This window comes from Phoenix dactylifera, chromosome 1 (genome assembly GCF_051530095.1).
Source record: "Phoenix dactylifera cultivar Ajwa chromosome 1, Ajwa_hap1_PhDact_Kaust_v1.1, whole genome shotgun sequence".
Taxonomy (NCBI): Eukaryota; Viridiplantae; Streptophyta; class Magnoliopsida; order Arecales; family Arecaceae; genus Phoenix; species Phoenix dactylifera.
Window position 1 is genome coordinate 33,981,262 of NC_143190.1, and position 72,089 is coordinate 34,053,350.

The 72,089-nt window shown below is 41.5% G+C and overlaps 4 protein-coding genes across 12 annotated transcripts in view; 1 reads left to right on the plus strand and 3 right to left on the minus strand.

Moving 5' to 3' along the window:
• The window catches only part of LOC103707334 (protein NETWORKED 1A-like), a 9,801-nt gene extending 3,861 nt beyond the window's left edge, over positions 1-5,940 (plus strand). For both annotated transcript variants that reach the window (XM_008791773.4, XM_088721958.2), the window contains 3 exons: positions 138-1,915; positions 2,170-4,149; positions 4,643-5,940. In XM_008791773.4, coding sequence (XP_008789995.4) covers positions 138-1,915; positions 2,170-4,149; positions 4,643-5,761 — 4,877 coding nt within the window. In that variant the 3' untranslated portion in view covers positions 5,762-5,940. The remainder of the gene's footprint in view (positions 1-137; positions 1,916-2,169; positions 4,150-4,642) is intronic.
• Positions 5,941-16,842: 10,902 nt separating this feature from the next.
• LOC103707335 (Pseudouridine synthase family protein) lies at positions 16,843-44,905 on the minus strand. 8 transcript variants are annotated; one of them, XM_088721937.2, is made up of 22 exons: positions 44,683-44,905; positions 44,508-44,586; positions 44,210-44,407; positions 43,893-44,125; positions 43,518-43,590; positions 43,336-43,392; positions 41,087-41,166; positions 40,930-40,992; positions 40,732-40,819; positions 40,510-40,612; positions 40,305-40,408; positions 28,756-28,829; positions 25,556-25,620; positions 25,024-25,193; positions 24,691-24,758; positions 24,557-24,617; positions 19,098-19,144; positions 18,964-19,001; positions 18,717-18,780; positions 18,266-18,590; positions 17,367-17,469; positions 16,843-17,162 (listed from the first exon to the last, which is right to left on the minus strand). In XM_088721937.2, exons 1-18 carry the CDS (start codon positions 44,871-44,873, stop codon positions 18,986-18,988), a joined length of 1,770 nt encoding a protein of 589 aa, XP_088578063.1. In that variant the 5' UTR covers positions 44,874-44,905; the 3' UTR covers positions 16,843-17,162; positions 17,367-17,469; positions 18,266-18,590; positions 18,717-18,780; positions 18,964-18,985. The 8 variants fall into 8 exon arrangements, with proteins under 8 accessions (XP_088578063.1, XP_089786686.1, XP_089786687.1 ...); XM_089930560.1 differs by having other exon boundaries at positions 18,712-18,780; positions 19,098-19,123; positions 40,305-40,407; positions 40,509-40,612; XM_089930561.1 differs by having other exon boundaries at positions 18,712-18,780; positions 19,093-19,123; positions 40,305-40,407; positions 40,509-40,612.
• On the minus strand, positions 31,106-32,793 carry LOC149768582 (uncharacterized). The gene is made up of 4 exons (XM_089927373.1): positions 32,539-32,793; positions 31,971-32,133; positions 31,780-31,894; positions 31,106-31,503 (listed from the first exon to the last, which is right to left on the minus strand). The coding sequence occupies exons 1-4, from the start codon at positions 32,641-32,643 to the stop codon at positions 31,206-31,208; spliced, it is 681 nt and encodes a 226-aa protein (XP_089783499.1). The 5' UTR covers positions 32,644-32,793; the 3' UTR covers positions 31,106-31,205.
• A 7,448-nt stretch (positions 44,906-52,353) lies between the features above and the next one.
• On the minus strand, positions 52,354-52,887 carry LOC148715172 (uncharacterized). Its single transcript, XM_088721004.2, has one exon. The coding sequence runs from the start codon at positions 52,885-52,887 to the stop codon at positions 52,354-52,356; it is 534 nt and encodes a 177-aa protein (XP_088577130.2).
• Between the last annotated feature and the right edge of the window lie 19,202 nt (positions 52,888-72,089).

Genomic DNA, 72,089 nt, shown 5'->3' on the forward strand with positions numbered 1-72,089 from the left:
GCACTTATTGTTAACTTAGTATTGAAAACTTGTCTTGGCTTCCCTCTTTTTTTTTTGTCTTATCATTTTTTGGTTATGGAATGTTTTTGCATCTTTATATATTTTCACTAAGATTATGCACTTACTTACCTCGACAGACATGGACAACAAGATCAAAGAAATGATCAAGCTCATAGAAGAAGATGCTGATTCCTTCGCGAAAAGAGCAGAAATGTTCTATAGGAAACGCCCTGAGATTATGAAATTGGTGGAGGAATTTTACCGAGCATACCGTGCTTTAGCAGAAAGATATGATCATGCAACTGGAGCACTTCGCCAGGCTCATCGAACAATGGCAGAAGCATTCCCCAATGAAATCCCATTAGTGTTGACCGATGAGCCCCCACCTGGATCTTCTGCCTTGCAGGAGGATCCTTATTCTTTTAAGATGCCTCCACCCATTCATGAACTGTTCAACCCTGATGACTTACAGAAGGATGCATTGAGTGTGCCCTCACAGTTGAATGAGATATTAGCAGTTGGAGAGGAGACTACCTATCCAAATACCACTAAGGAGAGGGTAAGACGAGGCTTGAATTTCCATGAGGAACAAGGAAAAGGGTCAGAATATAAGCTACTGAAAAAAGAAATTTCCCGGTTACTGACAGAAAATCAAGATCTTAAGAGCCAAATTACATCAGAGTCAGTCCGTGCCGGCAGAGCTGAAACTGAAGCACAAAGCCTGAAAGACACCATGTCTGAAGTAAAATCTGAAAAGGAAGCTGCCTTTCTTCAATACCAGCAATCCGTGGAAAGGATAGCTAACTTGGAGATGGAAGTCTCTCACAACCAAGAAGACATTACAAAGCTTAATGATGAGATGTTAATGAGAGCTAAGAATCTGAATGTTGCACAGGAGAAATGCCTTTTACTGGAGAAAGTAAATCAATCGCTACAGTTGGAACTCGAGGCTCTTAGGCAGAGAGAAAAAGAGCAACAGGAAGAATTTAATGTCAAGCAAGAAGAGCTGGAGAAACTCCACATTTCCATCAACGATGAAAAACAAAAAAATTTGCAGGCTGAAATGGCTCAAAGTGCTTTGGAGAAGCTGCATGCTGAATCTCAAGAAGAGATGAGGCTTTTGGCGCTGCAAATTCAAAGTGGAATCGAAAAGCTGAAGGACATCGAACCAAGCAAAGTGAGCTCAGAAGAACTACTGAAGATTAAGGCGGAAAATGGTAGACTGAACGAACAAAACCTTTCTTCTGCTTTAAAGATAATCAATCTGCAGGATGAGATAATTTTCTTAAAAGATTCAATAGTGAAACTTGAAGATGAAGTGGGTCTGCATGTGGAGGAAAACAAACTTCTTCGGGAAGAGCTCTCCCGTCTAAAAGAAGGTAGAAATGATTTAGAACAGAGACATTTTGCACTAATGGAGCAAATACAAGGAGTGAATTTGAATGTAGGGTCCCTTCAGCTATTAGTTAAGGAGTTGAAAGATGGAAATAATGAACTAAAGGAGATCATTAAGAAACATGAAGATGAAAAAGCTGCTCATTTGCAGAACCTAAAACAAATGGAGAAAGTGTCAGAGAAGAATGCTCTTGTGCAAACCTCTCTTTCAAATGCAAATGTCGAGTTAGAAAGATTAAGAGAGAAGATAAAGACATTAGAAGACTCCTGTGAATATTTCCGTGGCAAGATTTCCATCCATCTATCTGAAAAGGCTGTGCTGGTCTCCCATATAGAGGCTATTGCTCGGAATATGGAGAAGCTTTTGGAGAAAAATACATTCTTGGAGAACTCCCTATCTGATCTGAACATCGAACTTGAAGATCTGAGAGGAAAGCTGGAAGGCCTTGAGAAATATTGTCGATCTCTTCATGATCAAAATTCCGAACTCATTGCTCAAAAGACTGCTCTTGTGTCTCAGGTAGATGTTTCAAGGACTTTTCCTCCCTCTTTCCTTCAAGTCCCCGCATCATCCATCCTTGTCCTTTAGCTCATTTGAATGGGAATTGGATGTTTATTTTTTCTTCTGATTTTCAGATTTTGACCTATTGACTATTACATGATCTTTTTTCCCTAAAAAAAAAGAAAAAAAATCATCTTATGTGTTGTCCCGGTATTCTTCTTTTTTATTAATGTTTACTTGGTGATAAATCCTGACCAATGTTGGTGCATCAGGTAGAAAGCATTAGTGAGAGTCTGGAAAACTTGGAAGTTAAGTATGCAGAATCAGAAAACAAACACTTGAATTTAGAGAGGGAGAAAAATTTGACATTTCATCAAATAATGGAGCTAAAGGAGTTATTGAATCTTGAAAAGGAAGAGCGTCAAACTGTTATCCAGTCCAACAAGAGTCAGCTGAGTGCTTTAGAGCACAATTTTTTTTGCCTACAAGGAGAAATTCAGTATAGAGAGGAGGAGCTTGAAGTGGAACAGCATAAACTTTTAAGTGCCCAAATTGAGATCTTCATCTTGCAGAGATGCTTGTGTGATATGAAAGAACAAAATATAGTTCTTTCTGAAGTTTGTCAGAAACATCAAGAGACATCAAGCCATGCAGAAAATTTGATTTTGCAACTCGACCAGGATCGCCACATTCAAGAGAAAAATCTAAAATCTCTGTCGTTGCATTATGAAAAGCTGAGGGATGGTGTTCGTCTCATATTAAAAACTCTAATAGTTGAGGAGGATTGGTCTTTGGATGGTATCAAAGATGAATTACTTTTACAGCTTATTTTGCATGAAATTAGATGCTTGCTGAAATTTAGTTCAGAGGACAAGGATGAAAAACAGCGTCTGCTTTCTGAGAAATCAGTTATTTTTGGCCTTCTGGAGCAGTTTGGAAAGCACATGGTAGATATGAGATCAGAAAGGAAGGTTCTCGGGCAAGAATCTAAAATAAGGACTGAGGAACTGTTACTGTTGCATGGCAAAAGGCATGAACTCTTTGAGATGAATGAAAAGTTGAGGCAGGATATGCAATCAGGTAATCAAAGACAGGAAGCACTCAAGGCTGAAATGGAGATTCTTTATGGACGGTTATCAGATTTTCTGCAGGTTCGTCGCTCATTGCAAAGTGAGATTGATAGGTTACTAGAAGAAAATTGCTTCTTGTCAAAGAGACTTGATGACTTGAGGGTGAAAGAGAACACATTGGAAGAGGAAAACAGAATCATCCTTGAAGAGGCCATGGCCCTAGAATTTCTTTGCCTGATCTTCAGAAGTTTCAGTGCTGAGAAAGCATTAGAGCTACAATTATTGAAAAATGATGTGAACTATCTTCATGAGGCTAGAAATGAGCTTGCCCAGGAGAACAGACTAATGATTTTAAAAATGGGAGATCTAGAAGTTGAAAAAGCAGGTCTTAGGGACTTGGTTGTTAATCTGGGTGAGTGCAGAAGGCGTTTGGTGATGCTTGAGAATGATCTTGATGCATTAAAACATGTCTGTGAACAACTGAACCAACAAATTGATACAGGAAGGAACCTTCTAATACAGAAAGACATGGAGCTGTTACAAGCAAATCAAAAGATCCAACAAGCACAAGATGTGACAGTAGAATTATGTCGAAGTATTGAGAGCTTTAAGCTAGATATTAATAAGGATAAGATGGTAAGAGAAGAGTTAGAGAAGAAGATATTCACTTTGTCAGAAGATCATGCCCATAAGAAAAATGAGATTCTAAGTCTTCATCAAGTAAATGAGATGTTGAAAGGAGAACTTGATAGAGTGCAGAAAGAGATTGGAGAGGTTAGAAGCAGAGAAGAGCATCTGACTTCTGAACTGTGGAGAGGAAGAGATGAGGTCAAGTCCTTTGAGGAGGAAATTGCAACATTATTAGCTGAAATTCAATCTACCACCATCAATGCAGCGCTCTGTGAAGAAAAGGTGCTTGAACTAACAGCAAAATGTGATAGCCTTGAGATAAGTGCTATGGTACAAAGGGAAGTGCTGAATGAGGAAATCACTCTAAGAAATGTGTATATGGATGAGTTGAAGGAAAAACTGGAGGCTCAGGATAGAGAAAACAGAGAACTTAAGACATACTTAACTGCATATGTTCCCCTTGTCATGTCTTTGTGGGGTGATGTTGCCTTGCTGGAAGAGCGCATCCTTACGCTAGCCAATCCTAGTTCATCAGAAAAGCAAGAAATAAAGGTAACTTTACACCAGAATGGCAATAAAGTGAAGTCTCATCTAGTTTTTCGTATTTGTAGTGCAATTCAGTTCACTAATTTGCATGAACCAACATTATTCCACTCTCTTACCCCTAGCACATGGGAATTCAACTCATAACACATTTGTTTGATTTATCAACTCATGGATATTATTCCTGAGTCATGTTTACTGGTCTGGCTAGTCTTGGCTTGGCTTTGCTATGTCTGGAATGCATCTTGAAGTATTGCTTATATTGTAATAAAAAAAGAAAACATTAATATAATCTATGTATACTTTTTTCACAATAAACATTAATAGAAAACATTAGTGATTTAAAGTAACAATTTATGTATCTTTTCTGCAATAACAGAATTGAGCTGATAGAAAAAATGATCTCCAAAGGAACAATCTATGTATCTTTTTTCCAGTAATAGAATTGAGCTGATTGAAGTCATGATTTCTAAAGAAGCAATATGTGTATCTTTTTTTCCAGGAAGTTTCTTTGGTGCCTCTTCAGAGTAAGAAGAGCAATCAACAACCTATCAAAGATAATTGTGCCATGGATCTGACAGGAATTCTGAAGTTGCAACAATTGCATGCCAAAGTTGAAGCACTCCAGAAGGTGGTCATGGATGCTGGAAGACTTTTAGGGAAGGAAAGATTTGACTCGGATTATAGTCTGGAAGCTGCAAGGAAAGAAATTGAAGGCTTCAAATCAAAGGGAAACTCAGATGATGAAATCACTAAAGTGAAGCATGAGCAGAAGATGAAGGATATACAACTTGATCTTGTTTCAAATTCTTCACGACATGGCAATAGTGTTGGTTCATATGGGCTAAGAGAGACAGGAAATGCCAAATCTAATGATCAGACACTTGAATTATGGCGAACAACTGAAAGGGGTCGCAACAATTACATAGAGATAACTCCATCAGGAACTACAGTGCATGATTTGAAGTATCACCAGATGAAAGCAATGGAGGAAGGAAAGGGCAAGCAACCTATCTGTGAACTGCTGGATGAAAAAGAGTTGGGCATCGACAAGCTGGAGCTACCCGAAAAAGCTATGATGGAACCCCATCAAGAATGGAACAGAAGGGTCATTGAGAGGCTTTCTTCTGATGCTCAGAGGCTGTTGGTCCTTCAAGCAAGTGTACAGGAACTGAAAGCAAATATGGGAACATCTGAAGAGGTTAGTAAACCAAGAGGTTTTGAATTTGATACAGTCAAAGCACAGTTGAAAGAGGCTGAGGGAATCATCTCGCAGTTGATTGATACCAACAGCAAGATGACAAAGAAGGCTAAAGACTTCATCTCATCCTCTGACAATTTGCTTGAGGACAATGTAGAGATGGGGAGCACAAGCCAAAGGATAATCTCAGAACGGGCACAGAGGGTGTCAGAAAAGACTGGAAGGTTGGAACTGGAGCTGCAAAAAATCCAGTATACGTTGCTGAAACTTGAGGAAGAACATGCAAATAAGGGAACAAGAGCTGCAGGAAAAAGATCAAAAATCTATTTGCGGGACTATCTTTATGGAAGGAGAAACAGCCGTAGACAGAAGAAATCCCCTACTTGTGGCTGCTTCAGGCTTAAACCAAAGGATGAGTAGTTCTTTTTCCTACTGCATCGATCACTTGATACTGCAGCTTTGACAGAAGAGAAGGTTCATGCAAGCATACTATTGATAAGCTTCATGAATGCAGTAAATTATTTCTATATTGTCTAATTTTCTAAGAGAAGTCTTCATTTTGAGATTCATAAATAAGTAGTTCTGATTTAGCAAGGAAAGTATTAATGTCGGCCTGATCCATATAAGCCGTTTAGGTGAATTTTCTTTGCACACATGCATTCATGTGGATGTTTATGTGCATTCATTATTTCAGTATGGAATTCTCCACAAAAACACAATACTAACCCTCTTTCCAGCTACCTGTCCGCTTTGTAATTTTCCAATGATGCTTATCAATAGCTACCTAAATTTTTACACAAGCTTCTACTCCTTTCCCACAGCTTCCATTTATGGTATTGGTAAATCATCCTGTCGTCCATATAAACCCTGCAGCACAATTTGAGATGTTAAAGCTGCAGTATCAAGTTGCTGAACCTTCTCTTACATAATTATGGTATTGTTTATCCTCCTGCAAACATGTATTGGATGTCGCTGTTGTTCGTGGGAAGGATGGATAGTGCTTTTCATGTCATGTCATTAACATAATTTGAGAATGTTATTTGTATCAAATGGTAGATTGAAACAAGATTTGTCAGTTGCTGCATTTGCTTGTTTCGTACGGCTAAATTCATCTCTCTTGCCAGGAAACTGTTTTGGTAGAGATAGAAAACTCGACTGTCAGATGGTAGAGAAAAATTATGACATGTCTATTCTGAGCAGAGAGATGAATCTAGGCTGGTTCATGGTTCTGCTGTCATGTTTGAAGAAGAAAGAAAGTTCGTAACCTTTTCACACAGGCATGTAGAAAATCTGATCACGCAAAGATTTCTAATTATCTGGGTACCGAGCTTCTGTTCGCAAACTGACATCTTGAGTCCCTTCTTTGCTGCCGTTGCTTCTTCAAAACTCTCTCATCAGAAAAGCATCATTTTCTGAGCTTGCACCGCATAAGATGAATATATGTGCACCTAAATACCTGCATGGATCACAATAATCTAATTGACAAGCAGGTTGACGAGTTCGAATCATAGTCTCAGGACCACCAAATGGGTCGGAGCAGCTGTTTGCATTGGTTGAATGTTGTAGTTCCTCCATGAATTGGATGTTGTAATAATTCACTCGTAAGTGTTCGGGTAAGAGGCAAAATTGCCATCATCAATTGAGTAGGTCTTGATTCTCAATGCCACCTTTCCAGCATCAACAAAGTCACCATAGACACCCATCACTGGGTATACAAGCGAATAGGCTGATGATACCAATTCAGTTTGCCCGCTCAGCCATTCAAAAGACTGACAGGCAGCAGCTTCCTCAAACCACTAGCAGCATTCATGGCATCGAGATTAACCTTTCAAAAAGTTCCCAAAGGCAGCATCAAATAAAGCAGCATGGAGTAGTCAATAAATTTGCAGCAAGTCAACCACGAATTAGTTCTTTTGTCATAGGATATAACCCTGTGGCAATCTCAGCACTCGCCAAACTGCTTGGTTCTACTCTAGCCAGACCTTGGCAGAAAAAGAGATCTCAAAAATTCCAAATACCCTAGACAAGCAACTGGACTATTCATTGACTGCCTTTCATACCCTGTTTTCTATTGACTAGCTATCATACCCTGTTATTAGCTATAATGGAGTCAACAATGAAATAACCTGAGAAGCACTAATATTTCCACAAAAATGGTAATAACGCTTAATTTCAGATTAAGAAAATGACATGGTATACATAGAAATGTTTAGCAGTGTTGGAAGCTAATAGCACAATTAATGGGGGGGGGAAAAAAACACTCAAACCAGAAACAAGAAACGACCGCAAAAACATCCACTGTAAAGTGTTAAACTAATAATCAGAAATCAAAAGATAGCTGACAAAAGATATATTGAAAATGAAATGAAAATTCAACACTTTCAAGCTCCAACAATCTCTGTATCTTCCCCTGCGATTGGTTCCTCAGCTGGCTCTCCATTTTCACACCAGAATCTTCCCCAGAATGTTCATGGATCTGCAGGCCACGCAGCAAAAGATTGTTCTAGGAGATTATAGCAAAGGCAACATATTTTTTTCCGAGTTCTATCTTGCTAAAGCTAGCACAGACAGCAAGGTCCACGCCATCAACATGCCATTGACCCTGTACACCCATAAATTAGAACAACTTCGGAAGGAATAATAGTAACTATACTGACTGCATCGCAAAATGTTCGATGGACGTGTGAGATCAGAAGATCTCTGCAGTCACATGCGGCCAAGAAATGACCCAAAAAGTTTCTAGCATTATGATATTAAAGATAAATGTGACATGAAACAAAAAGTTAATGATCAAGCAGAACAATACCTGCATCAGCTTCCCAAGATCGAATTTAGGAGTCTTCAGAATCTTTTCTTATGAATACACTTTGTAGAGGATAGATACAGTGAGTTGCCTTCTCAACCTCCTTTCCAATCATTTCAGGAATGAATTTTTGCACCTAGTCTTTCAGATCATTAGAAGTTTCCTGGTTGATCATTATTTCCCCCATCTTTCGACGTATCTGACAACAGGAAAGATAAAAAAGAAAATGGCTTAGATATTTGCTCTGTTTAACAGAAGTTATCTTACGGGTTAGAAAAACAAGGAATTGTAAAACTTGTATCTCAAATTATTCAAAAGATCATGACTCCAAATTATTCAAAAGTTATCTTGGCGCAAGCTGATACAAACTCCAAATTATTCAAAAGATCATGAACGATGTTTAGGATGACATGCACGATGGCCCAATATCAATTCCAAACTATGGACTCTGATATTAAAATTGGACAAACATCACATGACCTTAAGTGACTTAATTTTCATTAACACTTTAATTCTCCTTAGAAACATATATGATAGATGTCCCCCACAATAAGCTTCTTTCATCCATATAGAATTAAATTATGAATCAAAGTGTGAGATTATGATGCATACAAGCTCAAAACCAAGGTTTGCAATATGAGGACTGGACACCGTAGCGGTGTCCAACCAGTACACTCTTTATCAATCATTGTTATGATACATACCTTAGTTCTGACACTCAATACAGGGTATCTGCTGAGTCTTGGTACGCTACTAGTACAGTGCGGTGATGCCCCATACTGGGCGGTATAGTCCGAGATTGCAAACCTTGTTTTTGAGTTACAACCTGCTTTCAACCTAATAACAGGCCTCTGATCGTTATGTCATCTTTAAAATATCTGACCAAAGCAAGAAGGGCCAGCCAGAAAAACTAGGACTAAGGTGGCAAGTAGCCTGCCTTATTGCTATGATGCTTAAGCTTTTACATAGCAAGACCGACACTGATTTTAAAGGTGATGCATCTTATTGATTCATGCAATGAAAATGTCACAACCCAAATAATTTCTCATACTAATTCTGGTTACGGTATGTGCAAACAAATGCTTGCGCGCTGATAACTGTAGAGATATCTAACCAATACACTTCTTAAACTGAATTTTACATTCAAAAGATGTCGTTGGCAAGACAGGATGATTTTTCTTCTCACTGCAATGAAGGTGTATTATATTTTGGATCCCAATCTTACACCTCTCCCTGAACCAAAACAAAAAGGAGGAAAGGGCGAAATGAAGACGAACTTCTATGCCGTGGGCACATCTTGAATGCTTTGTCTGATCGTCTATATAATTTCTACAAGGAAATGAAGTCTGCTACAGAAATTTGGAAAGCATTGGAATTCAAGTATAAGGTTTAAGAAGAAGGTACAAATAAATTTTTAATTGCTGAATATTTTGATTTTTGTATGGTTGATAACAAACCTGTACTCGATCAAGTTCATGAGTTACAAGGTATTGTTAATAAAATATGTGCTCTCAAAATTAGTCCTCCTGAATCATTCCAGGTTGGAGCAATTATTGCAAAACTTCCACCATCTTGAAAAGATTATAGGAAGAAGTTTCTGCATAAGGCAGAAGATTTTTCATTGGAACAAATTCAGAAACATATTCGAATCGAAGAGGAATCTCGTAACAGGGATAAAAGAGGAGAAATTCTGTCTAATTCTAATGTTCAGGTTGTTGAGGCCGGATCTAGCCATACAAATAAGAAAAATTACAAAACATCCAAGAACCATCCCAACAACAAAAGGAACAGAAAGAATGGCAAAAGTTACAATTGCGGTAAAAAGGGGCATCATACTATTGGATGCAAATGGGTTTTCAAAAGAAAATATGGTTCAGATAATTCTATGCAGACGTTTAAAGTCAGATTAGTAGCCAAAGGTTTTAAACAAAAAGAGGGTATAGACTACTTTGATACATATGCTCTTATAGCCAGAATATCTCTTATTAGAATTCTTATGGCATTGTCTTCTATATATCACATACAAATATATTAAATGGATGTTAAAACTATATTTTCAAATGGTGATGTAAATGAAGAGTTCTACATGAAACAACCAGAAGGGTTTGTCCATTCAGAAATGACAATAAAGTGTGTAAAGTGAATAAATCATTATATGGTTTAAAACAAGTGCCTAAACAATAGCATGAAAAATTTGACAAATGTGTTTTGTCTAATGGGTTTCTCCATAATGGTGCTGATAAATGCATTTATTCAAAGTGTACAACAGAAAATGGTGTGATAATATATTTGTATGTCAATGATATATTGATCATAGGTACAAACATTTTGGGCATACTTGAAACTAAGAAGTATCTAAATTCTAATTTTAAAATGAAAGATCTGGGAGAAGTTGATATCATCTTAAAAATTAAAGTTAGAAAACATAGTGGGGGCTATGCTTTGTGTCAAGCACACTATATTGAGAAGATGCTTTTGAAATTCAAACATTTTGGTTATAAAGAATTTAACACACCTTTTGACTCAAGTGTTAAATTAATTGAGAAGTCCGGTACAGCAATTGCACAGCTTGAGTATGCTAGTGCTATTGGTAGTTTAATGTATCTTATCCATTGTACTAGATCGGATATTGCTTTTTTTGTTCGTAAATTGAGTCAATTTACAAATAATCCCAGTGGAGAGCATTAGAAGGTAATCAACAGTGTCTTTGGTTATCTTAAGAGGACCATGAGACTCGGGTTGCTTTATAATAAATTTTCTACTGCACTTGAAGGTTACACAGATGCTAGTTGGATATCTAACATGGGAGATAATAAATCTACAACTGGATGGTTATTCCTTCTTGGTGGTGGAGCTATTTCATGGGCATCTAAGAAACATACTTGCACTACCAGAAAACAAGTGTATAGTGACGGAACACTAGTGACGGCCCGTTATCGGTCACTATTTATGACGGATTAGTGAGAGACAGAAATTTAGTCACCGTGGTGTGAACTTAGTGACGGATTAGTGATAGACCGGTCACAGAATATGCGGATAGGGTGGGCGCCAAAACTTAGTGAACACCATAGTGACGGAGTATCTGTCACACAACTGGTAACCGAAATTGTAACCAGACAGTGACAAATTCAGCCGTCGCGAAAATCATAACCCAAGTGTTTATAAATTTTTAAAAAATTATTTTTGGCAGCAACGGATTATTGACATAAATTTCTATCACCAAATTTATTTTTTAATCCAAAAATATTAAAAATATTATTTTTGAGTAATTATAAATTAAAAAAAAGGTAAAAAGAGGAAAATCCAAAATGAAACTAAGTGTGCCCGCCGCCCTGCCCAAATTCCTTCGATAGCCCAAATCCCAATCGCTCTCCAGAAAACCCATTGCCTCTTTTGCCCATGCTCTTATATTCTCCGCTCCTGTCTGAAGGAAAGATCACCGCTTCCTCCTGCGATTCTCTTCTCGTCTCTCAATCCCTGTAAAGTTTTATTTTCTTGTCTGTTTGATCTCTCCATGGAGGTTTAAATCTATTCGCATTTCATTTCTTCATCTGCTTTTGCTTCATCTAGTTTCGATCAGCACAAAAAGTTTTCTTTCTTTTAATGCCCTAGATCTGAGCATCGTTCTTTTCTTTTGAATCCATATAACAGAATATTTCGCTCCTTCTCTTGGTGATTTTGCTTGCAAAGTGTGATTGAATATGGTAACCTTTTTGTATTTCTCGTTTACGTGACTTCTTACTTGGATCTGGTTTTCTTGGACGCTTTGATCCCAGAAGGCGACAAGGTAATCCCAGGGTTTGTATTTTTTCTCTTTTTCCTCCTATATGGTTGTCTTTTTATGTTCTTTAATTAGATTAGCTTTGGTTGGCTCGTGTGATCTGTTTCGAACTGCTCTACGATGGTTTTTGATCTTGGTAGATGGGTTTGAGATTGTTGATTAGCGATAGAAACATTTGTGTTCTTGATTTTTTTTGTGCAGACTTCTTGGATTTCTGGATCTTAGATTGGAGCGATACAATGTAGATATATAGATAGATTACTTGTTTCGATGTTCATAAGCCATGCAGTTCCGGCACTCACAAATCCACTATTCAAAGTGGAGACTTGAGATAGAATCTCTGGACATTGGCTATTCTGACCTATGTTTACTTGCTCATAGAGTAGTATATTTTTGGCTCCCATATGACGAAACCTAATGTTAAGCTTTTTGAGGTTAGCTTAAACTCACTAGGGATTTTCTCCCTAGCTTTAGCTTTAAACTGTTTGGGTAATTTTAACTTGCCTTGATGCCTTAGGTGTCTTTCTCTTGATTAGGGTCTTTTCTTTAGCTGAAGCAGTTTTTTTTAGTTGATAGCAAGAACTAGAAAGCAAATACAAGGAGCAAATATAGAAAGCAGACATTGATTTATGTCTAGATTATTTTATATATAAGATCTCTTTCACTTTCTTCTTGATTGTCATTTGATTTTTAGAAGAACCATGTCATTTGATCGTAGTTGGATGTACCACCGACTTTATGAAAATGGTTACATTTAGAGCTGAGTTCTATGATGGAGTTAAAGGGTTTCTTGAGTTTGCATTTACTCAATTAGAGTATTGTAGTGGTGATAAGATTAGATGCCCTTGTATAAGATGTGACAAGCAGAAATTTATTATTGGATTAGAAACTTATTATTGGATATTAAGTTGTGGCCTAATCCAATGCTGCCAACTTCTATTCTTTGTGATAGTGAAACTACTCTATCAAGAGCTTACAGTAGTACCTACAATGGCAAGTTTAAACACATAAGTCTAAAACATGAGTTTGTAAGACAATTGATACGTGATAGAGTAATAACGATTACATATGTGAAGTCGAGTAAGAACTTGGCTAACCTTTTTACCAAAGGCCTACTTAAAGAAGTGGTAAGGGTAACATCTAATGAGATGGGGCTAAAATCTTTTTCTTTAGTCACCAACAATGGTAACCCAATCCAAAATTAGAAATTTACTAGTCAAATGTTTAATGGATAAAATCAAATTGTTGATAAGTGACTTAGTAACACTGATATAAATTGTACACTCCTCTTAAAAAATTTCTTATGAAAAGTTGTGCCGCAGTGTTGTCCAGTACGTTAAAAGAGGGATGAATTACATTCTTAATGAAGTTTAAAGTGTCTAAATAATGGAGGCACAAAGGAACGTGGAGGTGGTGCCGCTTCTCACAAGAGCTTAGGTTTGCTTTCCGGATTCTCACAAAAATTGTGACTCTTGAAAAGACATCTGAAATTCTATAAATAGAAAACTCTCAAGAGTCTTTGTTTACAAAGACTTCTTCCCCTCCGTCGACACCCTTGGCACCAATGATCTCGACTTTTCCCTCTTCCCCTCAGCAGAAGCCCACCTCCTCCTCCTACTAGAGCCCTCCCTCACTGTCACAGCCACCACCCGCCCTTTCTCCAATGACACCGACATCCCCTACCCAAGCGCCGCCGCCGACGTCGTTGCCGTAGCCAGCGATGTGCACCTCCAGGCAAAGCCCTCGGTCCCCAGATGGGGCACCAGGAGCAAGCGCTTTTGAGCCCCCACCGGCTTCGCCACCGCCTGGTCCTCCCTTCCACCACCATCTCAGTCCTCACGATCATCGTCGTCGTCGTCTTCGGATTTTCCACCGTTCCGGGCGAAGAAGCGGGGAGGGGTAGATCGCGGTGGAGAGCAGGGTTCGGAGGTGCACGCACTGCGTGCGGGAGAAGACACCGTAGTGGCGAATGGGGGCCATTGGGATCGAAGATGCTATGCAACGCATGCAGGGTTCAATACAAGTCCGACCACCTGGCGTTGGAGTACCGGCCGGCTGCTAGCCCCACCTTCGTCCTCACCCAGCGCTCCGACTTCCACCGCAAGGTCATGGCTCCCCGCCGAGGAGGGGTGGGGGAGAGAGAGAGAGAGAGAGAGAGAGGGACGTTTGGAAGGTTGAGGAAATTAACCTAGGGTAAGTCTGGTTTGAATGAAAGTGATATAGATTTTTTTTTTTTTTTATCCCATTTTGCTGATGTGATGATCTACTATTGGTTCGACTTAATCGTGACGCAGCTCAAGATTTGGAAGGCACTCCCTTAACTCGAGCGTATGCAGTATCTTCGATGCCGTTCCTATTGTTGTCCAGTAATTTGGAATTTGGATTGTCATATATTTGAGTCATCTTCCTTTTTCTTTTTTTCTCTTTTTTTTTTATTTTGTTGGCCGTGCTCAAGCAAAATTCGTATAAGCAACTGTTGTACCGAAAAAAAAAAAAAAAATAGTTTAATTATATACGGTAAACTTAGAAGCACCGTAACACCTTGCCCCACCCCCTAAATTGTAATCCCAATTTAGTCCTTAAAGTCAAAATTTTATTGTCCAAATAATTTTTGGAGAGCTCCAGTGAAGCAAGAGATCACGATAGCCCAGAACTTAAAACCAATGTCATAATGCTTTTGAGAAGAAAATCCATTGTTAGCATGTTAGATTTCTAGAGGCTACAGGAGACTCTTGTGTTACTTCTCTCTAATATTGTGATCGGTAATCAACGAGGATGGATTACAAAGTACCTCTTGTATCCTACCTCATTATTTTATAAAATTAAAAAAAATATATAATTTGAGAACAAGTCTGTTAACAGATTTAAGAGTTTTAGCCGGTGATTTTTTGGGAGAAAAATATGCCGTAGAGATAGGGGTTCGAATCTTTGAGAGACTTGAGGAATTCATGAGCCTTGATGCGTGCGATTGTGGAATTTCTAACAGAAAGAGTTAAGGGTTTAATTTGGTAGAGATATTCTAACAATAGTAAAAAATTTCAAACATTACAAAGAAATTAAGGCATAATGGTATTTCGAGAACCATGAAAGTTTTACAATGGTTACTACCGCAGACAATTCTAAGATTAAGAGTACTAAGATTAGCCCGTAGATTGCATCTTGGAATTCATTAAGAAGCTATTTAGAGCCCTGTAAAAGAAGCCACATGCAGTTCAAGTTGTAGGTAAAAACCAATCCACATATTTAGATGCGTATAACTTAAATTGCACGATAAGTTGAGCAGCTGCAACTCAAAGTTATGTAAACTCATAGTCTTGTAATAAGTAAACTCATGGTCAAAATAACCGCAAGACAAGTTGCAATTGCTCAAGTAGATACCGTAATTGAAAAAAAAAACTCTTTCCTTTTGCCTCTATTTTGCTTTCACCTCTTCCATCACCACCCGATCCCTCCACCTTTGTGCTGTGATGTGCCATCTCTAGTCCCCCGACCACCCATCTCTTCCATATTCTCCACTTTTCACAAGGCCTCACAACTATCCATTCCCTCCTTATGGACATCCAAGTCTATGTATGACTACACCCCCACCATTAGTATCTTCAATATCCATATCTTTATCCGTAACCTCCTTGTCTTCATGTAGATCGAGTGTTTTGTCCAAGCACCAGTGTTTTGACCAAGCACCGCTCACAATTTGTTCAACAGAATGCCCATCAAAAATGCCTTTTTTCCTCAAACCATCTTCCAAACACAAAAAATGAAATTCTTTGCAAGTCAATTACTACAAATTAAGTTACAATGCATCTCCAACTACAAGGCTGCATCCAAGAGACGGTTTGGAGCCCTGCAACCAGAGCTGAATGCAGCTCAAGAGATAGATGCCAACTAATTTTTTTTGGATGCTTGCAACTCAAATTAGAGCTATAACCCAAAACTATCTTATAGTAGGTCGATTTGCAATCAAAATGGCCATAAAGTTGCAGCCTCTCAAGTAGATATCTTAATTCTAAAAAAGAATTTTCTAATGCCTCTTCTTTTCTTCTCCAATCCACCTCCGCCATTAACCACCCCCCTCCACCTCTATAACATCATGAACCACCTTCCCTGCCATCCTCCAGTCTCCTTCACCTTCTCCATACTCCTCAAGACCTGCACGACCATGCGCAATCCCTGCCGGTCGTCCCCATGAGTATCCAGGTCCATGTCTAGATCTTCAAGATCTTTAACAACTTCGACACCTACCTCTTCATCCATAACACACTCACACTGATGTTCGGATGCATGTTTGGTATTCCCAACTTAACATCTGCTCGAAAGGTGTTCGATAGAGACCTCTCTCTTTTGTTTTGTCAAACTCTTTTCCGAGTCAACTACCATAAATTAAATTGCAGCTTAAATTGCAATATGACTTTTGCCATGCAGGCTCCAAACAGCCCCTAAGAAAATCACTGTTTAAGAACGTCAATCTCTCCCACATCAAAGGCCAAATGATAAGTGCTGCTACCGTCAGAAGAAGCTGGCTAAGAGCAACTTCGGGTGGTACGACGTGGACATAACCGACCTGCTTTCAATAAGAAAATTACGTCCAACAATGGAAGAGGCAAGTCTACCGGATATGCAGAAAAGAACAATGCCGTACATCGTCACTAACCAAAAAAAAAAAAAGAAACTATTGCAAGGTTCAAAATATGGATCGCGTTCCTATCCAGACCTGCAAAATACGTTTTGACCATTCGGTGATATCTCACGAGGATCACTATTGAAAAAAACAATAGATATTGGAAGATTGGGTACAGCATAACAGAGACTCCACCAAAGCTAACCCAAGGGCAAAGGCAAAGCAGCAGTATGCAATATTGCATGTAAGATCATATCAACGCACCCATTCTAGGCCTGTCTCTTGAACAACCCTGAATATTGTCGCAATGCAATCTTTACTTTGACAGAGAACTAATTCCATGGTACATTATTAATCAGCCAAAAGCACAAAAATATACCCAAAACCATTAACCATACTGAAAAAGCAATTTTAGTTTTTCCCTTGTGCACTAGTTGATTACTTGATGCGAAGCAGAAGAAATCTGCTCTTGATACAGATGATGGGGTCTCGCCAATCTTGGTGACCAGAAAACTTACTTGGCTTCATTTATGTTGTGCTTGATAAACCAAATGTCAATCCACTATTGTTCGGAACTTGCCATGCATATTGGGTCCTTGGATAAACTGTCAGAGTCTCACTGCCAAACAGTCAATTGAGAAGTTTAGATGACTACAATTTGGATTTCAAGGGAATCACGCATAGAATCAGACAGCATTGAGGGCTTCCACAAATAATTCCCTTGCCCATGAAGATCTACTATAATAAAAGAAGATACTCCGTGTGTGTGTGTGTGTGTGTGTGAGAGAGAGAGAGAGAGTTACCCAATTCCTGTACTTCTCACCTGTAATTCAACCTCAAAATAAGATTCCAAAAATTTTTAACACCCATGCAAAATTAGGGGGTTATATTCAAGCTCAAGGGTTCATTGTTTTCTGATGAGCAACCTGCATTTAACCAAAGAAAAATCTTAAAACTGTAAAATTTTATTTCCCTTGAGAAGCTGATAAAGGCAGTCATGCTGTGCAGGAAATAGAAATCATCCATATAAAATGTGGAAGCACAAGCAGGCAAATTTTTTTCATAAAAGATAAAATAATCTAAACAATCTCTCCTTTTCATACACACACATCCCCAAGAAAAAAAGAACTCTGGTTCTAAAATAAGTTTACTTATGGCAACATCCACTTAAACATATATGAATCTGACTCCAGATTCTAGGAAATAATCACATATTTCCCATCAAAATTTTCCAATAAAGTTCATTTGTATTACACATTTTATAAATACACCATTATGATGCAGCAGAAGCATGATATTCATCAAATGACAGTGACAATAAGTTATATATGACAATAGTAACAAAGCAAGAAATAGAAAAATGCTTTTGGGACCCCTTGGCATACCCCGACCTAGTTTCCTGTCAGCCACCAGGGATAAATGGGCAATAAAGCCCATTCATGAACCACCTATCCCCGTGTAAGGTGCACAAAAAATCTGATATGGCACTTGTTCAGGGTACACTAAGGGGTCCGTGAAGAAGCAGCACTCAAAGAAATATACATGCACATATTTACATAATGGAAAAATAGAGAGAATCTAGTAATACCCCCACTTTAACAAATCAGAGGATCATTTCTTTTAAATGGACAAGTATCATCACTTAAATACAAAATAGTCCATCACTTTAAAATTGTACAAAACTAGCCTGCATAAGGAACATCCAAAGTAACAAGCACATACCGAAGTTGACATTTTCAGCAACTCCCTTATAGCCATTGTGGCATAGGAGGAAGCTGGCAGAGCAAATCCTAATTTTAGAGCCAACTTGGATGGCTGAGCATCAGAGCTGCAAATGGACTCAACTTGTAATGACCCACCCTCGCTTCCATCCTGAGCCACATGGTTGCTTACTGAACCCTGTGATTCAAAATCATTACTTTGGCTTCCTAAGTTCCCATTGGCATGCAGTTCTTCCTTGATCAGATCAGCAGGTTTTCTTTTATGTATGATATCCAAATCAGTCTCTGCCAAGGGAACAGTGTCATCTGTATATGATAACAATCCCCTGTCCACACAAGGACAAATACTTCAATCTCTCTCTACAAGTAACAAATTTTATACAAAAAACTATATGCATCGAGGGAAGAGGGGGAAAAAAACAGAGGATTCAAATTAGATATGCATACCATACATAATCAATCGGGCGCTGGAATACCTGCCTGTAACCTCCCCTCATATTAGTAATCGAAAATTCCCTAAGAGTTGGAGCAAGCAATATCATTGGTTGCAACAAATATTATGAGTATTAATATAGTAGCAAAAGGTGGGGTATGTCAACACATGATCTTTATGGCAATAGAAAAAACAAAGGACATGCAAAAGTGAAAAACATTGCATTGCTTACTAGATATATTGAGACAGAGGATACAGCAACTTACTTGGCACTGTGTACACTCTCTGTCAAGCTGATGCCATCCTGGGTCATTCAAAAACAAAAAATCAGCAAGGGCGTCACAAAGAAAAACTCCAATCTTTCTGGCAATTGGAGCTGGCTATATGGACTCAACTTCACCATTGATTTCTATCCAAGGCCAAGCTCTGAGAAATGGAAAGTGTCACCTGATCAAGGTTTAGAATGTATCTTTTGAGCATGTTTTGTCCCCCCTTTAACATGTTAAGTTATTTTTTTTATTGTTCAAATTTCAAAAGAAATGGGTAGCGTAAAAGACAATGAGAAAAGATCTAAAGAGAAATTGTAAAAATATATGAACTTGTACTGGGAATGATGGTCTGACCCAATATTGATAAAAAATAAAAGTTAGGTATACAAGGACCAAGTTTTATAATCTTAAGTATGAACATCAACAGTATCCTTGAGCAACAAGGATACTTATGTTGAAGTGAAAACATCAAAACGGAATTCAGAAAAAGGAAAAACTAGAAGTAGTAGATGACAAATTAAAGATAACTTATTAACTATCATCAGAACTAGCTGTTACTTGCATTTACTCTCAATAAATTCCCATGAAAGCAAAGTGTTTGTATGTGAAAACCTTCAATTAACCAACTGATGGAAGGGAATGAAAGCCCTAAAACATTTAATTTTTTGGGTTGTTAAGCATGCGGATTTTGTTGATCATGATTCTCAACTTTATATAGCCTACCATGTACTTTGCAATTTGTATCAGCAAGCTTTGGACTCAATACTACCCAATAAAATGTAGCTCAACTATATATGGTTCCCACTTTTCAGATAACACATTCTGTTCCCAATGAAATTTCAAGACAGATATTAATCATTTCTGCTACTTCTAGCCAATCATTTGTTTGTCTCCCTTTTCAGTTTCTCAACGAAATTCAAACCAGCAACTAATAATTTCCTGCTACTTCTAGCGAACCCTTTGTTTGTCTCCCTCCCTTTTTCCTTCACCAATCCTATTCAACACCCCACCAGGCCAATATCTGAACTACACTACAGGTAGCGGGGTTTACCCTAACTTTATCCACTATCTGCACCTCTTAATTTATACTCTTAATCAAGCTACACAACCATCTCAGAATTGTCTATATCTATATCTGATGCTTTGCGCCCCCCCCCCCCCCCCCCCCGGACTGATTCACAAAGAACTTACAACCTATATACCTCTATTCTATGACACATAAAAATACAACCCTATCTTTTGCCTATTTACTTTTTCATTCTTTTTCATTGCTAAGATTTTGAAATCCTCCTTTTTATGCCCTTAAGTTAGATTTTAATTGCATTTGTAAAAAATTCTACTAACAAAGGTCTATAAAGTTTCTGACCCACATGCCTCTCAAGAAATTTTGCATACAAAGTTGTGCATATATTTAGAAACATACCTCTACCTTTCATATGCTTAATTTTTGTCATTGTTATTTAAAAATTCAGTCCATTATTTTCTGCCCTCATCATCATGGTTTGATAGAAAATTTAACCAAACCCTCAAATTCCACTCAAGGCAGGTTATCAAATTATGGGTTATGAATTTGACATGCATCATCCTTTGATTGATGAACAATTTTGATAATCTGGGATACCAATTGCTTTTGCAATCTAGAGACAAGTTCAAGATGGGATACGAATACTTATAACACTAACTCGTAACAACTAGGAGACATTACATCCATTGCATGCATGGAAACTGAAAATATTTTATAATAAATCTATTGCATGCATGAAATGGAACAGGCACTCTATTCGTTGACGATTTGAAAATACAATTTCCATATTGGCTTTATTTGATTTTTGACTGATATAGAATCCAGAACTCTAGTCTGGCCTACCTGTTTAGTAACAACAGAGAGGACATAAATTACACAGCAGTCCACAATTACTTGGCCAAAAGGCTATTTGCAGAGAAGATATGCCCTCACTGATGAACAAGTACATATTAATCCCACCTCTCATGGCACATAGTCAGCACATAATTCCGATGCTCTGTTAGTCAATGGTTAATATTCATTACATGATCTTTCTCAGTCATAAATAGGGGCAAGCTCCTAAATTAATTTCCCTCGCTCATGCATCAGAATATATTTGTGAGAATGAGATAAAACTATGTTTTAGAGGTTCACTTGTAAGAACATGAAGCCACATCTCGTTATTATCATAATTAAACAAGATTGTTATAGTGATATTCTCATTATTATTGTAACTAAATAAAACTATTATTGTACATGTTCTCAGTAAAACATAAACGACATCGGCATCATCTATAATTCTACATACCCATATTAAGTGGGGCAATTGAGAATGATAGACTGGATTAGTATGTTAAGGAATATCATTAGCAATTCTTTGTCAAAGCATTGATGAACAAAGTTATTTGTTCTTGCATGTGATGTCTATGTAAAGTAGTAATTTACTCAAAACACATCTTTGAATTTGTTGTCAGATAGAGATGCTATGATATAGCATATTGGAACAAACATATTTTATGCTAGTCTAAAGGTTCAGTATCTTACACATGGAACTGTTAGTAATGGGAAGACATTTTTCTGGTAGCTAGTTGTTGGGTGTAGAGAGATCGGAACTACCAGGCATTCTTCATGAAGTCTCGCAATAAGGACATAAAGACTTTGTAAAAAAGAAATCTATATAAGTGAAAGATGTGGGTATTTTCTAAATATTAGGAACAGAAAAGTATATATGCAAAATCAAAAAGGACATTTTAGTCAAGACAGGTATTTATAGACATGTTAGAAGAAAATACAATAGCTTATAAAATCTAACTCGGGAATAAGTTAGGATTTCAAATTTTGACTAAAAATAAATAGGCAGCAGATAGGGATATATTTCTAGATATCAAAGAATAGAGACACATCTAATGAAAAAATCTTGAAAAATCTTCAAGTGACACAATATGTCAAATGCATAACATTATTCTACTTCATCCACCCCGCTCTAATTCTAACAGGGATATCCTCCCATCTCTTCATGAAGTTGTAAATCTACCATCTTGTCTCTCCATTGTAACTAGATGCTTACCTTCACTACACTTGCTGAACTATTATTTGGTTCAGCTAAAATTTATTATCTATATCTTCCTTGAAGCACTTTGATAATGCCCACCTTTACCCAGGCATCATTAACACTGATTTATATAAAAGACATGCTCCAGAGGGCCTCATGTTGAATAGTAGCTTGTGCAACTAGGACATGTAAAAGGACATTAACACACAATCAGATTCAATGTATACTATTCACAAGCCAATTTCCAATTGTTTGGTCTAAAATTCGTGACTCATCACTACAACGAATTCCCCATCATGTCGAAAACCAATAGTCATCATGAAAATTTAAGTTGAAAATTTAGGTAGCACCTAGCAAACATCAACAGAAAGAAAAAAGATACATTAGACAACTCTTCTAAAGGATGATGCTTTTTCAAAAGTAAATCTTCGAGGCCCATTAGTGATTTCTGCTCCTTTCTTTTCTTTGATGCAGGTGCATCACTAGAACAAAAAACACAAGGCCTAATGATTATGATTTCCTTGTGAGCTTAGATCCTTCCTTTCACTCTAAGCTTTCTTCAGTACATCTATTCCATCTTTAGACCAGCTGATCCAAAAAAATATCAAACTTATTGAGTTCCTTTTTGGCCTTCTAAACAGTACCCAAGTCCACTCAACGAACTAATTGTAGCATTAAAAGACACCTTAAGCCAACTAAATATGTTTCTTGGCTTTTGATATGATCAGAAACAAACATCAGTTGGTACACCCCAGTTGGATTGAGAAAATTGGAGAGACAAGACCAAGAAAGAGTAGAGAAAGAATCCCTGGTTTGGCAAGGAGAAAAGAGAATGAAAAGTAGTTGCTCTTCTTTAGCTAGGAATTTAGCGAGGAGAGAGCAGGAGAGAAAGTTAAAATCCTCCATTTGGATAGTAAAGTTAGGAAAGAAGAGAACTGGAGAAATTTATCTCCAGGCCCCCTTTTTAAATCTCTCGGAAAGTGGAGGCCTACAAAGAGAAAAGGAATTTCCTTTCTTTTCTTTTCTCTTCGCTTGGGTCCAAGGTTCTCTTCTCTTCCTTTATTGGGTCCAAGGTTCTCTTCTCTTCCTTGATCCTCTTTTCTCCCGTTTCCCTTCTTTTCTTTCCTCCCATGCATGTCCAAACAGGGCGACAGCATCAGTCACTTGGTTAAGATGTCTGGATGAATCCTTTCCAAAATATTTCAGTTTCAAATAAACCCACAGGTGAATTGAAGTCCTTTTTCTCAATCAATGCAACTACATGAGAACAAAACATAAATTGAGATACGCAAGTCAGTCATGTTCATCCATGGATTTCCCATCCAACAAGTGAAATTCCATCAAATGGATTTTTTTATATAGTATATGATCATCCAATAGTTTCATTCAGCACACATCCTTTCTTGCTACATGCTTCATCAAATTCCTTCTCTTCTCAGGCCAGCCCTTCTCCTTTTGACTGAAACCCAACTACTATCATCCTTAAGGGAAGTTGTTTTTGGCCTTTTCTATGAGCATTTGCAGATGTACCCGGCTCGCTGCACAAAACCCTCACTACATTCAATTAAGTTTGTCTCATCAGATGTGTCATAATTATAGTGTTGCATTAACGCATACACAATAATCACATTCTGACATGTGTCTACATGTCTGATTCAGCACTGTGAAAAAGAAAATATGGAGCACAGGACAAAATAATTTAACTAAATTAATATATTCATATTTTAATTTAATTTATGACAAAATATTAAAAAATATTTTTTGTTAAGATGATTCAATATGCTAGTTTTTCATCCAAACTCCAAAATTAGCTCAAGAACACATGAAACATGACATTTTGCCAAGTTATTTAATAATATATATCATTAGCCAAGCTCTACAAACTTTAGAAGCACACTCCAAATGTTACTGCAACAAAAGAAAATTTGTGCTGCTATTGTCAGGGAAAACTTCCTGCTCATGAGGTTTTCGCAAAAATAACAACAGCAGATACTACATGCAGCTAAAGAAGAATAGCATACCCACATGAAACCAATAAAGCCAAAGTAAGATTCCATTAGTTAAAGAAGTTTGGTTAAAGGTATTTGTGATTATAGATATTTTCACCATCATCCACCAAAGTCCATAATCTTCACTATTTTTACAGAATATCATATTATCATATCCAAATCAATTATGTTATCACAGTCAATATTTGTTCAAAATCATTTGCATAGAGGCACTTGTTGCAAAAATGAGTTCATACCCAAATTAGCGTACAATATACTTCCAGAATTCTTGATATATCCAACCAATACATAACTCTCGCTGTAGGATAGGGTAAATTGCACCGCTCATTGTCATAATGACTGAATGCAGAATCAGTTGTATGGTAATTACAAAAAATAAGGCAAAAGAGCAAATGACAACAAAGTTAAATAAACAGGATGTGAACTGAAAAAATTATACAGATCCAAATCCAGAGACAATTGATATATTAAATAAGTAGCTGCAGTTAATATCTGAAAGATTAACTTCAGAAAGGTTTGACTCGCCTTCTTTGCCATGTCATGATACACATCAGCAATGTCATTTGCTGGATAGAGAATTCTTGAACTGAAAATAGCAGAAACACAGAATAATGTTCAATCCTCAGCCAAAGTTTACACAGAGTAAAAATGTTCATTACCCAGGCAAAGGCAGTACAACATCTTCAAATGTATAGATTGCTTTAAGAAGATCTTCAGAATCAACAGTCTGTCACAAGACAATGTATGGATTGATCTGAGTAAAAGAAACTCTGCACTGTATTGCTTCATCAATGGTGACTGAAAGTCGGATATGTAACAAAGAGCTCAAGAAACTCATGTTATGAGAACACACATACATGCATACATGTAAAAACATTCTACTGAACGAAGATATATATTAATGTGTGAATCATGGTTGCTAGCAAGTTGAGTCATGACAGTGGTAGAAAATGCTGCATAAAAGGACCTTAAAAATCTTAGTAAAAATTCACCTTCACAGACTGAACTTTTTCTTCAGGAACTGCTTCTTCAGATGTATCAGGTAGGCAGTTATATGGATCACTGCAATCATCTTCAGGTTCAGAGCTGTCAACAGCAGCTACTTCCCTAGCAGAGCTTTCTTTACAAAATACCAAATCTCCTAGTACAACCTGTGAAATCCCTGTCACATATGATAAATATCAATAAAGAGGGAAATCAATACAATGAAATGCAGCATTTTGTTAAGAATCAGCAGTTGCAAGTTCAATGTCATTAAAGCAACCCTTTAATAGAGGTGACACTAACTAGAATGGAAATGTCTCCAATCCTTTCAATGTGTTTTATAACATCAAATATTTTGGGTCCTTAAACAATACATATATCCTCTTTGTTCAGAGTTTTTGCCTCACTTATGTAGCAATTTATCAGCCTTGAGGTATCCTTCAAATGTCTTCAAGGCAAACAGACAGGCCTTCTTAAACAATACCACGAACAAGTCTCTCATCATTACAGAAATGAGGGAAGGAAGGGCCAAGAATGTACCATACTTTTGCACCCTCCTGCTAGCTGCATGGTTCCACAAGTAACTTTGGTAACTATGCACATACCTATAAAAGAAAAAGAATTGCAATAGAAACAATTAAAGTAATAAACAAAACTCGTTAAAAAGTGCACCATAAAAACCTTCAGCAATACATTTCACTACATGTACTTTTTATGCACTCAATTTCATTAGTGGACAACAATATGAAGATAACAATAGACATCTAAATAATGGTATACAATATTGTACCGACCACAAACTAGGCCGCCTCATGGCCTCAATATGGTATTTAGCTTGAACTAGTGCAAACAAGTCCTTACCGGGCTGAACCACCCAGACCTACTCGATTCTGAGCAATTTCCCCAGTAAGGGCCCCATAACAATTTGGAGCCTGAATAATTGGGGAAGAAAAGGCTTGACGCGCTCTTCTCTCTCTATTTCAAGGTAGGAGAGAGTGAAAAGGGTGAGCAGGAAGTTTGATCCAAGTGTTTTCCTCTTTCTTTTTCCCTTTTTCCTTATTACATCCCATAAATGGGCAGAAATCGAAAAATCATGAACAAATCATGCCAAATTTTGTATTTTTGCATGAATTCGTGACATGTTATAAATCTTAGTCAAATATACACAATGGTATAACTTTTAATTTTTATATTTTTACATAAAAATAAAAAAAAAATAAAGGAGATGTTAGATTCCAAAAATTAGTGCCATGCATAGGATTTAGCATGCTATTTGTTGTCCTTTTCATAAAGCAATTTGATTAATTTTTTTGCATATGAATTGATTTTCGAATAAAAGCCCAATTTTAAAGTATATTATATTTAAACATCAAAAACAAATTCACACAACCCTATTTCCCACTAAAAACTAAACAAAGAAAGCTTAAAATCCTTGAAATAATAATAAAAAAAACAAGTATGATTGGTACAGGTAGGTACGTGCCCTACCATATCGATCTCCTACAAGTATGCAGCGTGGCACCAAGACTGCGGATCTTGTAAACATTGTGCCTTGAAAAAGGAGCTTATTTTTTCTATTCAGACAGCTATCAAAATTAAGGACAAAGGTCGACCTTCTTTGCATTTCAAAATGTCAAAAAAGATACATGAAAATACAAACAACATGCCTTCAATAAGTAGTGTAGATGACCCAATATGTCAAAATACAAACAGTTAATTGAGAAAACAGACCTAAATCCTTGAAGGTCGTTCAAGGAGACACTTAGTGTAACATTCTTTGTAATACACTCTTTTGATAATGGTGTTTAATCATTTACTAGTTGCAGAAAAATTTCTGTGCCCAAAGCAAATGAACTAGCATTTAGATATAGGCGTAAAACAATTGATAGTAGTCCACCAAAAATAAATCTGGCTTGGAGAGGAATATGGTGTCTTCTCTTTTTTGTGAGAGAGAAAGGGAGGAGAAACATTCGCATTGATAGCTACCTAGGTCCAAATTTTTGGTTGCAACACGCAAGAACTTAACCTAAAGCATCTAGATACTAAGCAAACAGGGGGACTAAAGATTACAAGATAAGTATTATAAAATTGACAGCATAAGGTTTCTAAGTGGATTGATAGATTACTTTGAAAGATAAAAAAAGGTGGAACCTAATATGAGTTTAGTTTCTATGTAATAAAAGAAGGAAGAAATGGAAAGAAGAAAAAAAATATGCGAGAAGAATAATATATGTGTGTGTGTATATATATATAGAGAGAGAGAGACTAGTATATGTACATGATGTTCCATGTTGCCATAATAATATCCTTCTTATTTTAGCCGTTCATCCTCTAGTTCCTATTTAACTCAAGAAAGACAAAGAAGATGAGTTGGTCAAGGTTCGTAGAACCGTGCCAAACCAAGCAATTCAAGGCATACCAAATTGGACAAGTCGATTGCCGGCATTGCTAGTTGTCCAATTTCATCTGATCCCTACTTCTTTTCTTTTTTTATATAACAAGCGGCCTCTCAAAGCTTCCCTCTGGGTCTCTCTCTCTCTCTCTCTCTCTCTCTCTCTCTCTCTCTCTCCACGATCTCTCTCTCGGCAATCTACATTGATCAATGCCAATGCTTCTCCCTTAATTGATGAATCGGATGGTCTCTCCCTTGATCAACCCCAACGCCCAAGCCCTCAGTCAACACCTCCCCCTCAGTACACCTCTCTCTCCCCCTTCCCCCTCTCCCTCTCCCTCTCCCTCTCCCTCTTTCTCCCCTTCATCTTTTCCCTCTCTGATTGTTCTCCTCCTTCTAGGGTTAGCGTTAGGGTCTCTCCCCTCTTCTCCCGATCTTTCATCTCCGATACACCTCGACTCATACGGTATATAGCGGTAGCTTACCGAACCAGTCTCTGACCGATACGAGCCCCTATACCGATTCGACCAACCTTGAGTTGGATACTCCAAGTTTTTCAGCTGACATGCACTAATACATAGTATAAGTCAAAAACTAATATTTATATTTTACAGCTAGTATGCAGGCTATTCAAAAAAATATAGAGAATACACACCCAGGAACTTGTTGCCTAATATCCCTTGGCATCTAGGGCACCCATCTCACCTATGCATAGCATATTGTCTGAGCATCAAGGCAGTCCAACCCCAAGGACTGCCTAAGTGTCTAGGTATCTTCCATGAAATGTAATACGTTTAGCACAAGACATATGCATAGATGAGTACTTGCCATTGCATAATATTTCATTGTATTTGAGGAAGCCATCCTTGTCTGACTACACCAACGAATCTAAGGTGGCAGAGACTTTAAAAGAAAATGGCATGAACAACACACGATATGAGATATTAAATAAGTATCAATTTGATTTCTAGGCAGATTTCTTTTTTGCTTTCCAAAATCAATAAGAAAATTCTGAAATATCAACCTAATCAACATAATCAAAATATCCATCAATAAAACAATTAACTTTTTGACAATCTTCCAAGATAAGAGTCATGCAATCATTTGTGCTTATGATAAATGAAAGCTCAGGAGCCATTATGCTGGTAGTATTAGTTAGACCATCACACATATAATGTGGCACATAAGAGAAGACCGTTTTTAGCTGAATGTCAATATTCATTTTTCAAAAAATAGAAAACAAAATTTATTTTATCTAGCATTACAAGAACTTCTTGTCATAGATATCAATTATGGATTCACTAGGGAAAATGTCTTATTTGCATGAACTTCTGAAATGAACACATACATCATTCTCAGGGTTCTGGGTATAGCCTTCAGTGCCTGCAGATAGTTACCAGGGCATTTCTTTAAGAATTGAAGCTGAAAAGGGGGAAAAACACCAAGAGTTGCAGATTAGAAGAGAACAAAAGAATAGCATGTATAGATTATCAAAAAAACTCTTTATGGTACTTATAAAATGATATTGGTAGCCTATAACTACTAAACAACAAACACGGAGCCCTTTTGCAAAAAAATGATTGCCTATGGAACACAAGCTGAAGAATCTTCATATTAAATTTCATCTGTGATTAACATAACAAAAGCAGGATATATCTTGTGCTTATATGAAGGTCATAAAATATTCATAAAAATATTAAGAATCCCAGTTGCCTACATTAGATTTATTTTGATATAAAAATGAAATATTTATGATGCATCTAAAGAAAGGATAAGGAAACTCTGTAACTAGATGACAGGCCCAAAAGGAGAGCAAAGAGGAAATATGAATACAGTAGCCCGTTGGTAGACAGCAGAAGAGAATCGGAGGATGTGATCAAAGACTGTCATAGGCAGGTCAGAGAAAATTGTAGGCTAGAATCAGGTTAAGTTGAGGATATGAATATCCCAGAGGCATGGGACTAAGGGAGGACCACATCAGCGGAAAGCATGCCCCCTAAAAAAAGCAAAGAGTAAATATGGAAATACAATAACTCATCAGTCGCGAGCAGCAGAGGTTGTGATCAGAGACGCGCATGGGCAGGCTTTTAAATGGCAAACTGTAGGCTAAAATCAGGCTAAGTCAGGGACATGGATATCCCAAAGGTAAGGGACTAATAATGAGTACTGCAAACAATGGACTTGTGAAAACCCAACATAGTACACCACCTAGGATTTCAAAACTACAAAAACTTGATTAAATTAAACCATAATGAACTCCTAACCCCACAGATGCACTGCACTCCAAAAAAGAAATTAAACAAAATATAGAAGAACGAAAAATCATCCCAACACTAAATTTTTGCTCATGATCGATCTAGACATTTTTTATGCATAACTGCCTAGTACAATTAGGTTACTTTTATTTAGACATATGTATGAATGCTTATGCTTGCTTGGGACATCAGTTAGGAAACAAACAACTGACCGGCCATTGCAATTCTTTAGTTTTATATATTTTTTTATTCATTTCATGCTATGCCAAATGCTCCTGCTGTATCAAACTCATCCTTGAGCTTGATCCTAGACTTGCTTGATTATCTTTTTAATCATTGCAGAACAATATATTGACAGTATTATGATATAGCAATATTAGCCTTGGTCATTTTGATTGATTACTCATAATTCAAAAACTTCCAAACCAAGGTCTGCCGTACTAGTACCGGTCAGCATACCGGTGGCGGGCCGGTACCATACTGGTCCAGCCCGAAGGGACGGGTTTTGGGTTCCAGCAGTTTTTTTTTTTTTTTGAAGTGTTGTCTCTATTGGATCTTAAATTAAGTAAAGTTTGATATTTTTTTATTGCTTTTTTTATGATTTTTGATGTTTCTATGTTTAAATTTAGGGTTGAAACATAGATGATGCATCTTATTACTTCCTCCCATTCCAAATGATAAAATGATACGCATAAAATATCTTCAAATTAAGATACAATCATTTACATACATTTAAAGCACTCTTGGATATCTAAAATCGGGACGAGTGCCGATGGCTCTCATAGATATGCGGATCATAAGTATAGTCAGGAGGAGACAAGTCAACCCAATCAGAAGGAACGTGTGCCAGGTTATAGGAACTGTCGGATCTCTCGCTCACGCTCTGGCTCTAAGAGGTGTCTTCTGATTATATAGGGGCCCATCCGAATATGGAGGAAGCAAAATCTGATGCATTATATCCATATTCGTCAAGCTGAGGCTGTGGATTATAGATCCATATCCGTATGCGAGCTCATCTGCAGCTGTATCCTGTCTTCCTGAACGACCTCGAGGAGCTCGGCTTCTATATCCAATGATATCCTCACGGACTCTATCAGATGGTCGACCGTGGTCCGTATCCCAGGTAGCACCCATAAATTAGAACTCACCGATGAAATGAAGACCACCCTCCAGCTGTGTCTCATAAGTACCATACTGTCCTCCGCTCCCTCCATGGCTAGAAGATCTATCACCACCAGAACCATCATCACTACTGGTCCAAGTCTCCTCCTCGACACTCTCCATTGGGATCCTTTGTTTTCCTTTTCTAGCCCTCTCTGCCTGGCTATGTCGCCCTCCTCTGCTGAGCATCTCTCGATCAGTTCTTTGGGAGTGTCTCGTACCAATCATGTGGTGACTGGCTCCCCTGTGTCTGCGGCTGGTCAGCTCTGGGAGTGCGTGGAATATTGCGCTCAGCCCATTGCTCTGGATCGACCCTAGCCTCGGTGGCTATGAAGCTGAATGGTCGTGGAGGCGATCCTGACTCATCAAGCTCGGGCTCTTGCTACTGGCCCACAAGCCGGCCGAGCAGTGAATCATCGTCATCATCGGTGAAGGTCCCGTAAATCGAATCTGCATACTTGAGCTCCGCATCCTCCTGAATGCACTTTAGCCTCAACTGCAGATTATAGTGCACATAAACAAGGTCATTGAGGCACTTTTGTGTCAAACGGTTCCTTTGTTTGCTGTGGATGAGGGCGAAGGTGGACCAGTTGCACTCACAACCACTAGAGGAGACCGTTTGGAAGAGGATCTGATCCGCTTTAGATTTCTTGTGGATCTGCCAAAATGCACCCACCATTCAGCTGCAAAAATATTTATAAAAATTACATATATGATAGTCCCATATTAGTAACCAAGTAAAACCAGGTGAATGTCTTTCTGATGTGTGACGTACCTAAATTCATAGTGTGTTTGCTGACGACGGCCACTTGTTGACCAAAACTGTAGCTGCCCTCTCTAAATATTTTGCTTTGTGAAAAAGAAACATGTTCTACCATGTTAATAATTGAAGATTCCGGTATACTTACACATGCTGATAATTACTAAATCATAGTTATCTCTTCAAGATATAAGACCGCTTTTCTGGATCATGCTCCATCTTGTAAATCACATTACGTAAAACATCCAAAAGTGTTTCATCCATACCAATTCCATCTATGTTGTACTGAAACCGCGGATTTAGGTAGTATGCTGCACATATACGAAACTATCTTAACATAATTATATAAGTACATCCATCACTATAATTGTCAATGTTCTTGCTTACCTGCAAGATGCAATTTTCTACTCATTTGCGCTCCCCACCGTCGCTCAATGATGTTGATGTACGATTGGCCATCCGCTGGATCAGCCTCCACAATCTGATCTTTTGCCTTAACCATCATGTAATACAAAAATCCCATCTGGAGGTAGATCGTGTTATCTACGGCCTGCAGCACTTCATATAATGGTTTGATAGCATTGACTATTGCAGTGGCCCGCTGCCAGAATGACTGTCTCGTCACCATGTGTTCTATCTTGCACCCTTCAGTGCCGGCATAAGAATATCTACTATCATACCACTCGAGACTGACAAACATCTGACGTAGGCCTTCTTTCTTCTTGAGAATGCTATCAAGTGCAATGAAGTTGGTAGCAAACCGTGTGACTCCTGGTCTCAGAATTTCTCCCCCTGCATACTTTTTCATCAGTGAAAGAACCCAGTTATGATTATAAATATACCTAGAGATGTGTTGGGTTGTCTCCACCGTTTGCTGCACCCTACGGATCTTTCCAATGTCCATCGGCATGAGATCGATACAATGTGCAGCACATGGGGTTCAGAAAATATATGGTCGTCGCTCCATCAAGATCTCCCCGGCAGCCTTATATTGCGGTCCATTATCAGTGATGACCTGCACGACGTTCTCCTCTCCTACCAAATCAATCACATCCTCCATAAGTTTTACGATGTACGCGGTGTCGTTCACATGAGCCGAAGCATCAACCGACTTGTGAAAGGTCTTCGCATCACAGTATGTCAGAAAGTTGATGCTCCGCCTGGTCGAACCGATCCAACCATCGCATATGATGGTTAGTCCATATATGGGCCACTTGCTCTTGTAGGAGTAAATCCATTTCTCGAACTCCTTATTATTGTCAAGAAGCTCACCGTAGATGTCCTTCAGACCTGGAGGAACTACACCGAGACCGGCAGCTTATATGGCGGCAATGGCAGACCTGTCGTACGTATTGTCTGCCACATTCGCTGGGATGTGGTTGAAATGGAACCAAGATCCAATAGCTCGCTACAGTTTTCTTCTTATCCTTCATCCACATTGTGTCTACCCTCTGCTGCCTTGAATCTATGTTGAGGAGAGCATGCAGATCTATATCATGAATTGTCGCTCCTTATGGAATTCCTCTAGATGACTTCTTTCGGCTACCAAAACTATACAACATAGATGCAATCCGGCCACGTTCTCTGCCGACGCCCTCTCTGACTGAAATTGTCCTCAAGAACTTTGGATCTTGCCTGGTGCTCCCAGAACGGCCATCCGACTCGTATGCAGAGGGCCCAAATCAAGCCCTATGCCTGTCTACCTCCTTCTGCTACCACTGATCATACAGACTTGCTTGCATGGCCGCCTAAATATCTACCTCCTCCTTATCTAGATCCTCAACCTTCTCTGGCTTCCTAGAGTGATAGGAAGGTAGCTCTGCCACTCGGCGATCCACCTCCGCTTCTTTGACCTCAACGAGATTCTGCCTCATCAGCACACGAATCTCGCCTGAACAATTCAGGCACGTAGCAACCTCACCGGAATTTCCGGCTAAGTGTTGCTTCAACCTAGTTACTTCTCCTCCCTTGAAGACCTTGTCGCAATAGTTGCATTGAAACTAGTGCCGTTGCCCCTCCCCCGACTCTTCGCCCATAAGACCAGCCAATATCACGCTTTGTAGGGTCGGTTTTCCTTAATGGCTTCATTCCTACCATAAATGTACAACATATCAAAAAATTAAGCCAAAATAAAAAATTTTGGCATGATCTTATTTTTTTAAGCAATTTATAAACTATTTTTTTAAGCTACTTATTAACAAAATTAATAAAATAACATAGGACAAAGAAACTACACCTTAAATAGTCTCTGCTAGATTTTTTGGGAAGGACCTTCTCCTAAATTTATGGGCTATCTTTCAAATCTTTCCTTCTCTGGTTATCCCTTAGAGGCTTGCTGGATTTATGATTTTCCTGGATGCTTTCGTTTGGTTTTTATAGCCGAACGAGAGAGGAATCAGAAGAGCAGATTCAGTGCCGTCTTCATTGCCCGTTGGCTCCGTTCGGTCATCAAATTTAAAAAATGAAGTGGCCATTTCCAGCCACTTCTCTTTTTTAAAACAAAAAGAAGTGGCCAAGGCTACTTTTTTTCAAAACAAAGGGAAGTGGCCTCTCGGCCACAACCTTTTTTTTGCTAAAAAGAAATGGCTGACAACGGCCACTTCTTTCTGTAACCACCACAGCGCCACGCGTGGTTTTAGAAAGTAGCCGTTGTCAACCACTTCTTTTTTCAAAAAAAAAAGTTGTGGCCTCTTGGCCACTTCTTTCTTTTGAAAAAAAACAAGTGGCCGAGAGGCGACTTCTCTTTGTTTTAAAAAAAAAAAAAGTGGCCTCGGCCACTTCTCTTTCTTTAAAAAAAAAAGAAATGACCGACAACGGCCACTTCTTTTTTTAAATTTGATGGCCGAAAGAAGACAGCAGGCGATGAAAACGACACTTAATCTGCTCCTCTCATTCCTCTCTCGTTCGGCTATAAAAACCGAACGAGAGCATCCAGGAAGATCATAAATCCAGCGAGCCTCTGAGGGGTAACCAGAGAAGGGGAGATTTGAGAGATAGCCCACAAATTCAGGAGGAGGTCCTTCCCAAAAAATCCAGCGGTAACTATTTAAGGTGTGGTTTCTTTGTCCTATGTTATTTCATTAATTTTGTTAATAAATAGCTTAAAAAAATAGTTTATAAATTGCTTAAAAAAATAAGATCATGCCAAAATTTTCTATTTTGGCTTGATTTTTTGATATGTTGTACATTTATGGTAGGAATGGAGCCATTAAGAAAAACCAAACCTACAAAGCGTGATATTGGCTGGTCTTATGAGCGAAGAGTCGGAGGAGGGGCAACAGCACTAGTTTCAGTGCAACTATTGTGACAAGATCTTCAAAGGAGAAGAGGTAAGCAGGTTGAAGCAACACTTAGCCGAAAATTCCGATGAGGTTGCTACGTGCCCGAATTGTCCAGGCGAGATTCGTGTGCTGATGAGGCAGAATCTCGCTGAGGTCAAAGAAGCGGAGAAGAGGGTTTCCAAGAAGAGGGCGGAGGTGGATCGCCGAGCGGCAAAGCCACCTTCCTATCACTCTAAGGAGCCAGAGAAGGTTGAGGATCTAAATGAGGAGGCAGATATCTAGACAGCCATGCAGGCAAGTCTGGATGATCAGCGGCAGCAGAAGGAGATAGCCATGCATAGGGCTCGATTTGGGCCCTCTGCATACGAGTCGGATGGCGGTTCTGGGAGCACCAGGCAAGATCCAAAGTTCTTGAGGACAATTCCAGTTAGAGAGGGCGTCGGCAGAGAACGTGGCCGGATTGCATCTATGCTGGATAGTTTTGGTAGCCGAAAAAAGTCATCTAGAGGAATTTCATAAGGAACGACAATTCATGATATAGATCTACATGCTCTTCTCAACAAAGATTCAAGGCAGCAAAGAGTAGTCACAATATGGATGAAGGATAAGAAGAAAACTATGTAGCGAACTATTGGATTCTGGTTCCATTTCAGCCACATCCCAGCGAATGTGGCAGACAATACGTACTACAGGTCTGCCATTGCCACCATATAAGCTGCCGGTCTCGGTGTAGTTCCTCCAGGCCCCAAAGATATCTACGGTGAGCTTCTTGACAACAATAAGAAGCTGGAAAAATGGATTGACTCCAATAAGAGCAAGTGGCCCATATATGGACTAACCATCATGTACGATGGTTGGACCGATTCGACCAGGCGGAGCATCAACTTTCTAACATACTGTGATGCGAAGACCTTCCACAAGTCGGTTGATGCTTCGGCTCATGTTCACGACACTGTTTATATCGTGAAACTTATGGAGGATGTGATTGATCTGGTAGGAGAGGAGAACGTCGTGCAGGTCGTCACTGATAATGGGATGCAATATAAGGCTGCTAGGGAGATCTTGATGGAGCGGCGACCACATATTTTCTGGACTCCATGTGCTGCACATTGCATCGATCTCATACTGATGGACATTGGAAGGATCCATAGGGTGCAGCAAACGGTGGAGACAACCCAACGCATCACTAGGTATATTTATAACCATAATTGGGTTCTTTCACTAATAAAAAAGTATGCAGGGAAAAAGATTCTGAGACTAGGAGCCATACGGTTTGCTACCAACTTCATCGCACTTGATAGCATTCTCAAGAAGAAAGGAGACCTACGTCAGATGTTTGTCAGTCCCGAGTGGCATGAAAGTAGCTATTCTTATGCCGGCACTGAAGGAAACAAAATAGAAGACATGGTGACGAGACAGTCATTCTGGCAGCGGGCCACTGCAATAGTCAATGCTATCAAACCATTATATGAAGTGCTAAGGGAAGTAGATAACAAGATCTATCCCCGGAAGGAATTTTTGTATTACATAATGGTCAAGGCAAAGGATCAGATTGTGGAGGCTGATCCAGCGCATTGCTAGTCGTACATCAACATCAACGAGCGACAGTGGGAAGTGCAAATAGGTAGAAAATTACATCTAGCAGGTAAGCAAGAACATTGATAATTATAGTGATGAATGTACTTATATAATTATGCTAAGATAGTCTTGTATATGTGCAGTATACAACCTTGTTTATGTGCACTACAATCTGCGGTTGAGGCTAAAGTGCATTCAGGAGGAAGCGGAGCTCAAGTATGCAGATCCAATTTACAGGACCTTCACCGATGATGACGATGATCCACTGCTCGGCTGGCTTGTGGGCCAGCAGCAGGAGCCCGAGCTTGACAAGCTAGGATCGCCTTCACGACCAGTCAGCTTCATAGCCACTGAGGCTACAGTCGATCCAGAGCAATGAGCTGAGCGCAATATTTCATGCACTCCTAGAGCTGATCAGCCGCAGGCACAGAAGAGCCAGTCACCACATGATTGGTACGAGACATCCTCCTAAAGAGCTGATTGAGAAATGCTCAGCAAAGGAGGGCGACATAGCCAGGCAGAGAGGGCCAAGAAAGAAAAACAAAGGGTCCCAATGAAGAGTGTCGAGACTTGGACCAGTAGCGATGAAGGTTCTGGTGGTAATGGATCTTCTAGCCATGAAGGGAGCGGAGACAGTATGGTACTTATGAGACAGCTGGAGGGTGGTCATCATTTCACCGATGAGTCCCAATTAATGGGTGCTACATAGGATACGGACCACGGTCGACCATCTGATAGAGTCCGTGAGGATATCATTGGATATAGAAGATGGGCTCCTCGAGATCGTTCAGGAAGACAAGATACATCTGCAGAGGAGGGCAACATATCCAAGCAGAGAGGGCTAAGAAAGAAAAACAAAGGGTCCCAATGAAGAGTGTCGAGGAGACAGACCAGCAGCGATGAAGGTTCTGGTGGTGATGGATCTTCTAGCCATGGAGGGAGCGGAGGACAGTATGGTACTTAAGAGATAGCCGGAGGGTGGTCTTCATTTCATCAGTGAGTTCCAATTTATGGATGCTACACAGGATACGGACCATGGTCGACCATCTGATAGAGTCCGTGAGGATATCATTGGATATAAAAGACGGGCTCCTCGACGTCGTTTAGGAAAACAGATACAGCTGCAGATGAGCTTGCATACGGATATGTATTCTATTATCTACAGCCTCAGCCAAACGAATATGGATATAGTGCATCGAATTTTGCTTCCACCATATTCGGATAGGCCCCTACACAATCAGAAGACACCTCTCAGAGAGAGCGTGAGCGAGAGATCTGACAATTCTTATAACCCGGCGCGCGTTCCTTCTGATTGGGTTGATCTGCTTCCTCCTGATTATACTTATGATTCGGATATCTACGAGAGCCATCGGCACTCGTCCCGATTTTAAATATCCAAGAGTGTTTTAAATATATGTAAATGATTGTATCTTAATTTGAAGATATTTTATGTGTATTATTTTATCATTTGGAATGGGAGGAAGTAATAAGATGCACTATTTATGTTTCAACCCTAAATTTAAACATAGAAACATCCAAAATTATTAAAAAAGCAATAAAAAAATCAAACTTTACTTAATTTAAGATCCAACAGAGACAACACTTCAAAAAAAAAGAAAAAAAAAACCTCGGAACTCAAAACCCATCCTTTCGGGCCAGACCGGTATGGTATTGTACCGGCTGGTATGGACCAGATTGGTACCATACCAGTCCGACCCGCCACCAGTACGCCGACCAGCACCGGTACGGCGGACCTTGCTCCAAACCTTTGTGAGATTTGTTACATAACATTGTATTTCATCGGATGGCTGCAGCTTCAGTAACATTCCTTGAAGAACATTTCCTTGGTATTCTCTTACTAAAGGTGCCTATCCTTTTGAGACAACCAGCAGCAACTAAAATTTTACATTAAACAAGTCCCTGTCCGCTCTAATCTCCTACACAATTTCCAGGGAGGCTCATTGTGGAATACTGGGTTTTTCAGGGGCTTTGAGATTATTAAGAAATATAAAATTTTTGATACTTGCTATATAAACCCTCAAGAAAAAAAATAGAAAGCAATATCACACCTTTTTAGAATCTGCAACTAACAGAAATGGTTGCTTAGGTATTGGAAGTGAGAGACTAATGGAAGATACTTTAAAAATTGAGATCATCTTTTAACACTTAAGACATAGCAATAACTTCACTTTCATTCCTCTAAACACAACTTTGTGAAATGATTCAGACTTTAGAAGCTTCTGCTTTAAATGAATGCTTATGTTAAAACCAAAAAGAAAAAAGAAAGGGGAGCACTGCTTGGGTTCTGCTATTGGTGAATGCAAAATGGAATCATGATAACAGCCATCCATGTAACACAACCCCCAAATCTTCATCTCAGTTCTAATCTCTCAGTAAGTTCACAGCATAACAAGCTTTAGATATAAAATACGGTGATTGAGAACAATAAGAGAAAGTCGCGCGTAGTGGCGGTGGTGGTGGAGGAAGAAGAAAAAGAAAGAAGTGAAATCCACCACTTGGAGTAATTAAGGCTACCTCCCTGCCTAAAAAAGACAGCTAGAGAATTCTCATGTCGGTTTGAATCACAACAAACTAATATGAATATTTTCTACATATTTAAAATAAGCTAAAAGCAACTAGACGCACCTCTTATGCAACAGGAATCCAGATCAAGTAAAAAGAGATAGTAAATCCAAAAATCCGTCAAAAAAATGATTCGGCATGCAACCATCTAAACTAAATAGTTGATGCATGCCGAAAAACCTATACATGATGATGTCTTTATTTTCTTCTTTAATCACATAATTCTTAAAAAAGGGGTAGCCTAGTGCACGAGGCTTCTGCAATTGCGACGTCTAGGGAGGGTCAGATGTATGCAGCCTTATGCCTGAGTCTAGGGAGAGGTTTCTGTGTTCCAACCCCGCACTCTCCATGCCACAATGGAGAAAACTTACCGTTGTTCCAAGGCTCACCCTCTTAATCACATAATTCATGCCATAGAAAATTGTTTTGCTCCAAATTTTTATATTTTGCATTTTCAAAAAGATCTCAACAAATGGCAAATGGCTGGCAAGCTGGTCAAATTCTTGCATCTTTGGTTCAGCTGTCAAACATCAAAAGAACCCAACTCTATTTTTAGCATGATCTTAGACATAAGCAAGGTTCTAGATACACTAATATCCTCAGAATTTGTTACTTTCCCTGTATTCCTAATTTAATTTATGAAAAAATTGCACATTTTCTATAGAATTTTGATTTTTCCTATGACTTAGTTGCCCACCTACAACCATTTTAGAGCATAGTATCACTTACTAGTTGTATCCTATGTCACAGACAATTACTCATTGCGGATGTCCTGGCATTAGCAAGATGAAAATAAGAATTCATAGGTTGGCCTACCTGTTGAAATTGGGCATATACATGACATCAACCGCCACTAATGACCTATCATGGTTAAGGACTTGGATGTTCATTGCTCCCTTGTAAACATCAGATAGCTAACACAGCTTTACTTATGAGGGCAAATATCTAACCAGAAAATAAGATTCTCTAACAATTTTCAAAAGAAGCATGACGATAAAGTCGCTTTTTTGGTGCACCCACAAACTACAAAACACATAATGGAGGGAAAAAAAAGAAAAATGAATCATAGGGCCCTTTAACATGAAACTCAACAATGGCTACTAAGAATTTCAAAGACCTAAAAATATAAAAATTCAATTTTTCTTCCATCTTACCACTAGATAATAAACAGAAAATAATGATAGCGAGGTAAATAATAAATTGTGGCAAATAAGAAATGGGTCCCAAGGGACTAACTTATGCATGCAATAGAAATCTATATTCTATGGAAAAAACTTACAATAGCCCTCTCAGCAACCAAATGGCGAGGCAACTTCTTTAGTATCAAATCAATATCACCATGTTCCTTATAAGACACCCGAGCCTCCCTTATGATATCACGTTGTTTGAATAAAATTAAGTTATGAAGAAACAAAATATTTAGTAACAAGGGTGCATCAGAGTTATATGAGTTTTTAAATACAAGGAATATATTTTGAGGATATCTCCTTCCCTTGGATCAAGGATCAGATTTGCAGCACCCTTCCACTCTCCTCGAAGCAGTGCTGCTCCAATAAGATGGGTTGGTACTGAACCACTTCCAAAACGCTGATACAATTCCAGAATTAGTCAGGTTAACAGAGGACAGAAATAAAAAAATGAACATTGTAAATGAAAAGCTTGTAGAGAATTTAATGTACAGTTCACTTTTAACATGTAAAACTTACCTGTAAACCATAATAATTAATAAACCCATTCCTTCCCAAGCCATTGGCAGCTTCTTTTATGGTATCTTCAGAATCTGCAACAACACCTCTAAGCGGATATGTAGTAGATTAGATATATGTCAAACATTTTGGAAAAAAAAGCACTTAAAGGACTATCCTATGCCAACAGCATATCAACTTGTAGAATAGAAAAAGTACCTCAAAGTAATAGTGAAGCGATTTCCAAATAACTGACCAAGAACAAGCCCTTCCCTCACATAGCTAGACGAAAATAATCTTTACAGGGTCAACTCATTATGCTGTTGTAACAGTTATAAGAAAAATAAAGAACATAAACAAGATGCATAGCTCTTACCAAAAGTCTCCTACTTTAATACCAAACAATCTGCCGTTCAGAGCAGCTAACCTTTCTGCGTGCTGCTTGAATATGGTAACCTAACAGAAATAGAAAATTTTCGAACAGAATGTTCGGCCAAATGAAAAATGAAATGGAAATCCAGGAATCCCAACAACATAAATATGTAATGCTCGCACCTCTACAAGCAAATTAAAAAAAATGAGAACAGTTGTTTTTTAATGTCATTAGAAAGCATAAAATATAAAGGAGCAAAAAAGAAAGCAAAGCCTGAAAACATTGGCCCTTTCTCCAAGCTGAAGATCTATCATTATTATCTCATAAATGGTTCACATACCCTAAATTCTTAAGGGTCATAATTGGAACATATGCCTTTATTATCATTCCAGAAGCAAGGTTATCTCGTGGCACACACATCACCTTCTTTTTGTCATGTAGCTGATGACTAAGTTAAACCATGAAATGAAACCATATATAACCATAATGAAAACATACCATCTCATGTATTAGGGTCAGATTAATGAATTGTTCACCATTTGTTCTTGTTAAGGATTAACTTATGCACCAATCCAAGATTTTTCCAATCCTTTTGTGTAATACCCATTCAAAATTTTATTGGTTTTGCCTCCTCTATCCTTCCTCTTAATCAGAAATTGAATCTTCCCATCTTGATAGGGTCTCTTTAAGTTTTCACTACACATGCCCATTCTATATAATTCAATCATTACCCGTCTTTAATTGGAGTAATTCCTAGCTTCCACTAATGTACTTGCATATAGCCATATTCTACCTAGCTTGGACATGCATCCACCTCAAATTCAATTCCCATATCTGCGATATTCATCTGATGTGCTTGGGCCCCTCTTTATGTAGCATATTGGTGAATATAACATTAGCAGTGTTATTATGTACTTTGAGATTGCTGACCTGCATAAATCATCCAAAAAAAAAATTAAAGAAAAAATTTTGCCTGCCTATCTATTTAGTACAGGGATATAGAAAATAGCAGAGGAAGGCAGCAATCGCAATTTCATTCTCCAGAGCATCAATCGGTCACTAGTTCTATAGATATCTCCTCATCCCATTTTATTAGTATATACAATAATTCAAATGTAGCGACTGCACTAGCAAATCTTTGAGCCATCAACTTCAATTGAAAATATGTTCACCATTTTTCCCACTGAAGTTGCATATCATTTCATGAACCACATTGGCTTTCCTGATTATTAGTTCATTTTCTTTTGTCCACAATTCCAATTAACAGTTCATTATAAATCTAAGCTTTCTAGTCAATTAAAAGCAATATTATCTGCAAATAACTTAACTATCATACCTCCAAGATATTAGCAATAAATGCATTCCTGAACAAATTTGATTGTATAAGAGCATGAATAGAACAATAAGGCTATGCAACAGAACTACAACTTCACTTGTCACTGGTACTGCCACAAGTGGATGTTCCCTTCTCTCACTCAATTACTTATGACACTTGATAGTGCTCTTTTTCATGCAAGATATCCATTAATACACATTACATTCCTGGTTATCATATTAACTGTGACATGCTCTGATATTCTTTCTCAGAGGCAACATAAACTGTATCTAGATTTTTATGTTTGTCACTTTTCTTTTCCCTCAATTGTCCAAGCAAGAAAATAACCTCCAATGATTAGACTTGATGGTACAAAGCCAAGCAAACTAATGGATAATTGGAAATAAATTGTCATAACAAAAAGTGCATATAGCAGAAACATTGTGAACCTCTTCAGAAAGTGCCTCTTGTTTCCTAACCACAATCAAGTATCAATTTAAAAAAAAATCAGATTGTATACATTTCTACACCTATCTAAAGAAAAGCAGCATCTGATATCTATTCATGTTATGGAAGTCAAAGAAAATTAAATCATCCTCCTACAGATACAAAGTTTCAGCAGACAGTATATGAGTATGTATTTATTAAGCTCGTGAATATTTACAAGTTAAGGTGTCCTGGAAAAACTTGCAGTAAAAATCATGGAACCATCCAGCTCAATTATGATACACCAATTAAATAGATATCTTCCCTTTACAGTAAGACAAGGTAGTATGATCAGACCATCCGCACAACAAAATCATGTGTCAAGTGCAACTAGGGTAGCATAGTTACAAGCAAGTGGACATAAATTCATGTAAGGATCAAAGCATAATTTAATCATTAAATGGATTCGGTCAAGAGCAATCTGACAACAAATCAAGTGAAATGATGATACCCTTTGAGTTGATACGGAGCGTTTATCCTTTGTACCAGCAAACCCAAATGAACGTTGCTGTCAAAAATTACAGTCACCAATTAATACATAAAAAATGGTGTCAAAATTGCAATCATATTCTTTTTGACAAAAATAGAGAAAAACAACTGACCAGTTAAGATAAGATGAAAAGGGTAATGTACCTGAAAACCTAGCATCTTGCCAATAACTCCTAAAGCCTCTTGGGTGTCCTTGTTCTCCTTATAAAGATGAAACCTGAAAAACACATGTAAAGATGATATGTGTATGATTTAAACAAAAAAGAAATATCAGATGAAGCCAAAAAATACAATTACAATGCTAACGCAAAGAAGCAACAGCATTATCTCTGTTACAAAATGAAACCGATTGAACATTATACTCGTCTGAAAACTTAAAAGAGCTCTTTAACACCAATGCAGCATTATCTACCACCCAATATAGATCAGAAGGCTTAAAACTATAAACTGCTACCACAGAATCACTCTAAATGAAGAAAACCCATGTAATGGACTAGAAAAACACAGATGGATTTCGACCTTAGAAACTTGCCGAGATTCTCAGGCCAGTTGTCCGAGCCTCTGCTATCAAAGGGCATGACGTCTTTCAAATCCGAATCACCCATATTTTTCCTCTTCTTCCCTCTCCTGCTACGACCTCCGCCCTGCACTGAGCAGAATCTGACCCTTATGCATTTTGAACCCCCTTCTGATCCTTCGACAGTATCCGTGACCAAGAACTTGAAATTCTTCTTGAAGAAGTTATGAACTTCCTAAAAATGCTTAAATATTACAAATTTGAATCTTTCAAAGAGGAAATTGAACATGAATTCAAGAATCAAACTTCTGAAACTAACCGCACGATGAGACTTATCAGAATCTGGAGAAAGAACAATTGGTGCGATATCACCTTCTACCCCAGACAAGATCTTCTCAAGAAGTCCTTTCAGTGCTTCAGCATCGTGGTCACCGCAAAGGGATCGAAATGATTCAACCTCGCTGGCGCAATCTTTGCCACTCGTTGGAGGATTTTCTTCTTCTTTCACTTCCGTACACTGAATAACAAGATAAATACGAGAAAAAAATCCCCCATGGTGAAAAATGAGAAAAGATGAAACTCTTATCACGTTTAAGAACAAAGGATGGAGAGTTTACTTCAGGGGGGAGATCGAAGGAGGTGAGATGAACGATCTTTTCATCAAGATCTACCTCGTTAACGATGAAATCCGAGTATCTATTCCAAGAAAAAGAAAGAGATCAGAAGAAACGGACATTGAGAATCTAGGGTTTGAGACACCAGCGAGCGCCGAATCAATGAGAGAGGAGTGACCTCTGCTTCAAGACGCCACGGAAGCCGGGGAGAGAGGAGACGTAGCAGGAGATGCCGACGTCATTTTCGTCGAGGGATTTCGCCATGGCTAGGGTTTCGGAGGGTTTTGGAGGGCGCAGGGGCCTTAAAAGATAGGTAGAGTAGAGCCCGGCGAGAGCTGGAGGACGGTTTAGGAGCGCGATTGCTCGCATGTGTGATCCGGCACGGGCGAGTAGAATATAAAATATTAGGCATGAGATAATAAATAAAGGGTTCGTATTGTTTCTTTTGGCCAAGACGCAGGCAACCAATGCACAGATCCTTAGGGGCATGCTGGCGGATTACAGAGTAGCGAGTGAACTTTTAGAAGTCAACCATCTCTTTCAGCCCAAGCAAAGTGCAGGATCAAAAAGAAGATACAGAGAATACTGAAGATGCTATAGCAGGAAGGGACCTGGAGCTACCTAGGCATACCCATCACAAACAGGAGGTTGTAGGTGGCTGAGTGCTCCAGTTTGGTGCAGCATGTCCAAAGCAGGTTGGAGGGCATCGTCTCTCTCTATGATGGGCAGATTGACGCTGGTTAGATCAATGCTGGGCTCCATGCTCGTCTATCTCATGGAAAACACTATGGTGCCGAAAATAGTACTGATGAGGATCGAGCGGCTACTTCGGAGCTTCTTGTGGGATCGCATGGAGGGGGCCACGGGGTGCACTTAGTGGCTTGGGAGAGTATCTACCTACCTTACAGTGAGGACGGTCTTGGGGTGTTGCCTCTCCAGAAAAGGCATAAGGTGCTCATTGCTCGACATGCGGTACGATTTATGTTGGAGCCATGGGGGTTCTGAAGTCGGGTTATGGCAGCCAGATACACCTTGAGCGGGCTCTAAGGGGGTGGCCCGGAGTGAGCGCAGATGTTCCTTTATGTGGCGAGAGATCGGAAGGTACCTGCCAACCACTTTGGCAAACACCAGATGGCTGATAGATGATGGGCAGAGCATCGATGTGGCAGGAGACCCATGGGTAGATGCCCTCCCTTTGAGGCGTTGGCCGACTACAGTTAACATTGAGGCAGAGGAAGGACTGTGGGTGGGTGACCTCCTCGGCCCTAGAAGGGTAGAGTGGGGTGATGCCAGGCTGCATCAGTTGTTTGGGGTGCATCTTACTGAGAAGGTCTAGTCTCTTCCGATGCCGGAGTGTGTGAGATCGGATATTCGGGTTTGGAGCACCTCGTGTAGGACCAGCATTAGGGTGAGGGATCTCTTCTGAGTCCTCCGGCAGGAGCACGAGCCGAGGTCGGAGTGCGCTTGGATCTAGCGTTTCGGACTTCACCCAAGGGTTGCACTATTTTAATGAAAGGTGGTCTGGGAACGCCTTCCGACGAGATCGATGCTTAGTAGACGTGGTTTTAAAAATTTCCTAGAGTTCGGGATGTGCGGTGTCGATGGACCATGCGCTATTCTAGTGCGCATGGGCGAGGGGGACTTAGCAGTTAGCAAGGATTTCGTGGGAGGTTTAAAGTCAGAGGGATCAATTCTTATAGGCCATCCATCTATGGTCAGGCAGCCCACGAACACGCCAGGAGGCTGTTAGAGCGACTTGCACAGCATACAAGATCTAGCTGGTAAGGAACGCTCGAACTTTTGACGAGTGCAGCATGTCACCGAGGTTCGTGGCGGAGTGCGCCTGGGCACAGGCAGCGGAGATCAATTATGCTACCTTTTCAGAAGGGCCTTTGACAGCTCGAGATATCTGGAGTTCCCATTCTACTCAAGCAGCACCTCATATGATGTTCCTCACCTGAGAGCCCCCATCCTCCGAGCTTCCTCAAGGTTAACTTTGATGGGTCTATTTCGGACGAAGGCACGAAAGGAGGTGTGGGTTTTATCATCAAGGACCCGAATTCTAGAGTGGTGGCTATGACTATTGGGCCTTCAAATAGACCGAAGTTGGCAGTCCACTTGAAGACTCAAAGGGTGATTCCACCACAGATGGTTACAACCGCCCACTGAAGAGGCGGCCACCATGAAGGTGGCCATTCCTCCTCACGTCCCTCCCCATGATGGCTACAAAAAGCCTTAGAAACCCCCTTAGAAACACCTCTATCACCCCTCACTCTCTTCTTCCTCTGTGATTAGAAGCCGGATCAGGCATAACGTCGTCGGAGTGGGAGGTCGTCGAGCCACTAGAGAAAGCACCTCAACCCTTCACGAAGCTAGGTAAGCCCTTGATCCCTTTATTCATGCTCTGTTGGATTAGATCTAGCCTAGCCATGAAACAAAAACAGAAAAAAGAAAGAATTAAAACAAAAGAGAAGAAGGGAGATGGAAGAATAAAGAAGAAGAAGAAGAAGAGAAGGGAAGGGAAAGGCAAAGAAGAAGAAAAGAAGAACAAAAAAGAAGAAAGAAGAGGAGGAGGAGGAGGAGGAGGAAAGGGCTACTTACCAGTGGATCCTTGAACATGGGGCCACTGGCCTCGAGTCGGCCCCATTCCGAGCTCGCCCTCCTCCCTTCTCGGGAGAAGAAAAGGGGATCTCCCCTTTCCCTCTTCGCGGGAGGAGAAAAAAGGGAGGAGAGGTTTTTTTTTTTTTTTTTTGCTAATACGGAAGTATCATACCATACGAGTACGGATACAACCAAAAAAGTCAAAAATCAAAATATTTCGGAGAACACTAGGCAACTCCGCCTTACCCACCCATAGGTGTACACCTGAGTGGGGGGCCACAAAAAAAGCCACCCAATCTGCGACCGTATTGGCCTCCCGGAAGACTTGCTTAGCCTGAATGACTAGCCCCTCTCGAGCCATAGCCCGAATATCCCTCAGCAACGGGTGGTAATCACCGACCCCCCTGAACGCCCGTTGAATCCACCAAATGACCGTCGCAGAATCACCCTTCAAGAGGACCATCCTAGCCTACAAAGCATACCGCACATAACACAGTCCAGACCAAGCCACTCTCAACTTAGCCCCAGGTACCGAGGTATCAAATAGCTGGCAACCCCGGCAGCAATCACTCTAGAGTCTAGGCCCCTCACCACAAAGCCCGCACCACCACTCACATCACCTTGTAGGACGCAACCATCAAAATTGATCTTGAAAAAACTTGGGGGTGGGGGCTCCCAGGTGAAAAATACCATATGGGGCGCTCTAAGAGCAGACGTAGAGCTCCAAATGTCCTAAGCTGTCAAAGGTCTATCCGAGTGGTCCGCCTGAGAGACCTCCATTGTAAGCATCCTAGCCCACTCCACCACCACCCCCGGAGGGGGGCTAGACTCCCCAAAAGTCCATACGTTCCGTGCCAACCATATCTGGTAAGCAGTGTAGGTCGCCCTCACCGCCTCCGGTGTAGATTGCACGACCCTTGCCAGACGGCCCAAAACTTGCAAAAATGACGTCACATGACACCAAAGCTCCATAGGGAATCCTACTGGCCTCCAGATCCTCCTAGCTCGGCGGCACTGGAATATCGCATGATCCAGCGACTCATCTAGCTGGCATTGAGGGTAGACGCCTACTCCCCTCTCAAACAGTAGAAGCCTTGTAGGTAGGCGACCTCACGCAACCTTCCACATGAATAAGGCCATCCTAGGGTGCAACCCAAACCGCCAGATCCACCCAGGGTCCATTGCTCGCAACTCGCCACCTTGCACTGCATGGCAGACATCAGCCACTCTGACGGTAAACAGGGGCGGCCTAATACATTTGGGGGCCTAAGTTGAATTCAGTGAATAAGGCCTTTTTTTTAATAATAAAATTTTTAATAAGTATAAAATACTTAAAAAAATGATATGGAAATAGATAGCTGTCAAGTACACTATTTCAACAAAGATGTATGAATCTAACAAAGATAGACAAGAAGCCTCTTCAGTCTAATATAATTCTTGATTAGAAGCACGGAAAAGTAACAACTCTAAAAGAAGAAGGGCCCATGAAACTGATTAAATAACTGAGATAATGCTTGGCAATACTGTTTACCACGTCAAGTGAGAGCAGAATAGGAAAAGGTTATCCCATGGCACTTCATGGTCGAGGTAAAGGAAAGAATTTGTCCAGAAAGGGACCTCTCTATGAGAGAAAGTAGGGGCATTATGAGAAATTCACTCCATCTAATTAATAAAAGTCCCAACCCATCATATCCCCCCCCCCTTTTTTTTGGTATAAACGGCTACTCATTTCATATAGTTCTAACATGAGTACAACCTGCCAGATTGCGAGAAAGTAATAAAGACAAAGAAGTAGGAGCGTTTGATACAAACATCCACAAAAAATCTTCGGAATGCCGGGCTACAGAGGAGGCGACCCAATCAGTTGCCATGTTTGCCTCCCTAAAAACGTGTACAGCCTGAAACTCGCCCATCATCTGAGCCATTCTGCGCATCATCCGGATAAGAGGATGACCATCACCATATCTGTCCGTCCTCCGAATCCAGTCGATCACTATAACAGAGTCCCCCTCGAGGTACACCCGCTCGGTATCAAGTACCTGTTTGGCATAGGATATATCCTCCCAAGCCACCCGCAGCTTTGCCCCGACTACTATAAGCCTTGGCATGCGTCGTCCTCTTGCAGTAAGTATCCTACCATGGTGATCCCTGATCACAAATCCAACCCCGCCAGTCACACCATCCACAGACCTGTTGCCGTCAAAGTTTACTTTGAGATTGCCAAGGGACGGGGGTACCCAAGAAACAAAGGCAAATCATAGCGCTGAACCAGCATAGAGAGTACCCCAGATATCCCTAGCTATCCTAGAAGAAAACATAGAGGCAGCCTCTATAAGCTCCCTGCAGTGATGCTCTATCCATCATCAACCTCGAAGGCGACTACCTCCCCTCAAACAGACTAGCGTTCTTGTCCAGCCAAATGTGGTAGGACAAGTACGCCATAAGAATCCCCGACTCCGCAGATCTGGAGCTCCGCATGGAATCTCTCATCACATAAATCAGGTCCTGTGCCGAGCCCACCAAGTTAGGTAGTGGGACCGGTGACCATCGCCATATCTCTCGGGCCCTAGGGCACTGTAGAAGAACATGCTCGGTAGTCTCCTCGATATCTGCACACACCTCACAACACTGAGAGACTCGCATGCCGCGTCGAACTAGCAAGCTCCTGGTTGGAAGGTAGCCCCAGACCACCTTTCAGATGAAGAGTGTTACACGAGGGTGAATTCGCAGTCTCCATATCCAACCACCAGCAATCTGACGCGCCGGCTCCCTGCTGATCAGTGCGTGAAGATCTCTAGCTCACACCCGCGACTGTCCTGTCGGCATCCAAACTAGACTGTCAAACACCCCCCGGTAGGGACTGGCATAGCCAAAACCATCTCCGCCAACTGCTCCCCAAAAAGCTAACCCTGCAACCTGCCAGTCTCGCCGAGTCCATCATGGTCGGCATACGACAAATCGGCCACTCGGTCATCCAGCTGTCCTCCAGCACATCAATAGATTGACTATCACCAATGGCCCATCTGATCTCCGGCAGCACCACCATAGATCTGGCACACATCTCCCTCCAGACCGGAGAGTGATGACATCCAGCACACACCCTAGGAACTAAAGCACCATACTTGGACCTCAATAGTGAGCATCACATACTCTCGGGCTCAAGCACAAATCTAACTGCATGTCTTGCTGCTAGAGCCTCCCACCTCGCCACCAAGGACTGTACCCCCAGACCACCAGACCTGATCGGCATACACAAAACCTCCCAAGCCACCAAGTGCAAGCCACCTCTACTACTGCTCCTCCCTCAGATAGAGTTCCTGAAAAGCTGCTCAAGGGATCTCAAGACCGCCACCAGGATAATGGCGTTAGCAAGTAGATAGATAGGGACCGAAGTGAGAACTGAACGGACCAGAGTAATCCTACCCATCATAGAAAGTGAATGCAATTGCCAGCCCTTTAATTGGCGCCTGATGCTGAGCTCAAGGGGAATGCAGTCCCTACTCCGCAGTCGCTGGCCGGAGAGAGGAATCCCCAAGTATGTCACCGTGCCCTCCTGCTTTTCCACCCCCAGAATCTCCAGTATAGAGTGCTTCCCCGCCACTCTAGTTTTCGGGCTGAACCTAAGAGCAGACTTGGTCAGATTGACCCGTTGTTCCGATAATGCGCAATAGTTCTGAAGAATCTGACCAATAACCCAGGCCGCCTATCGAGACAATCTGGCTAACAGAAAACAATCATTAACGAAGAGCAAGTGGAAAATCGAAGGGGCCCCCAGCACCGGTCCGTAGGCCTCCAACTCTTGACTGGCCACTGCCCGCCGAAGGTATCTGGACAATGCATCCGCACAGAGAATAAACAATAGCGGAGAGAGGGGGCATCCCTGGCGCAACCTCCCTTATGATACGAAAAATTGGGATGGCGAGCCATTCACCAAAATAGCAAAAGAAGGAGCACGAATGTAGCCCATGGCCCACCTAATCCATGTCTCATGAAAATCAAACTCCTGCAAAGACTGCTGCACAAAGTCCCTTCTCATCCGGTCGTAGGCCCTCTTCATGTCAAGCTTGATCCCCATCAAGCTTCTCCTCATCGGGGCCCTACCGAGATCAAACATAAACTCCTGGGCAATAAGCACATTGTCAGATATACTCCACCCCTCCAAAAAGCCTCCAGCTCCGGACTAATAAGCCTAGGAAGAACATCTCCCAACCTGACGGCAAGAATCTTTGCCATAACTTTGTACAGAGTCGGACATAGGCTAATCGGACGAAAGTGACTCGGCTCCGTAGCGTCCTGCCGCTTCGGTATCAAGGTAATGAAAGTCTTATACCAGTCAGCTGCTATCACTGCCGTGATAAAAAACTATTGTATGGTCGTCGTCATATCTCGTCCAACAATCATCCAATGTCTCTGAAAGAGTACTGGTGGAAAACCATCCGGTCCTGGAGCCTTGTCCCCCCTCACCCGAGGGACCACACTGCCTCTCTAATCTCTCTCTTCGACACCGGCTTGATCAATGTTGTAGTCTCCTCCTCTGACGCCCTGGCCAATGGCGACCGTGTATTCGCTGGGCTCATGCCCGTAGTCTGCTCTATCCATCTGGCCCTGAAAAAACTCACCAGAGTCCTTTGAATCATATCCGGATCCTCAGATGGCCGCCCATCCTCGCGCCTGATAACTCTGATCCTATTCTGATGTCTCCTGATCACTATTGCCTGATGGAAAAATCTAGTATTTCTATCCTCCTCCACTATCCACTGTACCCTCGATTTCTGTCGCCAGAATATCTCCTGCTGTCTAAGAAAAGCGTCATGCAAGGCCAATAATGATCTAAGCTCCCCCATCTCCTCATCCGAAAGACCCCCGCACTGAGCCTCCTGAGCCTGTAACCTGGTAACGGCCTCCTCCGACTCCTCAATCCTCCTGAAAATGTCTCCCACCTCCTCTCGCTTCCACCACCTCAGTCGTCTCCTCGTCAACTCCAATCTACGAGACACCCGATACATAGCATCACCCCTAATTGAAACACTCCATGCCTCCCTCACCATCTCCCATGATCGGGGGTAAGCCATAGCTTCTCAAATCTAAAAGGCGGGTGGACGGAAAAATATGCATCTGTGCTCACCAATAAAGGGTTGTGATTGGACGCAATCCTGGGCAAGTGTCTCACATGATGATCCAAGAAACTCTAGACTTATCCAGCTGTCGCAAAAGCTCTGTCAAGTCTCTCCCAAATTCTAGCCCGGCCCTACTGATTGTTGCACCATGCAAACCTAGGGCTCGAGAAATCTAAGTCTATCAGTCCATTTGTTAGCAAAAAATCTTGAAACTCCTTAATTTTCCTCTCATAAGAAAAGAGCTTCCCCCCCATCTTCTCTTGAGGATCAACAATACAATTGAAGTCACCCGCCACCATCATAGGATGGCCCTGACTAATCAGCTGTGATGCCTCCTCCCACAACCTCTGTCTCTCCCTGAAATCAGTACTAGTATACACCACAACAAGGACCCAAGGATCTCTACTGCCCTCCGAGATCACCATAATCACCTCTTGGTTACAAACATGAAAGATGTCCAATCTACATGATCCCTGCATCCAAGTAATAATAATGCCACCCGACAGCCCTTGAGACTCAACTGCACAGAATCCCCGCGACCTAGGGACCACTCTCCTAGCCTTCTGAAGACCCTCCGATAGCCGGGTCTCAAATAACACACAAATATCCGGATTGTGCATTTGCACAATCCTGTGAAAAGCCGAGGCAAAGGAGGGCTTCCTCATGCCACGACAATTCCATAAGAGAACCTTCATTGATCACCCAAGGATGCATCACAACTCACTCCCCCAGGGTTGCAATCATGAAACACCACCTCTTCCAAAGCCCCTCCACTAGCCGCGTCTACAGGGCTCGATCCCTTAGCTGCTTCCATCATCTAAACCAATATTCGGTGATGAACCCCTCCACCATCGGCCTGTGCCATATGGCACGCAGAGATCTTTGGAGCATTGTCTTCTCCCATTGTATCACCCATCTGCTCCCCATTAGGCCTCAAGCCGGTGCCACAAGCTCTCCCACCATTGCCAATTAACCCATCCAAGAACTTCCCCATGCACAACTGAGACACAGGGGATGGAGCACTGTTCACCCGTGCCAAATGGCATGGTTGCTTTACTTTGGATTCCACGGAGCTGTCGGATAGCATCGCCTTGTCTCTGCTGGAATCGGGATAACCGGGCACCCCCGACCCTACGGGTCGCTCGCTACACCCCTCCTTGCAAGTCGTCCTCGCCGGCGCCACCTCCCCCAAGACTAAAAGGTTCGCCACCAAGAGAGCCTTGGCCACCTTCCTCCCTGGGGCCCTTGCAGCGTCGTCTCGTTCCCCCCTGGGAGGCCGATTGCTCACAGCCGAGAGAGGTAGAGGGGAACTTCTACTCCTCCGGCGGAAACTTCCGCCCAGCCGTCCCTTCACCGTTGGTCGAGGTGCTAACCCCCCAGCCGAAGAAGATAGGCCCTGCTTAGTCTGGAACGTGGGTCTACGCGGACTCCTACTCCATTTCATCGGGCTTGGACCCAAGCCACTCAGGCACTCGGTGGGATCAGCCTTGTCACCAATCCGACTAGTTCCAATTCCCGGACCGCCCTCGCCCTGGCCCGCAACTCAGTTCAGAGCAGGAGTGATTTCGCTCAAACCCGGCCTATTGCTTGACTCGGCCCCCGCTCCGACTCCCTGGACGGGTTGACTCGGTCTGGCCTTGTTCGTGCCCGCGCCAGTTTCCGAGACATCCTTCTCTAGTGTCCTCCTCCGAGCAACCTTAGAAGGCTTCTGCCACCCATCAAGGTCAATCAGAGAGGCACCAGCTTCCGGCCGATTCTCGGCTAAGATCTTGCCGGATCGAGGAGATGTAGGCACTGAGTTTGGCCTTGCCCCAGACTTGGCCATCTCCTTCCTCTAATTTGCCACCTTGGCCGACCGTGGATTTCGAACTTGGCTCATGACCATCCGTGGTCCGAATGTCGGCAGCTCCTCCGGTGGACCACCATCCCCATTTATCTGCACTCCGTCCTCTAGGGGGTCCGATTCTACTACTTCCTTACCTTTCCCTCAAGGCTCCCCCGCCTCCGCCGCCCCATGCGACGATGAAGAACAAATGCGGTCCACCACCGAATGCCTTATCCTGCCACACTTGGTGCAAGGAGCCGGCATGTTTCATAGATGAAACCCTATCAGAAAATCTCCTCGACCCCCCCCCCCCCGATCTTCCCCTCACAAGGGTATCCGGCTTGAGTGGGGCTGAGCAATCCAGCTCAATCTTCACCCTGGAAAAGCCGAACCGCCTCTCCTGCCCTGTAAATTTGTCCAACGCCAGAGGATTACCAGCGCTTGCAGCTATTCGAAGAATCATGGTCTTCTTCCAATAATCCAATGGCAACCACGGCAAGCGAAGCCACACAATGACCCTGCCGACACCTCCAACACTAGGGACGAAGTTAGGGCGCCATCGGTCCATAGCAAGAAGCTGACCTGCAAGCATCCACGGGCCGTTCAACATAGCAGCCTCACGATCTTCCTCGTTGGCAAACCGAACAGCAATGAATTCGTCCATCAGCAGGAAGCATTCCGCATCGTATCCCAAATGCCCCACCCATTTGAATTCCTTGGCCGCCCAATCCATCGGAATATTCCTCCTTAGGCTCCTCACGATAACCGTGGTACTCCGCCATTCCGATCGGATCCCTTCTAGTTCTTCCTCTGGGACATCCACCACCTCAGAGAATCGCCTCTACAACATTTCCAGCTCACGGGGAGACATCCGATGACACGTCCACTGCCTCGGCACTCCCTTCGCCACCTCCGCCCAGGAGCGACCCTTCGCCGCACCCTCAGGGCTAGGGACTCTTGGCCCCCCCCCCTGTCTCTCTCTCTCAATCTCTTCCTCTCCTCTCCTCTCTTTTTGCCTTCTCCCTTCCTTCTATGGTTATCTTCTCTTTGCCTTCCAGAGGCTTTCCTTTGGGCCAAGGCCTTAGGCAACTGCCTAAAACTCGGGCCGGCCCTGATGGTAAAACTGTAAAAAGAGCTCTAAACCCTGTCATCTGTGCAGGGATGCTCCAGAATTGGGACCGACTGAATCCGCTCAGCAAGCGGCTCGCCGAACAACTGACCGATCAACTGGGTATCCCACGTCCCTCCACCAGGAAGAAGCAAAGTCACACACCCGAAGGCCCTCCACGACCTCAACACTGACAAAGGTTTGCCACCGCCCCATGGGGAGCTCATCCACCCAGGCATCCTCCACCACGTCCACACTCCAGCCATCACCTATCAACCACCTACATCTCGTCGTGACCATAAGCATATATCTACGCATCTCATGCCAAATCGGAGATGCCCTCCGATCCCCCACAGGATCCACTCTACTGCCAACAGGACTATACCAGACAAACATCACCAGACTCCAAAAACTTTGTGGCTCCAAAACAACCCAGGCTGCATGCCGAGCAATCAACGCTTCCTTTCTAGTCAGCAAAGACTGGATGCCCAGACCCCCTGCCCTAGTCGGTCGATACACTGACTCCCAATCCACCAGGTGCACCCCGCGGCCACCACCCTAGGTCCCCCAAATGAAGCTCCGAGCCAACCTCTCAATCCTCCTCAACACCGTCTTTGGGACCACGATATTGGTTATCAGGTAAACTGGCATGGAGCATAGTACTGACCTAACCAAGGTCACCCTATGTATCATGAAAAGTGACGCCGCCCTCCAACCCTCCAACCGCTGCTGCACCCGAAGCAACACATCCAAACAATCGGTGACCCGCAGCCTCCTCCCAGTGATAGAAACTCCCAGGTAACTCCACGGTCTATCCTGCTCCCGCATACCTAGTAGCCCCCTGATCTCCTGTCGAACCCGTATGTCAGTCTTCAGGCTGAAAATGATAGTTGATTTCTGGAGATTCACCTTCTGACCCGATGCAGAACAGTAGGCGTCCAGAATACTCCAAAGAATCGCGGCATCTCCTGGTCGAGCTTTAGCCGGTAAGAGGCAGTCGTCTGCAAAAAGAAGATGAGAGATCGGCTAGGCGCCGAGGGCCAGAGTATAGGCCTCTAGCGCCCGCACCCCACAAGCATGTCGCAAAGCGCGAGACAAAACATCAGCACAGACGACAAATAAGTATGGAAAAAGGGGACAACCTTGGCGTAGGCCAACTATCGATCGGAAGAAAGGCGATAGTGCGCCATTGACCAAGATGGAGAAGGATGGCCCTCGCACACATCCCATAATCCAGGCAATCCAAGTCTCGTGGAAGTCGAGGCTCACCAACACCTTCTGCAAGAAATACCATCGGACTCGATCATAAACTCTCTCCATATCGAGCTTTACTGCCATGAAAGACTGCCGCCGTGAAGCACGCTGCAAGTCCCACATCATCTCCTGAGCAATCATGACATTTTCAGTGATACTATGACCACCGACGAAAGCCCTCTGCTCCAAAGAGATGAGACGGGGGAGGAGAGGCTGCATCCTACCAACCAATATCTTCGCTACCACCTTGTAAAGGGTGGTGCAAAGACAAATGGGTCGGAAGTGGCCGGGCTCCACCGCGTCACGCCGCTTCGGGATCAGGGTAGCAAAGGTCGCCTTCCAATCATCTGCCATCACTGCTGACTCAAAGAATAGCTGAATTGCCTCCACTATTGCCCTTCCAATGATGCCCCAATATCTCCGAAAAAAGACTGAGGAAAAACCATCGGGCCCCAGAGCTCTATCCTCACCCAAAGCCCAGACGACCCCCCTAATCTCCGCCTCCCTCACCTAGAGCTGCGTTCGCCGACAAGCCCACCACAGAGTCCGGACGTGGGATATCCAAGCCATCTGCACCCAAAGGGAGGAGAGGTTTGTGAAGAAGTTGGAAGAAGAAAAGGAAGGAGAGCGGGGAAGTTTCAGGAAGAAACAGGGAAGGAAAGAAAAGAAAAAGAAAAGGAAGGAAAAGAAAAGAAAAGGAAGAAAAGAAAAAGAAAAAGAAAGGAAGGAAAATAAAAGAAAAGGAAAAAAAAAGGAGGAAAAGAAAAAAAAAGAAAAAGAAAGGAAAAAAAACATAAATAAATAGTAAATAAATAAATAGAGAATTAAGATAATAAATAAATATAAATAAAATAAAATAATAATATTAGCCTTGTAACTGGGCTTGGTTCGAACCAAAAAAAAGAGTATTTGGGCTGCGAGCCTGATTGTAAACCTACTATTTATGTCACTGGGCCTAAATAGAAGAATCCTATAATTAGGCCTAAACTAGAAGTTAAATTAGGCCTAAACCAGAAATTAAAATTAGGTCAGACCTGAACCTAAAATTAGGTCATATTTGGACCAGAAATTAGATTAGAGAAATTGGGTCACGGCTGAATCCAAAATTGGGTCAGATCTGGACCAAAAATTAGATTAGACTTGAATCACAAGTTGAATATGGTCTGTATCAGAAAATTGAATCAGACCTGAACCAGAGGTTGAATTAGGTCTGAATCAGAAGTTGGAATAGATTTGAACCAGGGGTTGAATCATGTCTGAATCAAAAAATTGAATCAGACCTGAATCATAAATTGAATCAAACTTGAACCAAAAATTGGATTAGACCTGAACAAGAAACTGAATTGGACTATGGGCCTGAACCAGAAATTGAGTCCTATATATAGGCTGTAAATGATTTTAATTAAGAAAAGAGTTTAAATAAATAGAAAGTGAATGTGCAAGTAACAAATAATTTGATGATATTGCTAGGTATTGGAGAATTGTCATCTAAACCTAAGACTTTGTGAGCAAATTGAGGTAAGTGACCCTAACATAATCTTATTATTTTTAAATATATGAAATTAATTGAATATAAAATTGTATATTACTATTATGTTTCTGAAAATTAGAATCAAGCATGTGGAGCTAGTGTTGCATGATTTTAGATTAATGACATTCATCGTAATTATTATATTGTATACACATGATTTATGATAATGTAGAAAGATACATGGAAAAATGAAGTTGCAACATGATCATGGATTTTTGCATATTATGATGTCATTATTCAATTTTCAATGTACTTATGAAGTAAGATTTATGAAAAGCATGATATGATTTATGAACTCTTAGATTGCTATGTACGACCCTCGTGAGCGGTTATAATAGCTCGGCATACGGCCCTCGACAATGGGTATAATAGCTTGGTGTAGACGCGACCGACGGAAAATAATAGTTGGCAAAGATTACGGCCCTCGTCAGCCGGTATAATAGCTTGGTGTAGGCCCTGCCAATGGAAAATAATAGTTGATAAAGATTACGGCCCTATCACGGGTATAATAGTGACCATAGCTGCACTCCTCATCCAAGAGTACGGATTTCAAAGCATGAATAATGTCAAGAATTTTATATAATGCATATTCATATTTATGAACTTGCATGATTGGGCATCCTCTATTTTGTGTCTGATTTGAATATATGCTATATAAAAGGCTTACTTTGTTACAATTGTTAATTTCTTATATTGATACACGAGCATGAAATACATTATGCTTGATTTGGTAAGATTGTACATGATTACTTACTGAGCCATATAGCTCGCACTACTTTATTCATTTTTTTCCAGATTATTAAGATTGCTAAGATCATGGAGCTTGACATACTTTAGGGTTTGGGAAAATTGAATATCAAATGTTAAAACTTTAGAAGCCTTGTACCGTTCCATTCTGATGAAACTTGTTATGACATTTGTAAATAAAATTGTTCATTTTCGTTATAAAATTTTAAATGGCTTCATGTTATTGTATGTATGTGTTTGCAATAGCACGACCATGTTGTTGGGAACCCGCCCATGCCATAGAAAATTAAAAAAAATTTTCAGATGCAGCGGAAGTGGCATGCGCGGGATCGACGTTCATCTCATGAACGTTATTCATAAACCCTTCGTAGATAGATTAGGATTAAAAACTTTTAAAACAATTAGGAAGATCAGATCTTCACCTTGTATGGGTAGATGATCATCGCAAACTGAAGTTCGTGGTTTAGGAAGAAGGCTCGCTTGAAGCCGCACACGTGTCCGGCCTCTACGGGTATCCACATGAAGCAGAGGACCAATCCAAATGCTCCAATCTCCCTGGGGTGCTAGCTCCCTTGCAGAGATATGTTTTGATGGCTGATCTCCTCCCTTTCTCAACTCTTGAATGTGCTTGGGAGGAGGAAGAAGAAGGATGAATCTTGAAGAAGAATCAAAGCCTGACTGCAGCCCTTTTCTTTCCCCTGCGTTGGAACCCAAACGGGAGAGGAAGGAGGGGCCGCCAAGAGCTTTTTCTCCCTTCTTTGCTTGCGGCTGAAACAAGAGGAGGAAGAGAGGGGGCGTATGGCCACAAGGAGGAGGGCTTCAATGCCCTAGCTGCTGCCCCCTTCTTCTCCTTAAAAAGGATGTGGAGCTCCTAACATTTAGGAGCTCCATATTAGATTCCTTAAGAGGGGCGCCGGCCCCTCTTGTGTTGCCGCACCAAGAAGCAAAAGAAGGAGGGGCGTGAGCCCCTCCCTCTTGTCTTGCCCTAGTCCTCCTCTAAGGAGGATTAGGAGGCCCCTATTTAGTTTAGTCATAATCTCATTAGGCTTTAACCAAATCATGAACCATTTGGGTTTAATCTAGGTAAGTCCTAATCCAATTAGAACTCAAATCAATTATAACTCAAATGAACTCTTCAATCCTAATCCAATTAGGAGTCTTGTTAATTCATTAGAATAATAATTAATTAGGACATAAGAAATCCTAATACAATTAGAATTTATTCAATTTTAGTCCTAATCCAATTAGGACTCTAATTTGAATCCGAAGTCCTAATCCAATTAGGACTTCTAGGAATCCTATTCTAAGTAGGAATCCAAATTGAATTCAAAATCCTAATTCAATTAGGATTGTAGGAATCCTACTCCAAGCAGGACTCCCAGTCCTACTCCAAGTAGAACTCCCAGTCCTAATCCAATTAGGACTCCAGAAATCCTACTCCAAGTATGATTTGTATTTAAGTCCAATTAATTAATTTCCATTGTTCCTTCTTCTACTAATTATCAATCAAATTGATTACTCGTGATTCATAATCACTTTTCAACCATCGGATCAGTTAATACCTCTAGCGTGTGTGACCCCATAGGTTCTATTCTGTCTGGTAGTGAGACATATTATGATCTCTATCACAATATCATTAAAAACTCCTTTCAATGGGTTGGAACAGTTCCAACTCAACTCATTAGGGTTTATCGATCATCAAGATATTCCCTGTGAGTCTCACCATCCACCAGTGACACCTAGCAGCATGTAGTGGCTACCCAGCAGAATGGAATGATGAACCTCTAGGTGCAGTTATCGTATGATACAGTCCTACTATCGTGGATCCCTACAGGACGGAGGTCATGGACAACTCGTCAAACCCCATCGTCTGTCATATGTTAAGATTTATTCGACTTAAGTTCGAGAGTGGAAAACTCTTTCTCCACTGACATACTGCCCCCGGCCGAGGTCCTACGAACTCAGTCTTATAAATCACATAGGATCTCTCCTTATCTACTAAGATCGATAGATTTCATATAGGTGCATACCCTACTCCTACAGTGAACCTATTGCAGCCAATCTGCACTGCACGGACCCATATGTCTAGAGACCATGTATATGTGAAGTCAAACTATAATAACCTCACCGTGAGTAGCCGAAGCACCTCAGGTCAAAGGACTAGTCACACTACTGCAACATCAAGCAAGTCATTGACGAGTGGATAGACATCCAAGTGACTTCTTATCTTGGTCACGCTCAGTACCCTTGTTCTTTAACAAGCACCTGCACTATTACTTTAGTGTCGCTGCACCGTGGACTCGAGTCTCGTCCATCCATAAGGAAAGCAATATGTGCACTGATCTCATCGGATCGATCACCGTCCTCGTGATGATCCATTGATCAGGAGTATTTAGAAATTAATCACCAATGATGCATGGCTCAAATTCTTAACTCTTAAGAATATGCATCATCATCTTATTAATTCTTGGACGATTCATAGACACATAAATAATATGAATTAAAAAGTTGCCTTTTATTTATTCAATAATAAATAGTCAAGTATAAAATTATGTCTTAGAATTAACAATGTGTCAGCTAGATTGGCTTCTAGGGCATATATCTAACACATGTTATGATCCAAATTTGGGGCATGACAGTGGCAGCGGGCAGCTGTCAGTTATTCGACATTTTAGTCTCTGGTGTAGAGTTGAGGGCTGCATGGGCAGGCCTTCGATATGCATGGCAAGTGCTACATACCAGCTTAGTCATCCTGGAGAAGAGGGGGAACTGCCTCAGGCACTCCGCGATGTTTTGTTTTCTGACTTTATTGGGCGTATTCGTACACATAATGTATGAAATACCTGCTTTAGCAAAAAAAAAAAGAAAAGAAAAAGAGTGATTCGCCTTTCTTCACAATGCCAACCATTGATCCAATTCAATATTAGATTTTAAGGTAGATCCATGTTTAATGCCCTTATGTTTTACCCTAGAACTCCACTCAAGTCAAATCACAGAGGAGTCAGAATAAAATTTATTCGTTTCATCTTTTTAAGTTTGATTTATTTCATGTATTGAGCATGTGTTGACTTAAATTCCCTTTTAAATTAGTGTTTTGAAACTTGTATAATCATTGCATAATACTCACTAACTATTTTTATTTTTACCATATCTCAGTCTCAATTATACTCTTAACTTTTGTTTAAATATGATATCATCTTATTTATTCAAAGCCTTCATATATTTTTCAAAATTTATTTCAACTGCAGAATAGTTCATATTTTTTTTCTACTCGTATGATCTCTTGGTCCTCTAGCTCAAAGGTGTACCTCTTTCTACATCGATTGAACTTGGATCGATTTAGGTTAGGAGAACCAAGCCATCCCAACCAATAAAATACCTAACCTTCACTTGATTTGATATGTTAATTAAACTAATTAGCCAACATAGAAGTTTGGAACCTAGGCCTAGTCCAAAATTTCAAGTATAAATACAAATTTGATCATATCAATTAGGTTAGTTGAATCGTGCTGGTCCAAATGAAAATTAACTTGAGCTTTAGGTAACTAAATTGGAACCACGGTCTAAAATTTTAAATCCAAAATAATTTGTTCAGGTTGGATTACGTTGGGTGAATTGTTTTAGATTTTGGCTATAAAAGCGGCTTCAGTTTTAAAAGCAGTATATACTTGACTTGTATTTGATCCATCAATGAGTGGGTTTGTTTGGTAAGCATCTTCTACATAATCTAGTAACCAATTTTATTTTTTTAAGGAACTCATGCAACATACATGCTCATAAAGATAATTTTGATTATTAGTTACTTTGGATTGTTTAATTAAACCAACTTTCTTGTAAATATGTCGTTTGTGTACTTGATTTATTTTTATTGAAATCACATAGTAATAGTTTATAGTTTTTTATAGCATATATGAATTGGTATACAGGGCCAGCCCGCGCCCTAGGCGACCGAGGCGGTTGCCTAAGGCCTCGGCCTAAAGGAAGGCCTCTGGAAGGCAAAGAGAAGATAACTATAGAAGGAAGGGAGAAGACAAAAAGGCTCTGACTTGCGATGAAATAAAGAGAGGAGAGGAGAGAAAGAGATTTCTTGCCCTATTTTCTGTGTCTGACCGTGATCAAAAGGAAACAAAGGCCCCATATAAAAAGGGAACAGGAGCTGGCTACGAATCTTCCCCTTGATGGAAGGGAGGTGGAGAGTTTTCAAGCCTACAGAGGGGCAATTTGGGAAGTTGGGGACAATAGTTTTGTTTTGGGTGGAGAGAAAGAGAGAGGAGATCAGGAGGATTTTGCAGATACCAGAGCAGGAGGGGACATTGGTCTACCTAGGAGTCCCTATCATAGGTCGGAGACTCCAGGTGACAGAGTGCTCGGAGTTGGTACAGCGGGTCGAGAGCAGGCTGGAGGGATGGAGGGCATCATCTCTATCCATGATGGGGAGACTGACACTAGTCAGATCGGTGTTAGGATGCTGGTATATCTCATGGCCAACACTGTGGTCCCAAAGACGACTCTGTTGACGATTGAACATCTTCTCCGGAGCTTCTTGTGGGGGTCTCACAGTGGGGGCCATGGGGTACATCTGGTGGCCTGGGAGCAGGTCTGCCTTCCCATCAGCGAGGGCGGTCTGGGAGTGCAGTCCCTCCTGGAGTGGTGTGAGGCCCTTATTGCTCGGCACGCAGCCCGTTTCTTGTTGGAGCCACAGGGGCTTTGGAGCCGGGTGATAGCAGCCAGATATGGCCGAGGGGGCTCTAAGGTGGCACAGAGAGGCCGCCGAATCTTCTTTATGTGGCGCGAGATTGGAAGGTACCTGCCGACTGTGTCGGCTAATACCAGGTGGCTGATAGGCGATGGACGGAGCATCGATGTGACTGGTGATCCGTGGGCAGATACTTTTCCTTTGAGATGTTGGCCAACGATGGTGGATACTGAGGCAGCAGAGGGGCTCCGAGTGTGCGACCTCCTAGCACCAGGGAGGATAGAGTGGGACGAGGCCAGACTACATCAGTTGTTCGGGGCACATCTTGCTGAGAGGATCCGATCCCTTCCAGTACCAGGATGCGAGGGACCAGACGTTAGGGTTTGGGGCACCTCATGCAGGGCCAATATCCGGCTGGGTGATCTGTCCCGGGTTATCCAGCGGGAGCATGAGCGAGGACCGAACTGCGCCTGGATTTGGAGGTCCGGGCTCCACCCGAGGGCAGCACTCTTCTTATGGAAGGTGATGTGGGACCACCTTCCGACGAGAGCAGTGCTGAGTCGGCGTGGTTTGGGGATCCCTGCGGAGTGCGGAGCTTGCGGTGCAGACGAGTCTGTGGATCATGTACTATTTTGGTGTACTTGGGCGAGGTCGACATGGCAGTGTACAGGTATCCCGGAGGAGGTGTGGCGGGAGAGGAAGCTTTTCCTACAGATGATACGACAGTGGTTGGCCAGTCCCGGGACATGTCAGGAGGCCATCCGAGCGACTTGCACAGCCCATCAAATCTGGCTGGCAAGGAACGCTCGCACCTTCGGCGAGCGCAGGATGTCGCCGAGGTTTGTTGCAGGGTCTGTTCGAGCACTGGTGCTGGAGTCCAGACTCACCACCCCTTCAGACACACCCTTGATAGCTCGAAACACCTGGGGTTCCTTCTCTGCTCAGGCAGCTCCTCGGATGGTGTTCTTCACCTGGGAGCCCCCACCCCCGAGTTTTCTCAGGATAAATTTTGACGGGTCGGTATTGGATGGAGGTACGCGAGGCGGGGCAGGTTTCGTCATACGGGACCCTCACTCCAGGGTAGTGGCAACGGGCGGTTGCCGGTTGTTCGACATATCAGTTCCAGGGGCAGAGTTGCGAGCTGCCTGGGCAGGTCTTCGCCATGCACGGCAGGTTCTGCGGGCCAGCTCGATCATCTTAGAGGGCGACTCGGCTACAGTTATTGGGTGGATCCGGCGGGGACCGAGTGGTGAGAGCACTGACCACCCTCTGATCCGGGACATTAGGATGATGGTGAGAGATGGCATGGCCTTTGAGGCCAAGCATGTATTCAGAGAGGCCAACGGAGCGGCTGACTGGGTGGCTGCATACGCGGCCCACCACTCAGGATACGCCCTGTGGGCAGGAGAGAGGGAGCTGCCATTGGCACTACGTGAGATTGTGTATTTTGATTTTCTTGGGTGTATTCGGACATGCGTTGTTTGAAGAACCCGTTAAAACAAAAAAAAAAAGAAAGAGAGAGAGAGAGAGAGAGAGAGAGAGAGAGAGAGAGAGAGAGAGGGATTTGGTTGGCTTGATACACATGTCTGAAGCCACTCTTATCTTTCATCCCTTCGCTTTTTTGGTTTTGGTCTTGGTTTTCCTTCCCTCACATTACTCCTGATCCAGCTGGGCCATCAGCAAGAAAGATAGGGGGATTGGAGATGGACTTCTTGGAGGGTGGAGATTCTTTTAATTTTTTCCTCTCGGTTTCTTCTCCCCCTCTTGGTTGGTAGAGAGAGAAAAGGAGGGAGGTTGGAGATTGAATGGCCGCTATGCCGTGATGTTGCAGTTGCTGCTTGGGTACTCCCTTGAAGGGGAGATGGTGGGATGGGACTTTTATTAATTAGATGGAGTGAATTTTCCGTAATGCCCCTACTTTCTCTTATAGAGAGGTCCCTATGTGGACAAATTCTTTCCTTTACCTTGACCATGAAGTGCCGTAGGATAACCTTTTCCTATTCTGCTCTTCCTTGACATGGTAAACAGCACTGCCAAGCATTATCTCAGTTATTTAATCAGTTTCATGGCCTTTAGAGTAATTACATTTCCATTTCCATGCTTTCATTCAAAAATTATATTAAATTAGAGAGACTTCTTGCCTATCTTTATTAGATTCATGCATCGTACTTGACAGCTACATATTTTCATATCATTTTTTAAGTATTTTATATTTATTAAAAAAATATTATTAAAAAAAGAAAAGGCCTCATTTACTTGATTCGTCTTAGGTCTCCAAATGCATTGGGCCGCCCCTATCGGCATATTTCCATATGTTTTAACATGTTGGAAGAAACAGAGCAATATTGTCCAATTATTAATCATAGTAATAATTGGGCTAGATTGTCTCATAAAATTTTTCAATTTATCTATTATATTTTAATCTAAATTAACATCTTGGATAACTAATGCCTTGCCTATTTATATGAACTTGTAAAGATGCAGAGAAATCTTGACATACACATTTTTTACTTCAGTTACTGTGGAATAGAATTTGTTGACCAACACATCATGATACTACTTTTTAATAATCATGGTTGCTAACAATCATGCCTAAATTATTGAAGAAATTATATTAGAACATTTTTGAATTGACCAGGAGTATCTTAATTTTGTCACACATGTTGCATTGCTCGATCAAGTTTGTGTCAAGAATGATCATTTAAGATACTACAGAAAAAGGGGGTTTTCCCGACTTTTTTCTGCCGATGCTAAGTAGAAGCGTCGGCAATTTTGGCACAGGCGCCAAATTTTGCCGACGCTTCAAAGAAGGGTCGGCAGGTACGGAGAGTAGACGACTCTAAGGTGCGTCGTTGTAGTCATCCTGGCCTCCAACAACGTTTATAAGCGTCGTCCGAGGTATGAGCGTCGCATACATGGCGGCCTAGCCTAAGACGACGCTTATAAGCGTCATCGAAGGCCTAGACCAATGATGACGCTTATAAGTATCGTTGGAGGCCACCTCCCCCAAATACCCAGCCCGATCGACCTAAAGACTTGCCCTAGCTTTCCATTTCCTCCTCTCCCATCCCGATCGACCTGAAGACTTACTTCATTTCCAAGCCCTAGCCTTCCTTTTTCTCCTCTTCAGCGCCTACCTACCAACCCGAAGCCCCAATCAATCTCCTCCTTCCACCTCTCTGGCGCGAGCTCTGCCTCTGCTTGAGGTGTTTTCTCCTCCTCTCTCCTCTTCGGCATTGACCGACCGGCCTTCAAGCCTCGATCGAGCTTTGCCTCTACCTCAAGCCTCCGCCTTGATTGAGCTTCCCTCAAGCCTCGATCGAGCTTTGCCTTGATTGAGCTTCGCCTCCGCCTGAGAAACTTCTCCTCCTCCCTCCTCTCCGGCTCTAACTGATCGAGCCTCAAACCTTGATTGAGCTTCGCCTCCGCCTGAGAATCTTCTCCTCCTCCCTCCTCTCCGGTGTCGACCAACCGGCCCCAAGCTCCGATCGATCAAGGTTCGCCTCCGCCCGAGGTATTGCACTAGGCATCATCTTATAATTTGTGCCACCATTTTAGCTCTTGACTCATACCACAAATACTTTCTACTAGGTATTGTTGGACATATGGGTGTTAAAACTTTCTTGATCGATACTGTAAATGTTCTTAGGAATACTGATGATGTTATAAGTCTAGCTGTAAATTGGTAGTCCTCTACATCAAGAAACAGAGGAACCTCAAGTTTGTTTCTATAAAAGGTGTCCCAAAGCTTCGAGTTCTGCAATATAATTGAAACTTTAGGCTGAAACATTGGGAACCAATGGAGCTTGTCCATTGATTGCAACATGGCTATTGAATTTTTCTTCTGAGGCTTATCTCTAGATATCCAAGCTTCGGACAGCTACAATGCGAATGCAAAATGATTTTGGAAGCAAATGCCTCCACTATGATATCTGTATGGTACTTCAAATGCCACCATTTGAAATCTAAACAGTTCTGAAATTTCTGTCTTTCACATGTTGCAACTATATTTTTTTGTGCTTGTGACTTGATAGAGTTGTTCTTGTACTTTTTGAACCCACAGATATGGTTTTTGATAGTATGGCCTTACGTTGATACATGGCTATTGAATTCTTTTGAAGCTGGTGGCATCATGCAAGCCTATGCCAATCCTTTGTTATGTAATTGTTATATTTTTTTATGGTGATATTTTTCCACAATAGTTACTATCTAGTATTTATCTTACTGCTGTTATTCATTATTTCTTGGTGTAACAGTTTTTCTTGCCATAACAGCATAGTTACTATCATAGTGAAGCAACAAACGAGGAAGAAACTTTTGGACATTTTAGCGAGATAATGATCTGTTGTATGTCATTTTACTGCCAATACAAGTTATGGTCCTAACTGCTGCTTAACTGTTGACAATTTTGTTGTCAAAACCTTTCAAAAAGCTACAAAGTGGTTTTACGTTTTTATACTTTGTTTTCAGAACTTAATTGGAAGGTTATAGGACCACATTCAGTTACTGCAAAATCATAAATAACTTGTAAGTTTAGACGTCCTTCCCTTACAAAACTTGATATCTGACCTTTAGTCATCTTGACGGCTTCTAGGATGAGTCCTTATGACCCTTCTGACTGAAACCCAGTCAGATTGTACAATATTGGGAACTAGCTTCCTGTTCTAGATTGTAGATGTTAAAAGCATTTGTTGATTTGACCCCGTCAAACTTAGTTATCACTGTAGTAATGTCACACCAGTCTGATTTTGCTTACTGCAGTAAAGTAGAGCTATAAGACAGAAATAAAGAAGATAAGGCAGATCATAGGACCGATATTGCAGAGTTGAAGCAGAGCCATGAGTTAAAGATATAATCTTTGCAGGATCAGCTTAATCAGATTTCATCTTTATTGCAGAGATTTGCCTCACCGAAAAATAACTAAATCTATTTGAATATTTTACGTAATTATAATGTATTTTTATACGAGCATAATGGCTTTCATATTTTACTTTCTAAAGTATTTTTTTTTGTAGGTTGCTGATACTTTATCAACTCGTAAAGATGATGATGCCATCGACCCTACATCGTAGACTGTTTATTTAGGAATTTGATATGTATGTTTTTAATATTTTTGAAATACAATGTAATCAAATATGATAATATGAATATTTCGAATGAAAAGTTCTTGTTTATGAAGTGACTTTTGTTATCTATGTGATTTAGATTGTGTATTTATTGTGTTGGAAAGTAATGTATACAGGTTTAAAAATTGCTTTTATAAAAAAAATAAAAAAATCACTATTGCCGATGCTTTTAAGCGCCGGCAATAAGGGCAAGCGTCGGCAAAGGCCACAGCTTGGGTTTTGGACTCTACCACGCTTTGGACTCCACCAACGCTAATAAGCATCGGTAGAGACCAAAATGGGTCGAGGCTAATTAGCGTCGGCAGAGTTCAAAGCGAGCCAATGCTAAGAAGCGTCGGCCTACCTTCGATTTTGGCCAACGCTTATAAGCGTGTACGGACTTCAAAACAGGCGACGCTTAAAAGCGTCGGCATAGAGTCCGTTTATGCCGATGCTTTTAAAAAACGTTGGAAAGAAAAAATCAGACCCTCACCTGCCCGACGCTTTCGCAACGCTTTTAGAAGCGTCAGTATGAAAATTACCAATGCTTATAAGCGTCGGTAAAGACTCTAAAACGCACCAAAAAATGTTATTTCTTTTGTACTGAGATATCTTGCAATAAAATGAGCAAGTCAATCAAGGTTTAGTTATAGTTGTTCTAGAATGAAACCATTTTCTTTTTTTTTTAACATAGGGTCGACTCAAGAAAGCTAATACAACTTGTTGCTGGAAACTAGACCCGGGGGCGACCACTAGCTGAGGAGGAGGAGCTCCGGCAGGTGGTGCGTCGGCGGGCTGGATCCTCCGGGGGACCTGCAAGAAGCCGGTGGCTGGGGTTTCCGGCGCCGACCCTCCAATGCTTAAGTCAGAGGGGGCTCTTGTGGAGAAAGAGAGAGATTGTATGTAGAAGTCAAAAGTTAGAAGTCCTCTCTTCTGAGAAGAGGGAGTCTCCCTTTTATAGGAGGGGTGCCAGGGTTACCTGTGATGTGACTGTGCGAATTAATGAGTTACCGTCATGATTGGGCGTGATCGTGTGAATTAATGAGTTGCCGTGGATGACTGGACGTGACTGAGTGAGTCAATGAGTTGCCGTGGATGGCTTGAGATTTCGGGCTGGTTGGAGGTCCGTGGAGATCGTGCGTATTTAATTGTTGACAGTCGCTCAGGCGGAGATCGCGGGATTGGATCCCGGATGAGGAAGAGAGGGGCTTGATTTCTGGTGGAGTGGAGAAGTCTGCTTCGTCCTTTGACCGGATCTTCGGATTTGAGGTCGATCGGGTTCGGCTTGGCCGAGATCAAGGCCGCAAGGCCGCAAGCTCTGAGGTCGGGCATGCTGAGGTCGTGCGCCTTCAAGTCGGGCCCCCTGAGGTTGGGCGCCTTCAGGTCGGGCCTCCTGAGGTCGGGCGCCTTGAGGGTTGCTGTCGTTGCGCTCGTCGTCACGTGTAGGCAATGTATCCACGTGTTTTGGGCAATCCATTTTTCTCCCAACACTACCCCCTGACTTCCGAGTTCGAGCCGTTTACGAGCTCGGGCAAAAGAAGTAATTATCTTTATCACGCTGGTGGGACCGTTCCGCGCGCTTCAGGGCATTTTTAATGAGAGGTGACGCCTTTTTGCTTTTCGAGGCAGTTTCAAGCCGCGGGCTCATGATGAGGCTCCGGGATCCGACAAGACGCTGCTTCGATTCTGCTTTTAAAGCGTCGATCCAGGTTGATATGCCGCTTAGGTTTCCGAGGCCGACATGTGGCACGATCTAGACAAAAGTCGGGATCTGGCCCGAACCCAGCACCCGGGTCCGGTACGCGACCGGCCGCATGAGCCCTAGAGCAGTGCCCTAAAGATCATGCAAGGCCTATGATTAACAAAAATTCCAATAAATCCACAACTAATTTAATAATTCAAATAGACAAATCCGACATGTCCAAATAAACAAATTGGTTCAATTACAAAGTCTTTAAATGTTCATCGACATCAAAGAAGGATAAACAAACTAACTAACTAATAACTCTGGTACTCGCACTCTGTGCCCATCTCATCCAAATCTATACATCCTGCAACTCTGGTAAAGAAAAAGAAGAAGAGGGGGGTGAGCTTTACAGCCCAGTAAGAATCCCTACACATCCAAACCAACACAATAATAATATGAATTCGAAAACCACGACAAATCGATGCACATTTCATAAAATCATAAACAGTTTCCATAAGACTCAAATAATCAATATAATTATGAACATCAAGCATTAATAAAAGTCCATAATTATACATCAAACATCAATGAAAGTCTGGCCACATAAGAATGATATAGTATATATATAGCTTATAAATCACTATGACTATTTTCAATGCTTTTTCTTCCCATTCCATGTTAACTTGATCCGGATCAATTATCTTTCCGACTTTGGGCTACATCCCGGTCACGTTTCCGGCCCGTGACGGGGCAATCGATAGTATCACATTTTCGGCCTGTGATGGGGCAATCGATAGTGTCACATTTTCAGCCTGTGACGGGGCAATCGATAGTATCACATTTCCAGCCTGTGACGGAGCAATCGATAATATCACATTTCCAGCCTGTGATGGGGCAATCAATAATAACGAGATAAGCCCAAAGTCCCTGTTTATTTAATCAATTCACAAACACACATCCATTCCCTTTTCCACTTTATCCGACCTAGACTAACCATGGTCACGTTTCCAGCCCGTGACAGGGCAATCAATATAACATGGTTAGTCCATGCCACCACATCCATAAATCCAATTATGCAGATATAGGTTATACACATACATGCATCCATCATAATTCCAATCACAAGCCAACACGACCAAAATATAATTTAATATAAACTATTTTTGCTTTGTTTGGATCATAGCATATCAAACATATATATAGTGCAAAATATTTATATCATGTAGGATTGGTGTACAAGGAATCTTACTCTTTATTGAAAACTCAGACAACTAATCACCCGCCCTCACGGCGATCTATGAACCGGAATGCGCATGACTCTGCTCAGCGTCCTCTCGTCCAATAGATTGTTTTCCTACAGAACCAAATCATCATTAAAATTTATCAAAGATATATGATGTTCTAGGATCCCAGTTTAATCCTCTAAAGGGTCCTCTAAAATCTAGCATCCCAAGACTATCTAGAGTCCTCAAAGCCCTGATCTCCCTGGATCCAAGTGTAAGAAGGGAACCCAACAACAAATAATATAATAAGAGAAAATATATAATAAGAGAAAGGGAGGGGAAAGACCCTCTCTCTTTCTCTCTTCTTCCTTCTTCCCGACGGAAAGGGGAGAAGGGGGTTTCGGCCGCTGGTGGCCCACGACCGGCGACGCCCCCTGGTCGTCAGCCTGTGGCGGTGCCGGCGGTGCCACGCCCGGCGACGGCCGGCCACGCTCCACCCCCGACGACGGCGGCGGTCGAATGGGAGGAGAAACAAGGTAACCGGGGCTTCTTGTCTCCACATCCATCGGCTCGCCAGCCGGATTCAAGAGGAACAAAGATCCAGAGATTGAGAAAGGAGGAGGGACGACTCACCTTGCCTCCGGCGAGATCCTCCCGGCCGGATCGACGGCAACCACTCCAATTCCTCTTG

What these genes read in the sequence shown, in the direction of transcription:
- LOC103707335 (XM_089930555.1), bottom strand. Translation starts at nt 44,873, where the DNA reads ATGCGAGCAATCGCGCTCCTAAACCGTCCTCCAGCTCTCGCCGGGCTC. An exon ending in GCTCCGTATCAACTCAAAGG is followed by an intron (nt 41,167 to 43,335) that starts GTATCATCATTT and finishes TATTTCTGTTAG; the next exon opens with GTTACCATATTCAAGCAGCA. An exon ending in ATTAAAGTAGGAGACTTTTG is followed by an intron (nt 40,993 to 41,086) that starts GTAAGAGCTATG and finishes ATTTTCGTCTAG; the next exon opens with CTATGTGAGGGAAGGGCTTG.
- LOC149768582 (XM_089927373.1), bottom strand. Translation starts at nt 32,643, where the DNA reads ATGGAGGATGTGATTGATTTGGTAGGAGAGGAGAACGTCGTGCAGGTC. An exon ending in AGATCTTGATGGAGCGACGA is followed by an intron (nt 32,134 to 32,538) that starts CCATATATTTTC and finishes GAAGTGCTGCAG; the next exon opens with GCCGTAGATAACACGATCTA. An exon ending in TAGAAAATTGCATCTTGCAG is followed by an intron (nt 31,895 to 31,970) that starts GTAAGCAAGAAC and finishes GTATATGTGCAG; the next exon opens with CATACTACCTAAATCCGCGG.
- LOC148715172 (XM_088721004.2), bottom strand. Translation starts at nt 52,887, where the DNA reads ATGAGGAAGCCCTCCTTTGCCTCGGCTTTTCACAGGATTGTGCAAATG.